Genomic DNA, 65,597 nt, shown 5'->3' with positions numbered 1-65,597 from the left:
GGGCTGTCCTGCTTTGGTCTTTGTCCCCTGGTGATGTAAGACATTAGCTTTAGGGAAAATTGGACTGGGGGCATCCAGGAACTTGCAGTACAACTTTTGCAACTTTTCTGTAGGTCTGAAACTGACCCATTAAAGATGACCTGTCGGTACAAGCTTGGCGTTCTGAGGTGTGGAGCAGGACATGTCTCTGAGGTTCCTAAGCCTCCAGCTTTTCTGCAAGCAGTCTTTCCTGCCTCCAGGCAGGCTATGCTCAGGGAAGTCTGGCTTTGGTCTGGGGGGCCAAGGCCACCTCCCAATTTGCTGTCCATGGTCTCCACACTCTCCCGGGGGCCCCAGACAGGGGGAAGTTTGTCCCACGTGTCCAGGATTCTTTGGGGGTTTATGGGGGTACCCGTGGGGTGGGCTGTCTCCTAGGGGCCAGCATGCTGCGCTGTGGGCGGTGAGGGTGGAGGAAGGGGCTGCGAGCCAGGGATGCGGCGCCTCTAGAAGCTGGAAAAGGCAGGACCCGATTCTCCCCTGGAGACTCCGGAGGGACCCGCCCTGCCCACGCCTGGATCTTAGCCCTGTGGACCCATGTGGGACTCCTGACCTCCAGGACTGTGAGATGATAGATGTGCGTGGTTTTAAGCCACCAAGTTTTGGTGATTCATCACAGCCACTGCGGGAAACCAACATGCCCTCACCCAGGCAGATGTGAAGGGCTGAGTGAAGAGCTGTCTGATGCTGCTGTGACAGACTGGCATGGCTTCTGGGTGGGTTCTGGGGCCTAGAATGACGGACGAGTACTCTTGCTTGACAGAGGGTGGGATGGGTCCCCCTGCTCTGGTCCTTTCCTGGGGAGCTCACTATGGCCCCCGAACAGAGCCGGAGGAACGGGCAGGGAGAACTGCTCGCGCAAAGCAAGGACATGGGTGGGACGGTGGTGGAAGGATAGTGGCCCAGTAAGTGTGGGGCATCCCGAGGCCGCCTCCCTGTGTCAGGACACACCGCGTACCTTGCTCTTTGAGGTCAGGACCAGGGCCCTGTGCCTGGCCAGAGGGAGGTGTTTCCAGCAACTTGGTAAGTTAAGGCTGGGTGTCCTGCGCAGCGGGGGATGGGGAGGGGTGGCCACCAGACTCCAGCTCCACTGTTCAGTGAAGGGCTGGGAGGGCCAAGTGTCCCCAGGGAGATTCAGGTCCACCCTCAGCGTCTGCTGGATCCTTGGGCCGAGCAGTGGAGGGACTTGATGGCCTGGCGGCTGTGGGGACTGGCCTCCCCCCAGTCTCTTTGCCCGGTGGCCTTCCTGGGAGAATTCCTGTCCAAGGACGCAAGGCCCGCGGTAGGGCGGGGTGGAGCGCAGCCGCGGGTTACGGGGAAAGTCCAGAATAGGCAAATCCAGAGAGACAGAAAGCGGGCAATGGGGGCGTGACTGCACAGGGCTTCTTTTAGAGGCATGAGAATATTCTGGACTGAGGCGGAGGTGACAGCTGGACGACCTGTGAGTGGACCGAAAGCCCTGAACCGTCAGCGGTCACCTCTGGCGCGGGTCGGGGATGACTTGGGGGGGTGCTTTCCTGCTGGCCGCTAGACCGTGTGAGGACAGCGCCAGGTGGACCCTGCTGTCCTGTGAACCCCAGGTGCAAAATCCGAACGCTCTGCGTTTCCTGGGAGGGTCTGAGCAGGCCTGTGAGCATTCCGCCACAGGAGATCAGCAGCCGGGCGCGGGGGGCCCCACGTCTGAAGAACATCCAGGACGGAAACAGGCACTTAAGGAAACGTCTCTGGGGGGAGGGTGGAGCTCAGCGGTGGAGCACGTGCGTGGCGTGCACGGAGTCCTGGGTTCAATCCCCAGCGCCCCCGTTAAATAAACACACAAGTAAACCTAATTACCTGCCCCCCAAATAAAAGACCTGCTGTACTTGTAAGAAATTTCAGGAGGAACTGTGCTGAGAACGCAGCTCAGAGGCGGTGCTGGTGAGGGTGTGAGGCGTCGGCCGGGGTGCCCAGATTCTCCTCAATGGTGGAGCAGAAGGGCACCACCCTCCTGTGCCCAGACCCTCCGCACCCGCGGGGGTTCTGCCCTCAGGGGACACGGGGTCATGTCTGGGGGGCTTCTGGCATCCAGTAGGTGGGGCCAGGGATGCTGCGTCACCCCCGCAGCGCCCCCCCAGAGGATGACCGGCCCCCTTTGTCAGCAGGTTTTTTGTTGGGTTTGTCTGACCCTGCAGCATGGACTCTTCCCTTAAAATCTGGGCTCTTCTTGTAAGTCAACCTTACTTCAGTTAAGAAAAAACAAAACAAAAAACCTGGGCTCTTCTCCCCGGGCAGAGGTACTCTTTCAGGAGGCTTAGTCTGTTTCCGACGGCTGAGGGCTATTTAACCTTTGGCTATTAACTTCTAGTTTTGCTGCTGTCGCCTAAGTCCTGACAGCTGATCTTCTTTTTTGTTTTCTTTTTCATAAGGTGAGGGCCTGACTTACTGACTTCAAAGAGGGCATCACGGACCAACAGCTTGCCGGCTCCTGGCAACGTAAGGATCCGGGCTGTCTCCACACGGAGGCTGCCTGGTGTTACAGGTCTTGGCTGGTTTCAGTAACTGACCAATTTGTACTGCTTGTGTTTTCCCTTCCCACCCTTTAAAGTCCTGCTGTCTGTTTTCAATTCACCAATAGAGTGAGCCCGTGAAACAAATGGGGGCCCCCGCCCTCAGGCCCGTGAGCTCCTGCCCCTGCAGGGCCCTGCAAGCGGGCCCAGGAGTGCCCCGTGAGTCCGGGTCCCGGGACCGGCACGCTGTCTTTTAAGGGCCCTGCTGGTTATGGCTGCAGGTTGTCCTGCAGTCACAGTGAGCAGCACAGGGCCGGTCCTGCCGCAACTGACTTGCTGTTGGGAGGCTGCGACCGGCACGCAACTGCCTTCGGATTAGAGGCGATGGCCTGTGCTGTTTTGGGTGTTGTTTTCTGTTTTTTTTTTTTGAAATTTGACATTTTTCATGTAGTTGAATATACCATCGGTTAAATAAGGAAATCAATGTTCACAAATGCTTTTCTGGTAGTCTGGCCAAAACCGAGGCTCTCTGGTTGTTGAGTGAGAAATTAAAAAAAAATGGCCAGTAAATAACCTTTAATGGATTGCATATATAACATATTATTTTACTTTTAATTATATTAAATTAATATGTATATTTTTAAACATTCTATTTCTTTTTAAAAAATATTTAATGGAGGTACTGGGGATTGAACCCAGGACCTCGTGCATGCTAAGCTACACCCTCCCCCTAAATTCATATATTAATTTTGTAAGTGAATTATATGATATAAAATAATCTTAATAAAAGTATCCATCATTTTATAATTAATATATAAATAAACATATATTAATGTATCAGTATATTAATGTATTTTCTTAGCTGGCAAGAGAAGTAACTTTAAATGTTTATTAAATCATTTCAATATGTTTTCTGAAATTTATATCTCATTTAATGTATTTCCACACATCAAGTTTTCTAATATATGTTCCCTATAGATAATAGATGTCCCCTATAAATTAACCAAGAAAACTTGATCAAAATAAGTACACTCTTTCCCATGTGTGTTATCGCAATGCCTGCTTTCTCATGACTGGGTTGCCTGATCCCCTCTGAACCATGCTGTGCCTTTTTTAAAAAGCGCTTTATTGGGACAGAAGTCACATGCCATGAGATTCTCCCATTGAAAGTGCAGGGCTCAGGGGGTTAGTAGCTGCGGAGTTCGGCCAGCACCACCCCTGTCTAAGTGTGTGTGGAGGGAAGACGGTGTCAGGGCAGTGGTTCTACTCCTCTGCGAAGTCCTCAGATTTTACCAGGACAAGGGAATCAACCTCCATGTCAGGAACTGGACAACTTTTCCTCTGGAGGCCCGAGAGTGGCTGTTTTCAGCTTCTCTGTCCCGCTGGCTCTGCTTCACCTTGGGCTGCAGATGGTCTGTACCTGGGCCGGCAGAGCTGGGTGCCAGTAAAACTTTTTCATAAAACCAGGGAGGGACTCCATTTAGCCAAGCCCTACCCATGACTGCTGCCTTGGTTTTCTGTGAGCTAATCTTGTGTGATGCTTTAAAATATTCACCCCATAAAAATGCAAATAAATAAACCATATTACCTCCCCCTCCTCCCAAAAAAGAATTAAAAATTAAAAAAAAAATTTTAAATGTCCATCCCTGCTGTTTTCTGTATGTTCCACCTTCCGCAGCGGCTGCTTTCCCCGCCTTTGTCCCGCCAGTTAATCTAAAAGGATGCATATTAGCTTACATTTCACCAGCAGTTAACTACGTATGTATATTCACTTCGTGAGCTTAGTTTTGCCAGTTATCATCATCTGTGGACTAGCAGCTACTGATTCTGGCCATACAAGATGACTACATGCAATTAACGTCACCTGCAAATGTGGTGCTCAATTGAGAAACGGCAGGAGAATCAACCTCAAATTCACAAAAGCAGCCAGTTATGAAATCAGTTCCAAACTCAAGAGGGCACTTAAAGTAACTCTGAAGTTCGTCTGCAATTATACTCGGGATAGTCAGGAATATATATATATACTTTAAGATAAGAAACTCATATTGCCAGATGCTGAAATCACTCTAACTTCAGAAGGTACATTAAAACTGGAGGCTGGGATAGGCAAACTCCCAGAAAAGCCAGAAACAGACCCCTGTGTAAATCAGCAGCATTTCCGATCTGTGCAGAGGGGTCATATGGCTGGAGGAGGCGATTCACTGATTATTTAAAAAAGGCAAATTTCTGTAGAGCCTTACCTCACACCACACGTGGAAATTGAACTCTCTAGTTTATCTGGTGTTTAACATTGGAAAAAAAGGAAAAAGGGGGTGTAGAGGTGTAGCTCAGTGGTAGAGCGTCTGCTTAGCTTGCACGAGGTCCTGGGTTCAATCTCCAGCATCTCCATTTAAAAAGAAAATGGAGAATCTGAAGAAACCAGAGGTTTTCATATTTACATAAAGGCCTTCCCCAGCCCAAGTTTCTAAGCTCATCAGCAGGGGTAGAAAGACTGACCAAAAATATGAAAGTTCAAGAGTAAGGGAAAAGTATGCCAAAATGATCGTAAACCAAGTTAAAGGCAAACGAGAAACCAGGAGAAGTTTGTGTAACACACATGACAGATTACATACAGGCAAGCTTTTATAGCTAAGTATGTGAAAAACATTTACAAGCTGATATGTAAAGGTGTTTATAAGCCAGTAAGGAAAGGACCACTTCCCAGGGGAGAAGTGGACAAAGCATAGGAGTTGGTAATTTAACTAACTGGTCAACAGTGACTTACTTATAATAAGGATGGTCCCTGTCAGGCTGAGAAAGGACTCAAGGCCCAATATCCAGGGCTGAGAGGAAGATGGAAACCCAGGAAACAGGTTTTTTCTTTTTGGTGTGGGGAAGTAATCAGGTTTATTTATTTAGTTTTGGAGGAGGTACTGGGGATTGAACCCAGGACCTTCTGTATGCTACGCATGTGCTCTACCGCTGAGCTGCACCGTCCCCCCAGGAGACGTGCTGATGCAAGTGTAAGTTGGTTTGCCCTTTCTGCAGGGCAACACACAGCGCATCAGAAGCCCCCTGCAATGCGATTTCCCTCCGACACCAGTCTTGGCAGTCACCTGCGTCAGTACTTAAGGATGTGTATGAATGCTCAGCTGGAGGAACGCGTATCGTAGCTGTGAAACAATGAACAACCGGGCGAACCGGGCGGGGCTTCGCTGCGTTAGGGGACACCCCTCGAAGCATGAGCTCAGCAGAGACACAGGCGTATCTGAGGTTCTCAAACCCTCCCTCTGTGCCCCCAGGGCCAGCTCCCCGCCTCTGCGTTGGGTGGTCAAGGCGGGACCAGCTATCAGACGCTGGAGTGGAGAGCATGGGTCTAGGACCATGCCTGCTCCAGGCCGGAAGCCTCTAGCGCAGACGGCTCGGATCTTCTCAGATGGTCCTGCTGGTGGTTGTCGACTTACTGGAAGAACATCTCTTACGGGCCCCCCGGAGGCTGCCTCCAGGCTGTCCTGCCCTTCTTTGTCAGGCCTATTGGGATGAGGCAAGTCCGCGGTCATTCCTGAGTGGCAGCCCCTCCCGTGTTGGCCAGGACCAGCGGGTTTTGTCCGAGCAACCTAGCTGCTTCCTTCTACCACCCGGCCAGCCTTCCAGACGCCAGCTCCTGCCCCCATTACCTCTTCTGGTTGGACACATTTTGGGATGCACCATCCTGTAAGGATGAGCGAGTCTCAGGCCCGTGGAGGGAGGAGTTGCTCAGAAGTCGGCCTGCCTAATTCTTGCATTCCAGGCAGCCCAAGTCAGCGGGTCGCAGGCATTCTGCGTACAAAACATTTCCTTCTGAAGAGTGTATGAGTTTCCTGTGGCTGCTGTAGTAAGTCACCACAAACGCTGTGACTTAAATAATACACATTTATTCCCTTAAAGTTCTGGAGCTCACAAGTCCAAAATGGGTTTCACGGAGCTCAATTCAGGTGTGGGCGGGGCTGGTCCCTCCGGAAGCTCCAGGGAGGAGCGGCCCCTGCCTCTTCCAGCTTCTAGAGGCGCCGCATCCCTGGCTCGCGGCCCCTCCCTCCATCCTCACCGCCAGCAGCGCAGCATCCCCCGTCTCTCTCTGACTCTGACCTCCCGCCTCCCTCTGATGAGGACCCTGTGATGGCACGGGGTCCCCCTGGGGAATCCAGGGTCATCCCCATCCCGGGGCCTTAACTTAACCCCACCTGCAGAGTCCCCTCTGCCTGGTGAGGTGACATGTCCTCAGGTCCTGGGATCAGGATGTGAACGTCTTCAGGGGCTGTTGTTCCAAATAACAGTAACAGCTCCTCAGATTTTAAACTGGTCCTGGAAATCTTTGTGGTGCATTTGCAAAATCAAAGGGTAAGGAAACTGGCTTCTTTGGAAGGTATTTCCAAGTAACAGAGAATTCATGCTGGAGATACTCTCCCTCCGACGGGGATGGCGCGCCCTCTAGGGGCAGGAAGCCACACGCTGGGCTGGAGGCCACCCTCCAGGCACAGGCCCCAACCAGCCTTGCAAAGGACCTTCCGTCTACAGCCGACCTCCTGCTCTGCCGTTAAGTTTTCTGTTTGAAAGGGGCCCCTGAGAGTGACTGATCCCATCTCTCACACGTAAGAAAAAGTTCTGAGGTGAAGTCATCACAGACCAAGGTCGCAGGCCAGCGAGGACAGGGCTGAGACAGAAGCCACCCCTGTCTGTTCCCTCTCATTCTGTTCTGCACACGGTTCAGTTTCCTGGAAACTTTTTTTTTATGTAACAGAGGCAGACAGAATCACACGTGTTCAGTGCTGAAGGCAAGACAAGACACAGCTGGAGCGCGGAGGGAGGTGGGTGCCTCTCCACCTGCTCTCCACTCGCCTGTCTTCGCCGTCCCGCCCTGCACTCCAGGAAATTCTCGCCCCACCCACACTGCACGCACGGTTATCTACTGGGCGGGCCACCAGCCATGGTGACGTCTAAGATTTCCTCGCCCCTGGGGACGATGGCACCCTGGTGACAGTGGTGACATGTCCCAATGCCAGGCCCTCCCGCCAGAAATACAGAAATAAGCAGCAACTGCAGGTCAGGAGACAGTACAGTTTATTCTGCTGATCGTGTGGGAGCACACTGGGGTGGGGGGGGCAGGGGACCCTCTGTCCTCCTGTCCCTCCTCCTTCCCCCACCTGGCCGGTGACCTGGAGGGCACAGTGGTTATGGCACTTGGTCATAGCTCTGCATTTAAAAGGAGCTACATTCGATCAGCCGATCAGCTGGCTTCCTGAAGTCCTTCGGGGCCGCCTCCGAGGCCTCTGAGAGCCGGACTCCAGCGGCTTCTGAAGGGACAGAGGCCCGGGTCGCGTTAATTGCACTTGATCTGTGCTGGTGTTGGGTGGTGGCGGTGACCCCCTCAATGCGAGCATCCCAGACACCCGGGGGTACTCAGAGTCTGTGTGGCCTGAGGCAGAGGCCGCCCAGGATGCCTTTGGCAGGGCTGGGGTGGGGGCTGGGCGTGGCTTCTGTGGCCACCGCAGTGCGGTCCCACCTCCCAAGGCTCTGCGGGGAGATGGTGTGGGGTTTTGGTCCTGTAGCCACAGGGGTGCCGCACCCCAGAGGGCTTCAACGTGAAGTTGGCGGGCACGTGAAAAGGCCAGTTCTAGCGAAACATTCGGTGAAACTCAAAGGTCCCAATCCTGGAGGAGAGGCGTTCCATGGAGTCATCCTGTCGTTTGTGACAGAAAGGGGACATTTTTCCAGGGAGGGGCGCTCACTGTTTGTAGGTAAAACACGCTCCCCTCCCCTGTAACATCTCATGGCAGTGGTAAATGCAGCCAAGGATTCAACCCTTCACGGGACACGAAGGGGCCACAGGGACGTGGGACGCGGGCGTGGGCTCCAGAAGCCGGCAGACGCGCCGAGCCTCTGGGAGGAAGCGGGGAATGGAAGCGAGCTGGGGAGGCTGCGGGGAGGACGGGACCTGGCCGCTGGGAACCGGACTCGGGGCCAGGGCGGGATCACCTATCCCAGCCTCAACGGTCAGGCCCCAGGGCCCCAGGGCCCCAGACCGAGCGGGCTGCTGAGGAGACAGGCCCCAGGTGGGCAGCCCGAGGCCCGGCCACAGCTCCAGCCTCGAGGCAGATGCAAGTGGTTTACAAGCGAAGTGGGTTCTCCTGGTCGCTCACAACGCACAGAGTCGCAGAGTTCAAGTTCAACCTCCCCCGAGGCAGCAGAGGAGGCAGGCTCAGGGAGGCCGGGTGCCACGGCGTGGGGCTCCACGGCTGCTGCCACCTTGGAATCGAAGCAAGGACACAACCCCAGCGGCAGAGCTCGCTGGATCAGAACACATGGGTCCTGGTTCCGGAGATACAGCCCCAGAGTCGGAGTGTCCCCCAGGTGCGGCACTGGTGACAGCAGGGCCGCGGGCTCTCAGTGGCACATCCGTGCGGTCATTTCTTTCTGTTAAGAACAATCAGCACAGCAGATACCCACGTCAGGAAACCACAGGCAAGAGGGAGACCAGGGGACATGGTCTCAAGGGGCCCACGGGCCTCATCTAACGGAAACCTCACAGAGAACGGGACAGCCGGCAGCGTGCCAAAGGCCAGGGCGGCAGGGTCTGGCTCCAGGAAGGGCTCTGAGCACCAAGGGGGGAGAAGAGGGGTGTGCCACCGAGGTGAAAAAAGTAAGTGAGTGGTCACAACATGTGTAGTACCTGCTGAGCTGAGAGTCCCATAAAGCGAGCCGGGTAAAGCGGCGCCCACTCCACAGCTGTCCCAACCCCCACTTCTATCTAGTTCCAGAACATTCCTTGACCCCAGCATAAAACCCCTTCCCCACTCGGCATGTGCACTAGAACTTTAACTCTGGAAACTCGTTAACTGATAGGCAGGGCCTGTGAGGGAACACACAGAAGTGAAACAGTCACACGAAGGTGTTTTGAGAAGTTTCTGAAGGGGGCGCAGAGTTCGACTCTCAGTCTCCCTGTCCCAGGGGGCCCCGGGTCATTCCAGCACTTCCGACCTGGGGAAATGCCCAGGGAGGGGGCATGGAGGTGCTCCCAACCACTGTGATCACCCTGGGGGTGTTCTCCACCCTGGTGAATGGTGGCTGCAGCTGGTGGGCACTGGGAGAGCAGCCACCTGTGTCCTGTGACTCGCAGGTCCTGCTCAAAGCCACTGGGGACCGCCGTGGCACAGCCCGGCTCCACGTCACAGCCCAGGTGACCTGAACTATCCCAGCTCCAGGGTGGGGTCAACAGTGGCCAAAGCAGCAAATCCCCCGAGACAGAGCAGATTAGTGATTGCAGGGGCTAGGGTGACAGCTGATGGGGGTGGGGCTGCTTCTGGGGGATGGAAGGTTCTGGAACTTGTCAGAGGTAGTGGCTGCACAGTCTGTGAATGGTCTGAACACTACTGAGTTGTTCACCTCACAACAACTGATTCTACATTATGTAAACTTTACCTCAACTAAAACCAGAGCGGGTAGGGAATAGCTCAAATGGCAGAACATGTGCTTAGCATGCATGAGGTCCTGGGTTCAATCCCCAGTGCCTCCTCTGAAAATAAATAAATCTCCTTATCTCCTCCCACACACACAATTTTTAAAAATTAAACGAAACAGAAAAGCCTCCCGTGCAAGGGCGGGCAGGGCAGGAGGGCGAGGCGGTGGGGGTGGGGGCTCCAGGGAAAGCGGGGGCAGCTGCAGGCAGGAGCCCCTCGAGGCCGCGGCTGGGGAGACCCCCCAGGACCGGGGTCTGGTGTCACCGGGGGCGCCCCCAGCAGGGGTGGGGACAGGAGGAACCCAGCTCACCAGTGGCTCCAGCTCCTTGGTGTCAATGAGGCCGAACTCGGTGACGAAGTAGTAGAAGTGCTTGTAGCAGGTGTTGACGTGGGCCTCGGAGCCGAGCTGCGCGATGCGGTCGAAGTGGTGGATGTAGACGTGCACGAACACGCGGAAGAGCCGGGACAGGATCTTCCTCACCACCTGCAGGAAGTTCCTGGGGAACGGCGTGCCTGGGCGGGCGGCAGGGCGGCTCAGCGGGGGCCCGCCGGCCCTCCCCGCCGCCGGCTGCTCCCCTACAGCACCCGGGGTGCGACCGGGGACGCTCACAGGTAAAGCCCGGCCGCGGGGCCAGCCCTCACGGGACGCACCCCCGGCCTTGCCGGCGCCAGCTCAGAGCCAGAGCGCCCAGCCAGCGGGGACCTGCCGCCTGCTCGGCCTGGGTGAGCCCACAGGCTTCTGTGCGTCTGGTCCTAGCTGCGTGTATTTTCTGTGTAGAACGGGACAACTCAGACAAACACATTTTTTGACATTTGATATTTTTCACTTAATGTATTCATACCTCTCCCTGTAAACGTGTTTCACTGTTACCACTTAAATCTGAACTTAACTGCGTGTACACAGTAGACTGCAACTCCTCCTAAGACTGAACTTAACGTTTTTTTTCTATTTTTGAAGTCACAGCACAACACACACATCCCGTAGGACCCGCAGACCCAGCGGCCCTGAGGGCGCCGGCCCCCACCCACGTCCTCTCCTCCCACAGGACAGACGCCTCACGCTCACTCCGTCTGCCCAGTGCAACCGGGCAGGGGGCCCGGGCCCAGGGGTAGGACGCGCGGAGCCGCCAGCACCGCGGGGACAGGCACGGTGCGCCGGGCACGTGCTCCTGGAAGACGCAACCGCCAGCCCCTGGACGGCGCTGCACCTCCCGGCCCTGAGGTCGGCGAGGAAAGGCTCCAGAGACGTCCAGGCAAGTGCCTGGAGGTGGGCGAGCGGGGAGGCTCCCGCGCTGTCTGCGGTGGGACTGGGGACAGCCCGCACCCAGTCGGGGATGGGAGATGAGCCCGCGCGGAAAGGCCGCCGGCGCGCCGGGGCAGAAGGCAAGAGGGAAAGAGAAGCTCCCCACCACCAGGCGTCTCCCCGGCTTCCGTCCTGCTGCGCCGGGTGCCCCGGGCCAGGCGACCCCTCCCGGCCTGAGCACTGATGGGACTTATATTCTGTTGTCCCGAAGCCCCTGTGAACATCTGTTCCAGGCAACAGGGCCCAGCGGCTCCTGGGGGTCTACGCACAGAAGGTGTAGTCAGCATCAGCGAGGCCTCTGGGTTTTCTCCCAAGATCCCTTGGGAGGAATGCCTGACCCTCGAGACACCACGTTCATGGGTGTCTGAGGCGCACACGCTGTCAGTGAAGACCTTTGAAAACCACGTGGTGGGACATCCCCTCCAGGGCGGGGGACCCCCACAAGGGAAAGCTGTCTAACAGCCACAAATTCAGGGGCGCACAGAGCGCTCAGCGGCAAGGAAGGCGACGGAGCGCACGGGTCGGCTCCAGCTTTGCAGGGTCCTGGGCCTGACGTGGCTGGCATCCCCTCCCCAGCTCCTCTCTCCTGCAGGGGGTGCCAGGAGCCACCCTACCCTGGGGGCAGGGGGGACAGCAGCCCTGTAGAAGGGCCTAGAAATGAATCTTCCAGAACTGCACTGCCCACGCTTGCAACCATGCCCTCACATGGGGTCATGAGTCCCGCCCACTGCCTGCTTCTGTAAATAAAGTTTTACTGGAATGCAGGCCTACTCCTCACGCACACTTGTCTGTTTATCTATCATCTAGGGTGGCTCTCAGGCTACATGCAGACCGGGTAACCCACACGGACCACCTGGGCTGCGAAACCAGAAAGACCTATGACCTGGCCCTCCGCGGGGAAGGCTGTGGACCCCGCCCTTTCTTTGCCTGGCCACAAGTCTAACCTTGAGGGGTGCGTGGCAGGCTCTGGTCCTGAGAAGCACCACAGATGAGCAAAGAAGCATTTCAGTCCGCTTGCTGGGCCGGGGGTCATAACAGGCCGAGGGGCCCTGAAGAGCTTCCAGTGCAGCTGGCCCTGAGGTCTACGGACAGGGCTAGAAGGTGCAGCCTGGGCCAGGCGGGCCTCAGGGAAGGCGGGAGCAGCCCCAGAACCCATGATGTGTTTGTGCACCAGAGCCTGGCCCTCGCTGGGCAGCTGGGTAACGACCACCAAACTCACTTGTCTCCTTGTTGTGGCCTCTTTGGTAAGATGCCTGGAATTCGCCTTCTGGGGGCAAGGACCTGACTAGAGGCACTCGGGGCCCGACTTCCCGGATGTGGGCCCCTCAGGAGCTGGGGCTAGGGTTTAGGGGGTCCCAGCAAGGCCGTGAGTCAGAACAACAGGGAGCACGTGCAGACTCAGACCCCGAACCTGATGGGGACTGCCCAGGAATCTATTTTGGGATGGCCCTTTCCCAAGTGGGTCCCTGCAAGCCCCCCACCAGAGCCAACCCTGTTCACTGTACAGAGTGGGGTTTGGGCGGGGGTGCTGAGAAACTCTGCCAGGCACAGAGCCTGCCTGCGGCCAAGGGCCAACTTGCTAGGACACCGTGACGACCTGGTGACATGGGAACAGCATCTGCCGAGCCTCCCGGGGCCGCTGTGACAAGTTACCACTACTCAGTGGCTCAGGACAACGGGTGAATTCTCCTACAGTTCCAGGGGCCAGGAGCCCCCAGGGCGCCCCAGGCCCAAGCGGAGGTGTGGGAGTGGCTCCTCCAGAGGCTCCAGGGAGAATCCCTCTCCTGCCTTCTCTGGGCTCAGGACCCCGTCCTCCACAGTCTCACCGCCTTCCGTCCTGCTGTGTGCCTGCCTCCCGCAGGGCCCCTGCGATGCCATCTAGGGCTCACCCAGATAATCCAGAATAATCTCCCCATCTCAAGACCCTTAACTTGAAGCCAAACGTGGTCCCTCCACACACGGGAGCATCACTCAGCCACGAAAAGGAGAGCAGCCCTGACACCCGCTCCCACGGGGACGGACCCTGAGAGCACGAGCTCAGGGAGAGAAGCAGACACAGGAGGACACACAGCGTGTGAGTCCACGGACGTGGGACGTCCAGAACAGGCCGGTCCGCAGACACACAGAGGGGCTTCCTGGCTGCCAGGGGCTGGGGAGGGGGTGCTTTCAGGGTGATGGAATTAGAGCTGACAGGTGCACAAGGCTGTCAATGTACTAAAATGCCACTGAACTGTGCACTTTCAACGGGTGGCTTCTACGGTGTGTGGATTCTATCCTGACAAAGCTGTTACTAAAAAGCCAGAGGAGCGCGTGGCGCCCGCCTGTCTGCCAACTCACCGACGCTGGTGGGGAAGACCCCCTCGTCGTTGATCTGCAGCTCGATCCAGTCCATGAGCAGGTCCATGTACCGGGGGGCCGACAGCGCCGTGGGCCGGCGGAAGCGGTGCTCGTCCTGCCAGCGGTACTCGTACTTGGGGCCGCCCGACATGATGGGGCAGGAGCGCTCGGTGCAGCCGTCGCTGATGGTGCCGTAGATGAGGTTGACGCGGTTGAAGAAGTCCACCACGTGCACGGCCACCCAGTCGTTGAGCTCCTCACCGGCGGGCAGCTGCACGGCCAGCTTCAGGTCCAGCCCCGCGTTCAGCGACGCCTGCGCCTTCTTGTGCAGCTCGAAGCGCTGGGTGCCTGGCTCGAACTTGCGCTTGGGCCGGAAGGTCTTGTCCTTGTTGAAGACTTGCTTGAGGAAGGGGTTGGACATCTTGCCCACACGCTACAGGCGGCCCCCAGCCAGGCCTCTGCAGGGACGGCCAGGCGGGACGCTTGAGACAGGACGGTCACTGGGACCCCAGGTTGCCCCAGACCTGGAATACACAAAGAGGAAGACTCGTCGCCTGTCCCCTGAACCCTGTTCTGGACGCACCAGTGGGCGGACTGGGGACGCTCCTTGGACGTGTGGTTTTGAGTTTCACCAAAAGGATGCAGACTGCCCCGGGCACGTCTGCCTGCCTTAGAGCAGACGCTGAGCTGGGCCCCAGACAACTCAGAGCGGGTGGCATCCCCTCCCCGCCCGGGGGCTTCCTGTAAAGCAAGAGAGAGCGCGCGCGCGCGGAGACCCGCACCCGGGCTGAGGCTGACCCCAGCAGGTTAAGTGGTGGCCTCTACAAAGAGACGTCCGCCTCCCTGGGACCTACGAGCGGGGCCCCATCAGGAGAAAGAGTCTTTGCACACGTGACTGAGTTAAGGATCCTGGGACGCACTCGTCCGAAGTTATCCGGGGGGCCTGAAATCCAATGACGAGTGTCCCTGTGAGGGCAGACAGACACGGGAGGCTGTGTGATGACAGACTCAGGGACGGGGTGATGACTCTACAAGCTGACGGACACCAAGGACTGCCGGCACTGGTAAAGCCTGGAGAGAGCCCAGCAACGGGTGCCCCCTCAGAGCCTCGGGAGGAAGCAGCCGTGTTTCGGGCTTCTGGCCTCCAGAGCTGGGAGGGAATACATTCCTGTTTCATCTGTTCCTCCCTGCGTCTCCTGTCCGAATCTCATCACTGGTTCGGGGCCCACTGTAACCCAGTGAGACCCATCCTACCATTCTGACATCTGCAGAGACTCCATTTCTGACGGTGGTTATGAATTCCGGGGGACACTAGATGGTCACCCCCGTAGACCACTAAGTAAAGACGCTTCCACGAGCTGGTCCAGTCTTGTGACACCCGTCTCTGGGGACAAGGCCCTGGCGTGGGGGCTGCCGCTGCCATGCCCCTGCTGTGACTGCATGACCCCCCCCAAGCTCCTCCCCAGCTCCTCCCTGTGCCCAGTCTCCCCTGTTCGGTGGGGAGAGGCTCACACTCGGGACCAGTCATGGCGCCAGCCCCGTCGCCACCCTTGCTCTCCGCCTGTGGCCTGGGTGGATGTGCCTTCCCGAGGGGGTGGACATGGCTGGGACAGAGCAGGGGTGGGGGGGCTCCCAGGAGCGGCCGCAGAAGGGAAAGTCAGCTCGGAGGGGAAGCGGAAGCAGACGCCTCTGCCCACCCAGGCCCAGGCCCCCTGGTTTAGTAAGCACCCGCTTATCCACTACCTGATACTAAACCCCTGTTCGGGATGCCCCATGTCTGCAGTGGGCCTCATGTCCTTCTGCAGAGACCCCTCACCCTCAGAGAATGGATGTCAGCGCCAGGTCGACCTTGGTGACAGAGAAGCAGTTCCAGGCAGGCGGGGCCCGAGGCTGGCGAGTCTGGTCATCCCGGCTGCGCACGGGACTGGGGACCCAGGTGGAGGGACCGGGAGCGGAGGGCGGCACTAGTGCAAGGGCTGAGTCACCACCGCCACATCCTGGAGCCCAGCGTCTCCTCCAGCTCGGTCCTTCCACACCTTGTGGGGCGGGAAAGAAGAGTCTCCCGGAGGCCCAGGGCTCCCAGCTCTGCCCTCAGGCAGACGCCTCTAGAACTGGGATCAAGGTGAGCCTCGGCCGTTGCTGGGGTCAGACGGGAACTGGTCCCATGAAGCGGTCTGGCTGGCCGAGCTGCCTTCCGAAAGCCTTCAGGTTAATTCCAGAAACAGACAGATACTGTGAAGTGCTGGAACCCATGTTCTAGCCCAGGGGACACTGCCTGGGGCGTCAGAGCCTGGGCAGCAATGCGGAAGCTGACTTAGGAGAATTTAAAACAAGAGTTTGCTCCAGCCTGAAGGGGGATGGCACCGGAGCTGAGCCTCTAGAGCGACTCCCTGCGGGGCTGAAGGGGCGTGGAGGGCGGAGCGACCCCCTCCCTGAGAGGGCTCAGCAGTATCAGGCATGGAAGCCTCCCTGCCCTGATCAGGGCGGAGGACCTGGCCGGCAGAGTGACGGCCCCAGAGACACCCTGCCCTGGTCCTGGGACCTGAGGACGCATCACCTCATGGGGCAGAGGGGATCCTGAAGGTGGGACTGGGTTAAGGCCCCTGGGATGGGGGTGACCCTGGATTCCCCGGAGTACCCCGTGTCCTCACAGAGTCCTCATCAGAGGGAGGCAGGAGCTCAGAGTCAGAGAGAGACGGGGATGCCCCGCTGCTGGCGGTGAGGATGGAGGGAGGGGCCGCGAGCCAGGGATGCGGAGCCTCTAGAAGCTGGAAGAGGCAGGAGCCGCTTCTCCCTGGAGCCTCCGGAGGGGCCAGCCCCACCCACCTCCGGACCGAACCCAGGTCAGACTCGTGATCTCCAGCACCATGAGAGCTAACCAATCTGTGTGCCCCTGGGCCACAGTCTCTGGTGACTTATTACAGCAGCTGCAGGAAGCTCAGACAGAGGCCAGGCAGACAGCCCAGATGGGCGCCAGGCAGGAGACCTCACAGCTGACCGAGCTGGGTCGCTCAGGCCCTGCTCACGCGCGGGCCTGGAGCCCTCAGTCCTCCACGGCGGCGGGCAAAGCTCGTTCACACTTCTGGGCCCCACTGGACGGAGTGCTGGAAGGTCAGCTCAGGGCAGCATGGACTCGCCAGTCACAGAAGCTGAGCATCTGCGGACGGAGCCGGGGGTGGGAGGAGGCCCAGCGAAGAGGGGAAGGACCCCCTCCACGAGGGTGGCTGCTATCCAAAAGGAGAATCATGGTGCTGGTGAGGACACGGGGCGGTCGGAGCCCTCCTGCACTGCCGGTGGGGACACAAGCTGGGGCAGCGCTGCGGACAACAGTCTGCTGGTTATGGAAACACCGGGTTACCGTCTCACCCAGCAGCGCACCTCAAAGTCCACCTGAGAGAAGTAAGAACACGTCCCCACAAAAACCTGTACACACACACGCCCAGCAGGTGACTCACAACAGCCAAAAGGCAGAGACACCCAAACGCCCATCAGCAGGTGAACTGATCCACACACTAGGACATCACTCAGCCGCGAAAAGGAGAGACGCGCTGACACTCGCTCCAAGAGAGCACGATGCTCAGCGAAAGAAGCAGACACAGAGGGGGACACAGTGCATGACTCCTTGCATGTGAAACCTAAGTGTCAGCGAGGCACTCAGAGCAAAGCTCGGAGCAAAGCAGAGCCCCCCACTTTACAGATGGGAAGACTGAGGCCCAGACTCACCACTGCTGACATCAGGGCCAGTCCTGGGCACTGGCGTGTGTGTGAGGCAGTCTCCCTGGTGCCCCCTGAGTCCTGAAAACCACAGGTGTCTCCCGAGAGCAGAACCACCCCAGGTGAGAACCACAGAGTTAGAAGAGCTTGACTCAGTACTAACTAGTTAGTGATCATAAGTCAGAGTTAAGCCACACAGCTGGTGACAGGAGGAGCTGTAGTTCACACTCCAGCCAGACAGGTGAAGCCTCGCTCCTTGTGCCGGGCCACCTGCCCCCACGGCCCCCGCCCTCCGCTATTCAGGCTTCCACCCATCTGACCCCAAAGCCAGGGCCAGGTACCCCCGGGCTGGGACTGCTCCCTCACAGGCCCCTCTGCACACCTGCAGAGCTGGTGTGGGTGCTTCCGGCTCCCACTCTCCCTGTTTCTGGAGGGTGGGCACAGCCCCAGGTGCCCAGGGCCTGGACAGCAGGAACGGGGTCCCTCTGAGAATGGGGTACAGCCAGAAACTTGCCACCTGCTGGCTTCTCTCCCGACATGGAAGGACCTGACAGGCTCACCTTAGACCCCCCAGGAGGCACTGATTAAAGGGGCCCTGAACCCGCCCCGACCCTCTGTGCCGAGGGCATGTGAGCTGCACATGCCAGGCGGGGACCCTGCGGCCCAAGGGGCCCTGAACCTGCCCAGGTGATTCACCTGCAAGCCGAGCATCCCTCAGGCCACCCCGGGCGCTGGTCAGTTACCTGGAGCCCACCTGCTAGAGACGAGAGTCGCCCCTTCCAGCGCCTGCCACCTGCTGGTGCCAGGGAAGGCAATGTCTCCTGTACGACTTACTTCAGCCCTGCACGCCCTTCTGCAGGAGCGGAGCGCGGCCTGACTTTGGCAAGGAGAAGACAGAGCGGGGCGCTGCACCCTGCGTCCAGCCAGAGCGAGGCGGAGCCGCAAGCAAAGACCCTGGAGCCGCTTCTGTGTGGCCCGCCCATCCGGGCTCCTCACCTGCCCTGCAGCTGGCCTGCCAGCCCCTGCGGAAATCACACCGCACAGAGAAACGCAGCCCGCCCACCACGGACCGGCTGCTGCCTCCTGGTTCTTTTGGGGCCTCTCCAGGGACAGTTTTGGGGGTTTAATCCCCAACGACGTCACCTAGGGACACGTGCCCTGCCCGACAGGAGAGGGTGGGGGCTCCACGGTCCCGCTGACCACGTCTGCCTACAGCCCTTCATGCCCTGCACCAGCGCCACGCCAAGATCGTTCTGGAAGATGGGGTGGGGCGGTGGAAGGGGCCTGTAAGGTTCCTGCCTGCCTTTCTTTCGCCTCAGAAAGTAGACTTTTTTTTCAAGTGGAAGCAATGATTTTCTGAAACACTTCCTGGATGGGCAGAGTTCCCATCAAAAGCAAACAGCTTTCTATTAGAAATACACTCCCATGGTGGAGGGGTGGCCAGCCGCCAGAAAGCGCCTTTTCCTGAGAAGCGCGCAGGAGGCCAAGGCACCGGGAGACGCCCCCACGCTGCCCCAGGTACTGTCTCTGGGGCTCCTTTCTCCTGGCTCTTCCTAGAAAACCCCCAAGGACGGCACGGGGGAAAACCAGCACAGGCTTCTCGGAATCCAGCGCGAAGGGCTCCCTCCCCTAGGTTCTTCCTGGGGATGAGATGTGTGTGGCACTTCAAACTCCCAGAGTGGCCGAAGTTCAGATGACAAAGCTCCCCTGCCCCAGCACACACCCACCCTCCCTTCTTTTTCTGAAAACAAAACACAGTTCCTGTAAGCAACTGCCTTGGGGGGGGGCACGCCGCACCTTGGCCCAGTCGCCACTTCCTTCCGGTGCCTCCACATCCTGCCTGGGCTGCAACACTTACTCTCTGGGGACAGACCCCAACCTCTGAGGTCGGTCCTACATGTTCCGGATCGATCGGCGTGTAAACCTGGGCCCCTGGCCTGGCAGCCTGAGTGTCTGGCTGGAAGATGCTCGAGGCCCAGGATCTGTCCTGTTAGAGGTGGTTGTGCCCCACGGCTGTCTCTCAACATCTAAATGTTTATTTTTATATACTGCAACGGCTCCCTGGGTGGGGAGGCAGCCCGCAGCCCTGCAGGACACACACGAAGACCAAGGTGCTCTGGAGGGGTTCTGTGTGTCCCAGCCTTCCTGATGATGGTTTTTTTTAAAAACAAAAACCAATTGAGACACAACTCACATACGACAGATTCCATCCTTTCAAAGCACACAATCCAACGGCTTTTAGTCAGATCAGAGTGTGTAACCGTCACCACTCTCTAATTCCAGGACATCTCCTCGCCCCACAAGAAATGCCGTGCCCATCAGCAGTCACCTCCTACCCCCCTTTTATGGGCTGAGTCACGTCCCCCAGAAAGACATGTTCAAGTCTTAACCCTCGATCCCTGTGAGGGAACCCTGCTGAGAAACAGGGTCATTGCAGATGCAATTAAGACGAGGTCACACTGGAGGAGGGTGGGCACTAAGCCACGTCTGCTGTCCCTACAAGAAGAGGGAGATGAGGGCACGACACAGGGAAACAGCCGTCTGACAGGGGCAGAGGCCGGGGTCGTGTCTCCAGGTCAAGGAAGGACCACGCTGGCCGGCCGCGCCACAGGCTGGGAGAGCGGCGGCAAGGACCCCCCAGCAGGGCCTCCGGGAGCGCCGAGCCCACAGCAAGCGAGAGGGGCCGGGGGTCTAAATCTGGCTGTCTCCACTGAGACGGAGAGAGGGGTGCTGGGTGTGCCCCGGCCAGTGCTGCCGGTTCTCCTCCAACCCCTCCCTCCGTCTCAGTTCCCCATGAAGACCAGCACGGATTTAGTGCTCAACAAAACGGGGCCTCGGGGAGACCAGAAGCGGAGAAAAAGGGGGAGGTCATGGGTGGTGTGTGTCCCTGCAGGAGTCGTAACTCTTCCTCCTGAGGACTCAGCCCAAGGCTGTAAGAGCCGCGGCTCTGCACTGACCAGAGTCCTGCGTGTCACCGAAGGGAAGACAAGAGAAGTGGCACCCCACATACACCCCCACTTGCTGGCTGTCCAAGCTTCCTTTTAACATCAGGGTCGTCGGCACTCGCACTGACCCCAGTCTGCGGGGAGGGCGTCCCTGCAGCGCCATCCATCAAGCATCGCAGTCTCTCCAGGCGCTGAGAAGAGCCCCAGCCTCGCTCCGCTACAGCCCTGGGTCTCAACGGGGGTGACTCTGCCCCAGGGGCCACGTCTGGGGGGCGTTTGTGGTTGTCACGACTAGGGGTTCTCCTGGCATTGGGGGTCCAGGGAGGCTGCGCCACACCCCACAGTGCACAGAATGGCCCCCCACAGAGGATGACTCGCCCCAGGCGTCTCATCTGGGACTAAGGAGCTGCAGGAACGACCACTTCCCTCCCAGAACCCAGTTCCTGAAGTTGGATTCGCCTCTCTGGCTTAAGCAATCTCAACCTCGAAATTCCAGGAAGTCAGAAACAGGGCTCACCAGCTGGGGCATGTCCAAAATTTCCCAGAGTAAAAACCCAAGTTCCAGGCCGGCTGCTTGGGGAATTTTTGTTAAACCTCCATTTCGAGAAGCCCCGAGAAAGGGAGAGAAGCTCCTGGGATGGGATGATAGTTAATGGCTGACTTTCCCATGAACTTGGCTGGCTCTGGAACGCCATCACACATGAAACAGACCACCTTAAACTTGTTAGGAATACGAATCATCTAAAAAGTCCTGGAACTGAAACAGCACTTCCGCGAACCCCCCTCAGGGACTAAAATAACCACTTCTGCTTTTGCTGAGAGAGGCGAACTTAGAACTCCACTTGTCGCAGCTATTTGGGGCGCCTGGTGTGCGAACACCATGCTCGAGAGTTTAAAGATGATAAAGACAGTCTGTCCTTCAGGGAGGCTGAAGTAAAAAGTAAACGACCAAGCCACGGAAAGACACAAGGAACCGTAAAGGTGCATCACCACGGGGAAGCGGGAAAAGCCTTTCTGAGAGGGCAACGCTGTGGTTCCAACGCTGGGACACTCTGGAAAGGTCGGAGCAGAGCTATGGGGCCAGCAAAAGGGCCGGCGGTTGCGGGGGTGGGGGGGTTTGTGAGGGAGAGCTGGACAGGTGGGGCCCGGGGGTTTCTGGGGAAGTGAGACTGCTCTGTGTGATGAAATGACGGATACACATCCGTATACAGTTGTCCAGGCCCAGAGCACGCACGGCACCCAGAGGGACCCTAACGCACACGGACACTGGCTGACAGCGATGTGACAGTGTAGGCTCACCCCTGTCACAGACGCCCGCTCAGGTGGGGGCTGCTGGTAACGTGGGAGGCAGCGCACACATGGGGGCAAGGGTTATATGGGAAGTCCTTGTGCCTCCTGCTCGGTTATACCATGAGCATGAAATTGCTCTCAAAAAATTAAGTCTGTTAAGAAAAAAAATACAGCTAACACGAATTCACCAATTACAACACACCAAGCCCTTGGCTAAATCCTTTGAGTTGCTCACCCCATTTAAGAAATAGCTAAAGCCACAGACAGGAAACAGAAAATGACAAACGCTAAGAGAGCAGGAGTGGGACATCTATTTGCCCAAAGACTAAATGCCACGGAAGGCACTGAAGTGTAACGTACACCATGTGTGTAACTTCTTTTTGGTAGCCATGTTGGAAAGTAAAAAAAAATGAAAAGAAACAGGTGGCTTTAACGTTGCTAACAGTTTAACCCAAGAGCGCCAAAATATCATTTTAACACCATAACAAATATAGACGATATTAAAGAAATATTTTGTCCCCTCACCCCACACACACCGAGTCTCTGGAGACTGGTACGGATTTTACACGGATGGCACATCCCGGTTTGGACCACTTTTCAGGCACTCCCTAGCACGCGAGGCCAGGGGCTGCTGCACTGGACCGCTCAGCTCTGGAAGGTTTTAAAAGGGGGAAAACCCACCTGTTGGAGGACGAAGCAATGGGATGGGTGCTGTTTGAGGTGGGTGCCGGATTTGGACCCTGGGAAGGGGAGAGCAGGTTCCAGCTTCGTGGTGAACAAAGGGGGCCTCCGGAAGGGAGGAGAAAAACGGTGCCCTGGGGTGTGGGCAGGGGCGGGGCAGCCAGGACTTCCACTAGCTTCACTCTGTAATCAGTACGACAGACACTGACAGACTAAAACTTGGGGTGGGGAAGGGGGGGGGCGGATGGGCGCTCAGGACTTTGGTGGGGGGACTGCAGCGGCCCGTCCTGACATGGGCCAGGGCAGGATTCTTGGTATTGCTCAGCGCTGAGTCTGTAAAGTGGCCTCATAGGAGACCCTGAACTTTCTGCTGGGTGGAGGGAGAATGTAGAAGAAATGTAACAGAACAAGTCCAAGATCACAAAGTGCAGGCAGGCGGTTGGGTGTGAAATATGTGAGGTGCTTCTGTATTCTATGCCGAAATGTCATCCAACAGTGCGCTCTGAATGCATGCAGCTCACTGCAAATCAACCGAGTCTCTAAAAAATGGTTTAAAAAGAAAGATGCAAGGGGCAAAGAGCACAAGTGAATAAAGACTGGAGGACCCTCACCCACAAATGAGCGGTGGCTCTGGGTGGGAGCATCCCCGGCAATTTATTCTGCGCTTTGTGACCCTCTCCGGTGCGGAGATGCAGCCGTGAAGTCACCCAGTGGGCAGTGCGGACACGCCAACGCCCCCGCCCAGCCCCTGCCCACTGCTCGGGGACTCTGGGGACCAAGAAGCAAGAGCCCTGCTTTCAAAGGGCTGGGGTCCGGTGGGCGTGGGCCCTAAAACCCTGTGGACTTTCCATCCAAACCAGGAGGTGGGTCCCGGTTAGCGACACGGCGAGAGGGGGTGACCCTAAAGTGACATCTGTAACCACCAGTTCGACCCAGGGCCGCCACAGCTCCCTCTCCTCCCTTCCTGAGCGCCCCGGCCTCCCGCCGCCCGCGTTCGCCCCGCGGAGGGACCCACCTGCCGCCCGCCGTTCCAAGGGCCAGGCCACGCTCGCCGCCGCCCAGCGTCCGCGGATCTGTGCCCGGCCCGCCGGCCAGCCCCGCCTCGCCGAGCGCTGCGCGCGACCGCCCCGCCCCCCCGCCGGACCTACTTCCGCTCCCGGCCGAGGCCTCCCCGGAAGCGGAGGAGCTTGTACGGGAGGTGGTCGCGGGCGAGGAGCGCAGGCCGGGGGCGGGGCTAACAGAGGGACGGAACCTTATCTGGGAGTGGTGGTTCGTGGGCGGGGCCTGGGAGAGCGCCTTCAGTTGTCCGTTGCGGAGGCGGGGCCAACGTCGGGGGCGGGGCGCGAGCACGGCCCAGGAGGGCGCCGTTGGCGGGTGCGCGGCGGGGGGCGTGGCGCGGGAGGCGCCGTCGGTTGGCCGGCGGCGGGCAGGGGCGGGCCATGGCCCTGCTGCTGTACCTGGGACTGACAGCGGCGCTGGCCCGCGGCTGCTTGCACTGCCACGGCAACTTCTCGGAGAAGTTCTCCTTCTACCGCCATCACGTGAACCTCAAGTCTTGGTGGGTGGGCGACATCCCCGTGTCGGGCTCGCTGCTCACCGACTGGAGTCAGGACACACTGAAGGAGCTGCACCTGGCCATCCCCGCGGAGATCAGTGAGTGCCGGGGCCCCGTCTGGGCGCGCCCCTGGCCCAGCCAGATCCAGGACCGCGCCGCTCACACGCTTCCTCCCGTCCCCAGCCCGGGAGAAGCTGAACCAAGTGGCAAACGCCGTGTACAAGAAGATGGATCAGCTGTACCAGGGGAAGATGTATTTCCCGGGTAAGGGGGCGGCCGTCACGTGCGGGACACTGAGGCAGAGCTCACCTGCCCTGTCTGAGGCTGACCTCTCTTCTGCCTCCCCACCCCGTTAGGGTATTTCCCCAACGAGCTGCGAGCTATCTTCCGGGAGCAGGTGCACCTCATCCAGAATGCCATCATCGAAAGTGAGCAATTGAGGGCTGGGGTATGGAGGGTGCTGCCCAGGGCCTGAGGACCCAGGGCCACCAGAGCATGTGTCTCCTTCCAGGCTGGGGGTCCCGGGGCCAGGGTATGGCTGGGGCTGGACTAATATGAAGAGGGCATCTGGCTTGGTGCAGCTGGATGTCAGAACTCAGGACAGAAAGAAGGGATGACACCTTGGGGAAGGGACCTTTTCATCCCGTGGATACCAAGGGGGCACCTTGAGGGATAAATCCCACCCTCCCCAGCCACCTCCCCCCACTGGTCCCTGGAGGCCCTGAGCCGTGGGTGGCCTGGGTGGGCTAGAGCAGGGGACAGGATAGGCCTACTAAGAAGGCGCCATCTGTGCTCTGGTCCCCCACAGGCTACATCAACTGTCAGCGTCACTGTGGTGGGTGAGCCTCTGTTCGGGTTGTGAGGTGCAGCTCGCAGCCCTGGGGCCCAGAGGGTAAGAGCCTGCTGCCGCCTCTGCTGTGTTGCAGGCGTCTTCCAGTATGAGACCATCGCCTGCACCAACTGCACAGACTCGCATGTCATCTGCTTTGGCTACAACTGCGAGTAGGGCTCAGGCGCGGGCAGATGTCTGTGCTGGGGGCCCCTGCCATGGGTTCCGAGACTCTCCATGGAGAGGCCCTCATCACCTGGGTGGGGGGATGGAAGCCCCCCAGCTGGCCCCTGAACGTGGGCCATGCCCCCTCTACGTCCCGTGTTCCCGCAGGTCACCTGTGCAGTGGGAGACCGCAGTGCAGGGCCTCCTCCAGTACATGTGAGTTAGGGCAGCTGGGTTCTCGGAGGGGAGCCCCATCGAGGCTTCTTGGCCCGACTCCAAACCTGCTGTCATTGTAGGAATATGTGGCACAAGTAAGTTCCCCCTCCCCAAACCCAGCATGAGTTTTACGAGGCACTGTGCACTCGCACCCACAAGGGTGAGTATGGGCCAGGAGTCCTTGGGAGGGTCGCAGCCTCTTCCTCCGACGGTCTCTGAGCTCAGCTGGCACAAGGGGGCACATCCTGGTTAAAGGGACCCCATAGCCTGGTCCTAGCCCTCTCCCAAATGGGTGGCAGGGTGGTGATCAGAGCTGGGGAGGCCCCCGTGGTGGATGTGCACCTCCATAGAGAGGCCTGAGGCCACGGGCACAGCTCATTCCCAAGGCTCAGAGGTAACCAGGGCCCTGTCGTGTCTTTCAGACAGAACACCAACATGAGGTAAGGTCCCCCGGCCCGTACCCCTGGAGGGGAGAGCAGGGTGGCGTGGGGTTGTCTGGGCCAGTGGGGGTGGGCAGGGGTGCTGGACGGGGTGGGGCCGCCAGGCAGGGCTCTCTCTGCACCTGGAGTTGTGCAGACATGGCCTGCCACCACACCCGTGCCATCACCTCACGATAAACACGAGCCCCCCTCTCCTCCCGGCCTGGATGCCCAGAACCACTCCAGCATTGTGAGTGATCCGCGGCGGGGGGCTGCGGGGGGCCGGGCGGGCCCTGGGGCAGAAGCTGTGCCCAAGCCAGAGACTAAAACCCTGACTACAGCCAATTTACAGCCGGCCCCCCCACTGCCTTTTGCAGTGCCGGTGGTGGGAGTGTTGGGTGTAACCCTAATGCTGTCTTGAGGGTGTGAGCACGGGCAGGACCCCCACAGGTGGCTTCGCGGGTCCGCCTGCGGCCCTGTCTCATGCCCCAGCTAGGAAGAGGGGCCCAGGCCCCCAGCAAAGACCCCCCCAGGGAGGGCAAGGTTGGGGAGAAGGAGGACTGGGGCACTCATGTCTCCCTGCAGCCTGGTATCACCAAGCTTCACGTGTCTGGGGCGCCCGCATCTGGCCAACCTGACTCTGGAGAAGGCCTCTGAGTGCCTGATGCAGCACTGAGGGCCCGGGGCCAGCCAGACTGCGGGCAGGACCAGGACCCTGCCAGACCGTCTCAGCCTGACCCTGTGGAGCAGGCCTGCTGCTGCCTTGGGTGCCCCACGTGCCAGGAGCCCTGGCCGGGGCAAGGGGAGGGTAAGAAGAGGCACGGGTTTGTATATAGTACAGAGCCGGCGCTGGGCGCGATCCCAGCTGTTTTGATAGAATGATTAAACATCCTTGACCTTTCTCACCGCAGGGGCAGTCCTTCTTGGGGGCTGGGGCCCCAGGCCAGGTGCGTCCAGGGTTGTGGCTGCAGGGCATTCCACGCTGACAATTCATACCTGGGCAGGTGTGCAGGGAAACCAGCCTTGAGAACAAGTGGCTCTTCCGATGACTCAGTGAACCTGTCTGGTGACAACCAGGGCCAGCTTTGGGCACGGCGGGGCTCCCGTCACACCAGGCTGCCCCGGCTGAGGCTCAGGAACTGCTGACCCACTGCTTAGCTTCTAGAAAACATCTGACGTGGGTGGTGAGGGAGACAGGCCCAACCCAGCTGGATCCAGGGATGAACCCTGTTCAGGAGATGGGAAGGAGGCCTAGGGGTGAAGGGACTGCCAGAGGTACCTCCTGGGCCTGCAGATGCTGCCACGAGCCCGGCCATCTCCCAGCTTCCAGATGGCAGCTGAGCCCTCCTCTTGCTCCCCGTCCACGGGCGTCTTCCCGCTGAGGTGGGTCTCACACCACACTGGCCCCTGCTCACACAGGAACGTGGGTCAGGGCAGGGAAACGGGGAGCAGGAGACCTGGGAGGGACGCTCTGATGCCCCAGGACACGAGCTGGGTCCCATGCGCCGGAGCGGGCTGGGCCGATGACCGGGCAGGGGCACTCAAGGCCGCTCTGCCCACTCAGTGCGGAGGGGGTTTCAGTGCAGGGCTCCTCACCTGCCCACGTTTTAGGATTCAGATTGGAGTTGATTCAGGTTCTCCACCTGTTGACAAGACCCCTGTCCACAATGTGTCCGTGAAGCCACCAGAAACGTGCGGAGTTAAAATGACAGCAGGGCCTTCTTTCCAGGACGCGCTCCCGCTGCTCACCTCATACACCCCTTACCAGAGGGGTTCCCAGCCCAGGGGCCTGGATGGCGTGTGACGACCACGTCATCTCCCAAGGGGACAAGGGTGCACGGCAGGAGGGGGTGGGGCTCCCCAGCATGCTGCAACCTCCATGAAGGTGCCCGGTAGCCCTCTGACCCCAAGCAGTTCAGGGACGGTCCAGAGGCCCGGCTGGGTGACGTCCCCCTCGTACTGTGTGACAGCTGCCCCAGTCGGGGGCACACACAGGCATGGGAAAAAGACCCACCAGGCAGCCATCTTTTTGCAGGTTTATTTGATCATCTTGACACAAAATCATTCCAGCAGCGTGATATGTCTCTCCTTTATACGGGAATGTCGATAGCAAATAAATTCTTATATAACACATCATACAATTTCGAGATTCTAGAATCACTGCACAGGATTCTGCAATAGATTACTCTACATGCTGAAGTGACAGTTTTCATCAAAAGGAAGTTAAAACGTCATTGAGGACCATCATTTCTTGAGGGAAGTTCAGTCTCCCTGCCCGAAAAGCGCATTTCAGGGGCCCAGCTGCCCCAAGACACACGTGTTTCGCCGTTGAGGCCGAGAAGCCCGGGATGGGACCCTTCCACACGAGTGCACAGGACGCAGGGACAAGACTGCAGAGCATCCAGCGACCAGAGGAGGGGTTGGGAACTGTGGTGCTCTACCACTCACCCCAACACCCTGCCTGGGCCACAAAAGCCACCGGGGCCATCCCCGCTGCACGGGGATCCCCACCTGCACAGATGGACACGGTGGGGGGACAACGGACAGCAGCCTACAGGGCCTCTCCCACCGTGCATCCTGGGGGGACCTGACATTCAGTGTGAGGGGTGAAGGGAGTGTCTCCCTGGTGAGCAGCTGGCCCCCTCTTCACCCCCAGTTGCCACCAGGCAGGGGGTCTGGGGACTTGTGGGACCCGGACGACTTGACAGCAGCCGGATGGGCCGCCCCGCCGGTCCCTGCCAGGTCCCGGCCTAGGCAGTGGTCACCTCGCCCGTCCGGCAGCCCCTGCTGGTTTGGGGACTGGTATGGGGCTTCTCGCCAGAAGTGGAGAGAGTCAAAGTGAAAGGACGAGAGGATAAATCAACGCAACCCAGACCTTGGTGTCTACACAGTGGACGACAGTGGACTTCAATGACCTCCAGGCCAGTGCAGCCTGGGGACAGAGCAGCCACCCGGAACGTGGTGCCGCCTCCCATGAGCCCTCCGCGGTGGCCCTGGTGCTCAGCACTGGGCCAGGGTCCCCTTCATCTCCTCCAACAAGTTGCTCAGCAGCGTTGAGTCGTTGCACTTCCCATCGACTGACACAGACTTCTCGCCCTGAAAAAGGGGGATGGCGACCGGGATGCTGAGACTGTGTGAAGGCGGGGCCTGGTGCTCGCATGCACCAGCAATGTTTCAAAATACTCCCCTATATGTTGGTGCTCTGATCCCCTTTAAAAGGGTTCCCAGGAACGATGGAGCAGATACGGTGCCCGCGTCTCCCCCAGAAGCAGCTACAGAACCTGGGCCGAGGCCAGAACCAGAGGGACCAGAATGGGGGCTCCGGGAGAGAGTGGCAGAGCGAGTGACGGAAGCCCCCCGTCCTGGCCGGGAAACTGGGGCCAGGCCAGGGAAGCCCCTGGTCCTCCCGCAACAAGTGTACCCAAGACGCAGGGAACACACAGCCCTGCCCAGCCCGGCCCCAGGCAAACGTGTGAGGCAGCTCTGGGATGAAGGCTGTGAGAATGGCTGGAACCTACGTATCCACTGTCCCCACCAGCTCTCAAGAAGACCCAGAGTCTCGTCCATTCAGAACGTAGGATACAGTACAAAGTCATCTGGCACACCAAGGCCAGGGATACCTCAGCTCGACAGACACCCACAGAGATGAAGCGGATGTCAGAGCCATCTGACAAGCTTTCGAGCACTACTACAGGCCTCTCCAATTAGCAATCACAAGCACTCTAGAAGCAAACAGAAAAACAGAGCATTTCAGCAAAGAAATGGAAGGACAAAAAACCCCAAATGGAACGTTTAGGTTGGAATACAGCAGCCAGAACTAGAAGCCCACGGGGTGGGCTCGGGAGCAGGACAGACGCGGCAGGAGGCAGTGAGCCGGGCAGGGCGGCGGGAGCGGCCCAGTCCGGACAGACGGCAGAAGGGGCTGGGCTGCGGCCGGGCAACCGGGCGCGTGAGGCTCGCAGCCCTGGGGCCCCAGGAGGAGAGGAGAAAGAGCGCAGGGCGAGAACGTACTTCAATAACAGCCGAGACTTCCCAGGGTTCGCACACGGCGTACGCGCACAGACTCAGTACGTTCAGCAGGCTCCGAACAGCCACGATGAACCCAAGGACGTCAACGCCCAGACACGTCACAGACGGCCGGAGACCGAAGACAAGGGTCTGCAGTGCCAGAGGGAAGCGGGGCGCTCCCCAGAGAGGAAGCATGATTCCCGTCGGAAACCACAGGTATCAAAAGGCAACGGCTTATTTTTAAGATACTGAGTGAAAAGGCTGGCGAAGCCAGAATTCTAGACCCAGCAAAAGTAGCCTTGAGAAAGACTGAAATAAAGAATAATCAGATGAAGGAAAACTAAGAGTTCCTAACCAACAAGTATGATCTAAAAAGCTCTTTAGACAGAAGGGAAACAAGCCACAAGAAAACGTGGGACATGGGGAACGGAGGGGCAAGGGAACGCGGCCGTGTGGTGAGCGCAGCGGGCCCCACCCCGAGCTCCTGGGGGCCCGCACGCCCCCTGCGGCCTGCGGGCCTGCACCATTGGTGCGGGCAACGTGTTACGGCAACTCACGTGGGGAGGGGCAAGAGGCTGACACGGTGCGAGGTCTGTATGTTCCCCCCGAGTTCCAAGCAGACTGAAAACTAAGTGCGTAATGGAACCCCGAGAGCCCCTCACCCCCCCATCAGACACAAGAAGACAGGGCTGCACAGCAGACACGAGGCACGGGGCACTGGTGGCGCGCGCATGCGCCACAGGAGGCAGGAGGGCTAAGAGGCCTGAGAACCAGAAGGACAAGCAGATACAGTGGGAGACAGAGCCAGACACACGAGTGATGCTTTCAGTACAAACGGCGTGAACACAGCAGCAGGAAGGCAAAGGCTGACGGGATGGATGAGGACACGTGGCCCGCGCTCCATGGCGTCCACAGGAGTTCTCCCCAGGGGAAGGATAAAGGCAGATGCACAGTGAAGAGTACCGTGTGAGCGCCAACCAAAGAAAAGCAGAAGTGGCTGGGCTGATACCACACTGGATTTCGTAGCAAAGAACACAGCCCGGGACGGAGAGAACACACATACTGGTGAGAGTTGTCAAGTGCCAAGATCCCACAACTCTCGTGGTCCACGCAGCCAACAGCAGAGCTCCCCACGCAGAGCGAAGCCTGAGGAAGTGAAAGGAAAGACCGGCTGGCGACATGGGCTCACACGCCTGGCTCGCTCGCTGAGGGCCAGCGGAGGGGAATCTGCAGGCGCCCAGAAGCATCGAAAACGCCATCGCCCAGGGGGACCCAGGTGGCGTGCACCCAACATTCTAGGTGCCAGAAATCGTGCCAGAAAAGCAACAGGAAACTCTCCAACTGCTTGGAAATTTGCACGCTTCTAATTAACCCATGGAAGAGGAAGCCGTGATAGACATTAGAAAATATTCTGAACCGTATAGAAGTGGAAACAAAACAAAAACTTGTGGGGTTCAGCTAAAGCAGCACTCGAGGGAAGCCTACAACACTAAACACTTGGAGACAGGTCTCTTGGAAAGGTCTGAGCTTTTGCCTTAAGGAACTCACGAGAGAGCAAAATAAACCTGAACAGGCAGAAGGAAAGATGTGCAGCAGAATGCAATCAGATTTTATTGTTTGAAACACAGTAACTTAAAAAAAATTAGTTTTTAAACTGGTCTTTCAAAAGATCAACGAAACAGATAAGCCTCCCGGCCGAGACAACCAAGGAAAACGGGAGAAGACACTGACTGCCAACGTGAGGGACGAGGCGGGCTGCTGTACTCGTCCCCTGGACACTGAAGGACACGGAGGGGACGGATGGCTCGACCCACATCCACAGCCTGGGGGACACGCACCAATTCTCTGAAAACCACAAACTACCAAAAGGCACCCCAGAAAAAAACAGGTGAATCAAAGAGTCTTACAACTACTTAGGAAAGAAACTGAACTTGCAGATATAAAGCTTTCAAAAACCAGACCCAGATGATTTCCTTGGGGATTCCTCGTGAAGTCCAAGAAGAAAGACACTGACTACACGCAGTCTCCTCCAGGAGACGCAGGAGGGGATGCTTCCCAGCTCAGCCGGTGAGGCCACTAGTGACCCAACATTCCTCAGGGACACAGGCGCAGAGGGAGGGGAGGGAGGGGCTCACCTTCTTCACCAGGAGGCAGACGTGGTGGCCCTGGATGGAGCGGCTATACATGGAGGCGCAGGAGTCCACTCGTTCCACAACTGTGACAGAGGGCAGGGGTGAGGCAGGCCACCTGGGGGCAGGGGTGGGGGCAAGCCACTCACCGGGAAAGCTAGGCCTTCCACTAGCCACGTCCAATCCCTTACCAGAAAAATGGTGATGGAAACAGATCTTTGCCAGAAGGTTCTGGAACGACATGCTGATGCCATCAACTTTGATGGAGCTCATGCTCAGGTCCCCAGACTCCAGCAACTTGGCGAAGGCATCACTGTGGGAAGGACACAGGACAGGGAGGGTGATGACGGGGGGTGCCAGGCATCAACGCACACAGAGACCCCAGCCCCAGGGTTGGGACCCCCTTTATGTGCTGGTGGCTCAGGGTTTCAAAGGGTCTCATAAGAAGTCAAGAGCTGAACTGTCCCCAAAACTACTATGTTGAAGTCCTGACCCCCAGGACGTCAGGTTGGGACTGTATTTGGAGACAGAGCCCTAATCCAGCATGATCGAGGTCCCGATCAGGCAGATGTGCACAAAGGGACGGTCCTATGGGGACACAGGGAGAGAGGGTGGCCGTCTGCAGGCCAAAGAGAGAGGCCTCAGAAGGACCCAGCCCTGGAGACACTTTGGTCTCGGACGCCCAGCCTCCAGCCCTGAAGGGGACCAATGCCTGCTGTCTGAGCCCAAGCCAACCAGCCCAGCAGATGGGCCGGGCTTTCTGCGCCGAACACGCGCTGGCCACCCAGCACTGCGTGCCTGTTCATGCCTCGGGTCAGAGGAGAGACAGTGGGGCAGGTGGACGGCGGCGCACCTGTAGCAGGGCGTGGTGATCAAGTATGAGGTGCAGGGGAAGTGAAGCTTGAAGTCCAGCTTCTCGTGGGTGGAGCCTTCATCGTTCTGCCGGGAGGGGGCACAGGTGAGGGGCGCGCCAGGCCTCGGGCTTGGGCACACAGCCAGCCCTCAGAGCCCGGCCCTGGGTCTGGGGCCCTCCCCGTACCTTGGCGATGAAGGACAGGGTGCCCTTGAGCTTCTGTGCCATAACGATGCTCTGAATGGTGAACACAAACTGGGCTTCGTTGGAGATGCCTGGTGGAGGAGGAGGAGGGGCCTGAGAAGCAGCGAGGGGCCGGCGGGGGGCAGGGGCAGCGTGTGGCCAGGCAGCCGAGGCAGCACTCACCAGGGGGCAGCTGGAAAGGCACAGGGACGCCGTCATGGACAGAGGAGCCCTCTGGCCGGGCCAGCCGGGCGTTGAGCGAGTCCAGCACGTTGAGCTCCATGCTCTTGAGGAAGCTGCTGCTCTGGTTCTCCAGGACCATGGACACCGTGACCCGGCTGTCCTCCTGAAGGCTGCCCTGGACGTCGTATGTCTGCACACAGAAGGCTGGGGTTGGTGGTGCGGGGGCGCCCACCACAGACCCCTGTGGGCTGGGACGCGAGGCCCGAGGGCAGGTGAGCAACATCCGGTCTCCTGGTGCAGACCCAGGGGACAGCGGTCTGTTCCTCCCACGAGGAACCCGAGCTCCAGACTCCTCTGCAGCTTCCGGCTGTTCCGGGGCTGAGTGCAGTGAGCAGGCCGAGCCTCTAGCCCCTGCACAGCCAGAGAAAGGACCCTGAGCCTTCCCAAGCCCCTCCCTCTGAGACACCCGGGTCACTCACCATTTTAATGTAAGAATTTTCAGCCAGAAGGCAGTAGCTGGACATGGGCTAGGAACAAAAGGGAAATGTTTCAGCTTTGGGTAGCGGGGACCCAAGGGTGACACCTGCTTACAGGACGAGGCCTGCTGTGAGCTGCCGAGTGCTCCAGGTGGAACACCAGGACCCCGGGGATGTCAGCCCGGTAGGTGGGCCAGACCAGGGGCGGGGTGCGGCCCTGCCGCCTGGCCCAGGCTCCGGCGTGGGCAGCACCCTCACCGGGAGAGGCTCCTCATCCAGCGCGCCGTTCTCCACAGGCTCAGCAGCCCCTTCCCTCGATGCCTTCTTCCTGGATTTCTTCTTATCTTTGGGCCTTTCCTCTTTGTCCTTCTTATGTTTCTTTTTCTTATGTTTGGAAGGTTTCTAAAATAGGAAGAGGCTCAAGTCAACACCACGCCTCCCGACGAGCGGTGCACGGCCACACCCCCACCTCGAGACATGGGACCGAATGCGCCCAGGTACGGGGCACACCTGCCAGGGTGGGCGGGCCAGCAGTCCCCGGGAGCTCACTGCTCCGCCAGACGGTCCCTGCCGACTGGGGCCAAAGCACACAAAGGAAACCAGGAGAACTGAGACCTGACGGCCCAGCAACCACAAACCTCAGCGTCCACTCAGGCCGACCAAGCACACACGTGCACATAACTCACACGCTAAGCATGACTCACGGAGGCCAAAGTGTGGCAGCAGTGCAACGCCCGCAAACACGTGTCCCTCCACACGCGCGAGCATCACTCAGCCGTGAACAGGAGAGCAGCCCTGACACCCGCCACCACGGGGACGGGCCCTGAGAGCACGGTGCTCAGGGGGAGAAGCAGACACAGAAGGACACACAGTGTGTGATCCGTGGATGTGGGGCGTCCAGAACAGGCCAGTCCCCAGACACAGAGAGGGGGCTCCTGGCTGTCAGGGGCTGGGGGGGGATGGGGGTGGTTGCTGATGGGATGGGGTTTCCTTTTGGGGCATGGAATGTTCTGGAACTCGAGATGATGGTGACCCCACTCTGTGAATGCACCACACACACATCAGCGAATGGCTTACTTTGAAGAGGTGAACGTCACAGCGTAAGAGTCACAAAGCCGCAGAAACCAGAGCACCACGAGCACAGCCACGGGAGACCCCCCGTCAGAAGTGCCCAGCGCACCCGACAGTGGAATGCGGGCAGCGGGCAGGCACCTCCCCCAAGCCTGGCTCTCCGCGCATGGCGCCCCCACCTTCTCTGGGTCCTGTTCCCCCTCGTCGGCAGCTTGCTCCTCTCCCTGGGGCTCCTCGTGCTCCTCCTCAGGGGCAGTGACCGAGGCCTTCACCCCGGGCTCTTCCTGCAGGGAGCCAGGTCAGGGGCTGGAAGGGCAGCTGGAGCCCAGACGAGGAGACCTGCCCTCGTTCCAGGGACACCCCTCGGGGACAAGCCTCCCTTGCTACAACAAGCGTGCTGTAGCCCGTGGGCACGACTCCCAGCAGGTGAGACTGGCCAGTAGAGGGGAAAGGAGCCTGGCCTGAGACCGGCGGGCACTGACTGCGGTCCTGGCACCAGAACCCAGAGCCACCAGACTCTGGCCACTAACACGAAGCGGCTGCTCAGGGTTGCTGCCCGGCTCTGGGGGCCCAGGCTGTGCCGAGGGCCGGCCATGCAGCCAGTGCCTGGGTGATACCTAGGGCACAGCACCAAGCTGGCCCAAACCTGGCTCGTCTTGCCAGGGTCCCCCCATATCCTTCTAGTGCGGGGGCTCAGGAGACTGGAAGGGCTGTAGGCGATGGAGGGGAAGGTGCAGGGCCAGTGGGGCACAGAGGGGGCGGCCCTGATGCCTTCGAGAAGCAGCCCTTCACAGCTGGGAAACATGCCCAGCCAAGGAGCACTGGGGTCAGCGCAGGCTGCTGCAGGCTCTTACCGAGGCCGGGGCAGCAGCAGGCGGCGTGGTGGACAGCCAGAAGTCTAGATCCTCACCCTGAAACCATAGGAATCGGGGCTTTTGGCCAGAGCAGCAGGACAGGCCCTGCCAGGAGCAGACACTGCAGCTCTGCCAAGTGTGCAGGCAGCCGGCGGCGCCTCCAGCGCCGGGGGGGAAGCAGCAGCCCTACTGGTACCAGGGACCAGGTGGACGCACGCTGCTACGCGGCGAAGGGACACGACCGAAGCGTGGCGCTTCTGTTAAGGCCCTTCCCTCTCACGTGTGTAACAGGCCGCGACGCAGGAGGCGGCCCCAGCAGCCCTGGCCGGCAGTGCCCGGGAGCTGTGGACAGCCCGCCCGCTGCCCGCTCACCTTCCCTGCCTCCTCCTTCTTCCCCTTCCCCCGCTCTTTCTCCCTGTGCTTCTTCTCCTTCTTTTTGGGTTTCTTGCTCTTCTTTTCCACGATGGGGACATCCTCTTTCTCAGGGGACTTGGAGGTCTCGGCGTTTCTGTGTTTCTGGACGGGCAGCTTCTCGCTGTCAGCGAGGGGCCTGGCGGGGGGCGGGGGCGGGTCAGGAGGAGCATCCTGGGACGGGGCCTGGAGGGAGCCCCTCTGCCCCGCCACAGGCCACGCTGCGCAGTGAACAGGACAGAATGCAGGCTCCGACTCAGCCCTGTGCTTACTTATCTAAGTCGATGTCCAGGGCCCTGTAGGGATCATTGGGGTCTTTGTCGTCCTCATCGCTGGGCAGGGCGTTCTGCGGGACGAGAGAAACCCTGCATCCAGTCCGACCCACACTGCCTGCGATCCTGCCCAGCCTTATGGGCCCGCAGAGCCCCCACTCCTCACAAACGGACCACCAGATCACACCCAGGAGGGCATCTGACCTGGGGCTGGGCGCTCGGCACAGGGAGCGAGGTCAGGACACAGGACGGAGTGGGAGTCGGGGGATACCGCTTACAGCCACAGGACAGAGCTGGCCCCGGACACATAGGCAGCAGGGACCGGCAGGCCTCTGTGAGGATGGCCACAGAGCCAGAAAGCCAGTCCTCGTGGGGGTGGCCCCCTTCCTCGGTGGAGGGAGCCCTGGCAAGCGCACAGGCGGCGGCTGACCTCCGGCATCTCCTCAGTGACGATGTCCACGCGCTGGGCTGGCGCGATGTCCTCGTCGCTCTCCGTGTGCAGCGAGCTGTGGTGCCGGGTGCCCCGCCTCTCCCGCTCTCTCTTTTTCTTCCTCTTCCTGTCCTTCTCTAGCCTCTGCTGGTGCCGCCGCTCCTCCTCCAGCTTCACGTACTGGTCTGACATGGGCATCCCTGCCACCAGGCGCACACCCCAGGCTCAGCGCAGAGCCGCGACACGTTCTGCCCGCCAGCACCCCACAGCCCTGGAAGCCACGCTTGGGCCGAAGGGACATGTGGGCACCGTGCTCCAGGCCCCTGGATGTGGGCAGAGGCTTTCTGAAGGCAGTGGGGACAGTGTGGGTAGAACCTGGGGAAGCCGGGTGTGCATCCCTCCCTGCTCAGATGGGGAGGTGGGACGAGGTTCAGGGAAGAGCTGGAGCACAGGCCTGAGGCTGCATCTGCACTGTGCCTGGGGCCCTGCCCCCTTGCCCTGGGCTGGTGCACACTTGCCTGGCACCTTCAGGGGCACCGAGAGGTCAATCTGCACCACGGGAATGTGGTCCACACCTGGCGTGTCCTGGTACCGCTGGAGAGGAAACACCAAGGTGCCCATCATAAGCAGGGTGGCCGGCACGGTGGGAAGTGCCGACGCCCCGGGCCAAGGAGTCACAACGGCGGGGCGGGGGCTGTCAGCCCAAACCAGCACAGGGCAGATGCGAGACTTCAAATGGATACCATATGGATCATCTTTTTCCCAAGTAGGAAAAGTAGTGCCCGGTGACGGCGCTCCAGCCCCCAAGACTGCCCAGCTCAGAAAAGCCAACACGCAGGCCTGGACTTCAGAGAGCAGCACCTGCCACATGGAACCACATCTCCCCAGGAGCCCAGTGTGGCTATGGGGTCCGCTGGGCTCCCGTTGGTGGGGGGGGGGTGCGGAAGAAGGTGGTGGCGTCCCCATGTGTCCACTCCCTCCAGGCCAGGTTGCCACCGCTGCAGCTCCCCCACCCTCAGGGAAGCCCACCCACGGGTGAGTGCAGGACTCGTGCCCTGGGTCTGGGTGTCGGGAAGCCCCTCTTGATACTACCTGTGGAACTGACCAGACAGCCCAGTGCTACCTGTGGACAGAGCGCAGACGCAACCCTGGGGGAGCACCCCTCGAGGCCGGGCGGCCGGGCTCACCTTCTGGGGGGACGGGGAGCTCTTGATGTAGAATGGGTTGTTGGCCTGCTCCTGCTTCCGGGCCTCCCTGCGCTGTGGGATGGGGTTCAGCGAGCACATAAGCAGACACACAGAACACGGGCCCTCCACGCACCAAGCTCAGGTGGGGCGGGGGTCCCTCACTGTTTTCACCGTCGCCCTTGGACCCACAGAAGGCCGGCGCAGGGCAGGTGCAGGTGTGGAGACAGGCACGAGAACCCAGGAGGTCTGAGACGGGGGTTCTGGGACAAAGGACGGGCGTGGCTGGGCAGACAGGCCCTGCGGGGACGGGGGTGGGGTTGCAGCATCTCTGCTTCTGTCCTCTGCAGAACGAGGGTGGGGAGGAGGGGCAGGCAGGTGCTGTGTGTCGCAGGCATCACAGGCCCTCAGCGCGCGGTCAGGCCCCACAGCCCTCCCTGGGAAGCTCCTGGCTCAAATGCCAGTACTCGTTTCAACCAAACCCAACCTGAGGTTGAAGGTCAACTCGGCACTGGCCGGAGGATAGCAGGACACTGAGCCCAGGCTCCCCACCAGTGCTCACCCGGGCCAGCTCCTGTTCGTCTGCCTCGGGCGGCCGCTGCTTGGCCGGTCGCTGCTCCTCATCGTGGAAGATGGCCTTGGGCACCTCGTCCTCAGACTCGCTGTCTGAAAGTGGTTCGTTGATCCAGGCATCCAGGTCAAGGCTGCAGGACACAGTGAGGTCACACGGCGGCTCCGGCCTGTGCGCCTGGACCTGGATGCTGCCGTCCCCTTGGAGACAAGGACATGAAGACTGGGCAGCTGCTTGAAGTCATAGCGGGCAAGGCAGACCATGGACCGTGGGGTCTGGGCCTCTCCACGTTCTCATGCTGCCCTCAAGGTCTGCAGCGAAGACCTGTTTTCCTGGGGTGGCGTCAGAACCAGCAAGTGCCCCCTTGTACAGCCCACGCGAGGTGGCCTGTCCCGTTGCCAGGGGCTCAGGCCTCAGGGGGCCTCCCTCCAACCCTCTTGCTTCTCCCACGGATGTCCTTCTGATCCCACTGGCCCTCTCGTCCCCCTGGCTGTGTCCTCTGATGGGTCACATGGCTCACCCTTCGGGGACTGGAACCTTCTTCTGTGCCTTGGGAGCCACAGGGTTCAGCTCCCCAGCAAACAGGGCGCTCACTTCTTCTGCCACCGGCATGTCCTTGGCCTGAAGCTTCTGGACGTGCTTGACCAGCTGTAAGATGCAGGATGCCTGCGGGGCCACGAGGCAGTCAAGGGGGAATCAGAGCACCAGCCCTGAAGGCCACTCAGCCACTGGGGGCATTGCTCAGACTGTGCGGACACCCCACTGCTCCGTGACAGAGTGGCACCAGGAGGTTCCGTAAGGAGCCGCTGGCTGTGGCGGGCCCCGGCCAGGAAGAAACCAGCCCAGCTGCAGTCTCCTTTACGAGGAAGAGATAAAAACAGGCTCACGTGGAAGACGAGAGGTCAGGGGCAGAGGGAGCGCCGCCCCACGTGACAACTGCCCCAAGGACCAGCAGTGCCTATTTCCGGGAGGCGCCTGGGCCCCGCCAGAGCGCGGCCCCCAGCCTGCAGACAGGCTCAAGTTAGCACTTGCCTGAGACAGCAGGGGTGCCCAGGCCACTGAGTGCTGGCGAGGGGTGGGGGTCTGGGTGGCTGAGGACGCCCCCATCACAGAGGGCACAAAGAGCAGGATGCCAAGCCACCAATGCCAATGTTAACACCTCAAGTTCCCCACAATCAGTTTTCCGCCACCACCCGTCCAGTGCCCTCCGGACACCTGTCACCTCTGACACTTCCTGCTCTGGGCAATGGATCCCGGAGTCAGGCCAATCACGAACCCTGATAGGGTCTCCCATCTGCTCACTGTCTCCTGCCTCTCCGCCCACTCGCTAGATTCCACCCGCAGACGACCACCCAGGGCCTCCCTGGGACACTGACTCTGAATCTGCCCACGCTCGCGGGCGGGGGCACACTCACAAAAAACCATTTGCTGAGCTGCTTCCTGGGAAGAGAAAAGCCAGCGCTCCGGGGGCTGACCGGCTCCCCCAGACATGCTGATGGGCCCGTACTCACCCGCTCCTGGACCTCCAAGTCAGCACTCTGCACGAACTGGGGCAACCGCTCCACCAGGAGCTGGGTGGCCTCCTGGGCCGCCTGCGAGTCCCCGGCCTGCTCCTTCTGCTGCAGGATGGCCGCATACAGCTTGACCACATTCTGCACATACACAGCCTGGATGTGGCCCGGCAGGGTGGTGACTCTGGGTCGCAACATGGCCTCCAGGGTCCGCTGGGGCTCCTGCAGGTGCCTGAGAACGGGGGGGGGGGGAGTGAGCAGCTGTTCCAGGGTCTGCAGCGGTCACTGCGTCCCTCTCCCCCAGACCTCCCCTCTGCGCCAGGGGCTGAGGGAAGGGATTTGAGGGAAAAACACAAAGGTCAGGAACAGCTGGACAGGAAAAGTTGAGAAAAAAAGAGAAGAAAACCAAATTAACAGCATGAGTTTGGGAAGGAACAACCCGTGGCAGCAACGTGCAAGGATGACAGGTCAGCTGGGAACAGACCCAACCGTCTGGGGGACAGAGGTGGGTCCAGGTCACACAGACTTCTCAGTGGTCCTCGTGATGGGAAGCGTTCGTGGTGAGAGCAGTTTTGTTCCAAAAAGCAGGTGAGGGGGGAGGCACGGCCGGTTGGCATGGCAGCTGTTGGAGCGCGAGGCCCCAGGGCCAGGTCTGTGGGTACACCCCCCCCACCGGAGCAGGAGGCCCGCTGGTGCCCACTCACTCGGAGAACTCGCCGCAGATCCAGGCGGCCGCGTAGAGCACCTCGCAGATGCCGTTGCGCTGGGTGCTGCTGGCCACCAGGTGTGCACTGTCGAGCAGCGCGGACATCTGTGACACGGCGAACCTGCGGATGGCCTTCACGCGGATGGCCACGTCCAGCATCTGTGCGGCGATGAGGTGGCCGTGGCGGGTGCCTTCCAGCCGAGTCAGCTCCACCAGGATGCTAATGTACCTGCGGGACGGAGAAGATGAGGACGCAGCAGGGCACCCGCCCCCCTCGCCCTTGCCAGGCTGGGCCACACCACTTGAAGTTGGTGACGTGCTAGTAGTCCCCCTGCTCCCCCCCCCGGGCCCCCCGCCCCCACCAGGCTGGGCCGCACCACTCGAAGTTCGTGATGTGCTGGTAGTTGGACTGGCTGCAGATGTCGATGATCTTCGTGAGCAGCTCATCGCGGTAGGTCGTGCCCTCGGCCTTGTCCACGTGCATCATCAGCTTCTTGACGATCTCCATCAAGTTCTTCTTGGACACCTGGGGGCGGGAGCTGGTGAGGGAGGGGCTGGCTGGGCACGCGGGGGCCACTGCGCCTGGGGAGAGGGCACGCACCATTCCGTACAGGAGGTCCAGGGCCCGCAGCCGGATGGACTCGTCCTTGTCGTCCAGGCACTGCAGGACGAGGTCCTTGTGGGCCTGTACAGACTTGGGATGCGTCCTCAGGATCTTGGACATGGCCAGTAGCCCCAGGTACTTTACTGCAGGGACAGGGGGCCACCATTAAACCTGGATGTGACCAGGAGAGAGCGAGGCCTGCAGCCCCAGCCTGCTGCGTGGACCTGACCACCTGGGCACCGCTGACACGTGTCTCTTGGGCACCAAATGCCACTGCCCACCTCGATCAGCCCCAAAGCACAATCATCTAAACCAGCAGTAGCTAGTGTGCTGCAGGCCCAGTCCAGCCACAGCCCGCCTTCTGTAAGGAGGTCTGTGGGCGCGACACACCTGTCACCGACCCTGTGCGTGCCAGGTGGCTTCTGCACTACAGTGGCAGACACCGCAACCCACAGAGCTTGTTAAGTTACTGAAAAGCGGCACCAGCAGCACCATGCACCGCCCTGTCTGATAACCCCAGGGAGCCCAGAGCAGCCCCGTGGGAACGCCCCCACTGCCTGCTGTGCCCCTCCCGGCCTGAGCACTCCCTTCACATCAGCCCCTCCCCCGGCTCCTCCCTGCAGCTGGGGCTCAAAGAGCGAGCTGGGGCCTTCCAAGGACCTCGGCTGGGTTCCCACCTCCCCGTGGCAATGGGCGCGTGGCCCAGTGCCTGAAGACCTTGCCAGCTGGACAGGGCCAAGCACAGGCTAAGACGCTAGCGGGAAGGAGCCCACCACGCAGACCAAGGGCAGTTTTCACAGAGGAAGCTGTTGGTAAGCCTGGTGCCCGCCTTCCACCCGGGCAGGGAAGAGCCTGACTCGTGGGAGCTGAGGCTGCAGGCCCTGCAGGGCTCAGAGGGAGAAGCACTCACGGTTCTGGTCGGAGTCTTCTATCAGTATCCTTAGCTTCTGCACACAGAGCTGCAGAGTGGGGAGAACACCGGTCACGCCCTTCAACCAGCGGTGGGGCCAGCCAGCTTGGGCCTGCCTCACACCCATCCCCCGAGTCCCGAGGGCCTGGTGGTTGGTCGAGAGGGAGGCAAGGAGCACTGAGGCCGAAGAGGGGGCAGCCCCAGGTGCCTGGGCAGGGGAGAGGCTGGTGGAGCACCCACTACACAGAGAAGGGATGCCCGTCCATGCTGAGGACAGAGAGCAGGCCGCCCGACATCGACGCAGGTAGTGCCCACAGAAACGCGCCAGGGCTGAGGTGGGCGCATGTCCACCCTTCAGACATGTGCTGCGGGGCCATGGTTACGCCCTCCCAGGGCTAAGGGTGGGCCAATATCCGTCAGACTCAGGCAGAGGGGAGCAGGGCCCACGGTCGTACCTGGATGCTGGCGCTGTGGTTGGGCATGCCGGAGGACAGGGAGATGAGCACTGGAACAGAGCAGTCAGTGAGGAGCGCGGCGCGCACAGCCTGCACCCATGTCCACCAGGGGCGTCGCCTCTGGGCCCGGGGGAGGGACCCGAGCCGGAAACGCACTGGTAGCAACTGATTATGAGCAACGGGTTAATACAGCAGGCCTGACTGCTAGCCTGGGGAGGTGGGTGTCCGGAACCAGACCTGGGGCTCCCATCCCTACACTGCCTGTGCAGACATGGGGTCCAAATGGGAACCTCCTCTCCTCTTGGAGACTGGGGTCTCAGCCCTGCCAGGCAGAGGTGCCTGCATGACCGACCCCAGTGAGAAACCAGGCTGGGTCTCTGGGGCCAAGAGAGCAGAGCAGAGTCCCCAGGCACCAGGGGTCCTGGTCCAGGGTAGGTCCGTGGGCCACAGCCCACTGAGGCCCACTGGACCCAAGGAGGACCAGCCCCACCTCCTCTCCGCATGCCCACTCGCTCCACCCATCGCCAGGGCCATGAGTCACTCTGCCATGCCCCAGTCTGCCCCACGGACCTTTCTGGACACAGGGGCCGCCCCCAAGTCCCATGCTTGCCCTTCCCCTCCCTGCTCCTGTCACTGACCCTCAGGGATGCTCGTGGCCCGCACAGCAGTCACGAGCATGGACCCCCGGCCAGTGTCGTCTGCACTGCTGAACCTGACACTGCCTGCGGCCCTGCAAGGAGCATCCCAACAGTCCTGGGCAGGGACAGGCAGGCAGCAAGAAGCCGAACCCCTCAGGCTGCCAGTAACTCCCTGCGTCTACAAGAACCCGGGCTGCAGGGACATGCAACCCAGGCGGGCCAACTCCAACTAACAGCCTCTATGGAAACCTTCTAGGGAGCACGTGCTGACTGCGGCTCGCAAAGGCTCTCTGCTGTAGGTCTACACTTTAGACTTCACAGGGGAAGTGGCACAATGCCTGAGATCTGCTTTGAAATGCTCAAGAAGATGGGTCTTGCTGGTGGGTGTGGCAGACGCCAAGGCACAGGGCAAACGCTGGAGCCAGGGCCAGCTGGGGGCTTCCAAAGGGACTGCGGACAGGCTGGGCCACAGCACGTCTCCCTGGAGGGAGTCAACGCCTGGCGCTTGTGGTGGGAAGGAGGAGGTGGCACCTGACTAGGGGGTGCTGGCCCCACACGGGGACCAGCACCCCCTGCTGGAGACAGCCGCCTGTTGCAGAGTCAGGAAACCCTGGGCACTCACCTGCGATGACTGTGTTCACGCACTCATACAGGAGGGACATGGCAGACGTGCTAGAGGAGGAAACAGAGGAAAGGGAAGACAAGGCCACCTGCCTCCTACCTCACCAAGACCCCCGGGGGCACCGCCTCGAGGAAAACGCAGTCGTCAGGGCAACTGAGCCGTGAAGCCTCCCATGGGAGGGCCACGCAGGTGATGCCCCTAGGCCTGGCCTGGTCAGCACGGCCATAAGAATCCCCCGAGGAACAGAAGCACCCCTCCTCACCCCCAAAGTCTGCCTGAATGCCCTGCCACTGCAGCCCACGCCCTAACCTCCCAATTCTCTGACAGCTGTGAAGAAAACCCAAGTTCCCCACATGCCTCTACCACCCAGACCACCCCGCCTGGCTCCCCGGAAGGGGCAGTCGGCCATGGCTGCATGCAGGCAAGCTGAACACGGTGGTCGTGACCCACACCAGCCCCCGGGGTCATCAAGGGGCAGCAGTGACACAGCCCAGGAAGACCAAGGGCGGGCACCAGGCCATCTACTCCAATCCAACGTTCTCTGGTGACACTCCTGGGCCCACATCACCCAAACCCGAGGGTGCGGACACAGTGAGTCCCAAGGAGCAGGGGCCACCAGAGCCCATCCACGGGAACCACCACGGGGCCGACAGCTTCTTGTTGACGCTCTGAAAACCACACCTACGTCCTAAGCCTGGTGACTGGTTCTTTGTTTAAAACCAACAACATCCTGAACCCAAACACCTGATGTATATAATTATTTTTAATGTGGGACCCACTTGTGAGCCTGGACACTGAACCCCAGGGGATGGCAGGGCCCAGCCCATGGCCTGGGCCTCACCCATAGCAGCCACAGCTCTAACGTTAATCCAACGCGGCCTCAAGGCCCCCAGGACCCCCAATGCCCAGAGGACCCCAGTCCAGGATTCCCTAGCACCCAATGCTTCCCCCCAAGATTCAACCATAGGCACCCAAAGCAGCATGGACACTCCTAGAACACTCCAGAACTGGGGGGGCAGTGAGACACTTACAGCTCTTCAATGAGACCCCTTGGGTCTACCAGGGAACCAGGGGCTGCATGGGGCAGCTTTCTCCACCTTGTTGTAACTCTGCTGTTTGCAGAATGAAGGAGAGAGTCCACCCAGACACATGGTCCCTCTGCGGCGGCAGCCCCCGTCCCCACCCTTGAGGCCACAGGGCCCCTGGGAACCAAGGGCCTACCTGTGGATCAGGTTGGTGAGAGGCTCAATCAACTTCTTGCCCAACCTTGGCTCCAAGGGGGTGAGAGCACCAAACTAGGGGACAAGAGACGCCAGGGTCACTGGAGCCCGGCCCCGTGTGCCACGCGCGCTCACAACAGCCCTGGAGCCCTCCGGGAGGCGGGGGGCACGAGCAGGTCACTTGCCAGCTTGATGATCTTAATGAGGACCCAGTTGTTGGTGGAGGAGGTCATGAGCTTGAAGAAGAGAGGGGCGAGGGAAAGGTAGTTCTTGGGGTTGCGTCTGGCCAGCTCGCAGATGACGTTGACAGCCGCTGACTGGACCCCTGAGAAGTAAGGGGCCTCCATCAGTGAGAGGGGGCCCCCTCAGCAGACTGCTAGCGCGTGTGTGGGGGCCCTGCCTGGGCCAGGGTGTGCCATGGCCTGCGGGCAGGGCTCAAACCCACCCGCTCGGGGTGTGTCCCCAGCAGGATCAAAGTGACTCTGGGCGCGCGGCACACCCACCCGCAGAACGGCTCTGTTCGCCCCTGCCCACGGGAGAGCCCCACAGTGTGAGTGTACTGTCCGCTGAGGGCCTAGAGGCTACGGCGCCCTGGCAGGAGCTGGCACACCCTGTACCCGGGTCTTGGTTCCTAAGTCCTGCACCAGCTAACAGAACCAGGGCTGCCTGGAGAAGCCGCGGGTCCTGGGGCTCCTGGAAAGAAGGTGAATCCAGCATCTCGTGGTGGCAGACGGTAAGGAGGTGCCCTACTGGGGAGGTTCCAGGACAGGGTCCCGGGACCTTGTGCCCCTCAACTCCTCCCTTCAACACCCTCCACCAGGCCCTCACAGATGCGGCAGAGCCCCTCGGCCCTGCGTCTGCCCCTTGATGACTCAAATCAACAAACCAGGATCGGGGTCCTCCAGCTTCTCCTTCAGGCGCGGAAAGGCAGGGCGGAGCGACTCGGGGTACTTCAGGAACACCTTGTACATGATCAGCACCGCCTTCTTCCGGATGTACGGCTTGGTGTGCGACATCTGCGGGGGCAGAGGGCCATCAGTCTCCCTGACAAAGCCGCCGCGCCCCACGCCACCCCGCTCACCTCCAGCGCCCGGGACGACCCTCTCTCCAGCTCACTGGCTCCTGGCTCGGAGCCTGGCACGCACACCTACGCCAATGCCCCCCGAGCCCAGGATCACACAACAGCGTCTTGGCCGGGATCGAAACCTGCCTCCCAGTGTCTGTGACTCCAACCTACCCTCCGGAGGCTGAGACCTGCCTCCTGGATGAACTGGGGCCCCTGAGCGACGGGAGGAAGGACAGAGACCCCCAAATAGAAGGTCACAATGGAGACAGCCTCTGGCTCTTTGGCCTGCCAAGGCCTGTCCCCAGAGCCGGATGCTGAGGGGCGTCCCAGGCCCCCCGTGCCCAGGCCTCAGCGCCCCCTGCACCCCAACCTGGGGCCCTGGAGCTCCTGACCGCCCTCGGGACTGTGCTCTGGCCAGGAGGGCCTCTCGCTGCCAGGAAGGCACGCTGCCCACCTGACAGGGCCCAGGGGAGCCCCGCCCCCACCCCAGGACCAGCGCCAGCATGGTCCGAGCAGCTCGCTGACACCCTGGAGGGCTCGGGGTGCTTTCAGCCACCCAGGCCCGCACACTGCCTGGCAGGGGCCTGACGGAGGGCAGCCCAGGGACACTGCAGGGACGAAGGCGCGGGGCTGCAGGTGGACAAAACCATCTACAACAGACGGCGACTGGCTGTGGCCCGGGCCGCGCTGTGCTGGCCCTGATCTAGAAGCCGAGTGCATGAGTTTTCAAGACCACCAGCCAAGACCTGCCCATCTGCACAGCGAACAGGCCGCGTCCGGACAGAGCCCTCCCGGGGGAACGCACCTCCCTTCCACGCCGCTGCTTTACTTAACACGGCCAGACGGGGAGAGCCCCGGAGAACGCAGCATGCAGTCGACCCACCAAGGTGAGGGCCGTGATTTCTAAGAGGATGTCCGTGTTTCAGAACAAGGTTCTGCACACCCCGGAGACCAGGGCTGGCTGGGGTTTTTGCCTTCCGGGTGGACTGAGCCATATGAAGTCAAATTGTGCTCTGGTGAAAATAAAAGGCACCCTGCCCTGGTCAAAGCAGGCAGGCAGGCAGGACCGCCCTGACCTGCCGGGACCGCTACCGTACCACCACGACTCAGCGAAAATGTAGACGGCAAGTCACGTGTTCAGACTGGGTAACAGTCCCCGGCCAGACTCTGTCCCGCCCTCACAGGACCGGCTCAGGGGATGAAGTAAGAATGCAGGGCACACCAGGTGCCCGGAGAAGGTGAAGATGCGGTGCCCAGCTTGCCCGGGACCCAGGTCATTTCCGCATGCCCAAGGCTCTCTGTATGATATCACCACTTCAGTTTTCCAGGTACCCGTGCGGCCCCGGCACGCTGGGGAGCAAAGGCCAAGGGGGCAGGTGCGCTCACAGACTCACCAGTGTCATGATGTCGTTGGCCAAGTCTCTGGCAAGATCTGGGGTAACAAAACAGGACAGGCCAGTCAGCGCAACGCCAGTGTCGTACTGGCTGGGGCTGCTCAGGTCCTGGAAAGGGAGGGACAGGGTTAGAGGTGGGCGAGGATCGTACCTTGCTGGGTCCCCTCTGTGCCCGCCAGGCCTGCTCTGGGGTGGGAGACGGGCTAGGACGAGGACTCACAAGGAGCAGCCAGGCCCACATGCCATCAGAGAAAGCCTGGCATGGCCGTAAGGGGAGAGCCACACCCGCGTCCCAGGGGTGTGCTGGGCAGAGCTGGTGCCACCCACGGGCCCCAGGTGGCTCCACTGGAGGAGCCCTGGGCTGAGAAGGTGTAGCCAGCCAGCCCCAAGAGTCCAATGGCACATGACAGGGAGCCCCCAGAGGAGAACCCTGGAACCTCTGTTTCCACGGGTTATCTCCCCCAGGAGAGCCAGGAACAACTCCTTGGGCCCCTCCTGAAAGCAGAGAGAAGCTTCGCCCTGAGCTTCAGCCCTCAGGGGAGCAGGAAAACCAGCCGCAAAAAGCACGCACCAGCCCTGACCTCCAACGTCGCTCACCTCTGCCCTCACCAAACCCGACCGCGGAAGCCCCGTCTCACTAGCAGGGGACTGTGTGCGTCACACACTTGCTCTGGGGAGAAATTTTCCTAAGGAACCTCCCCAAACCTTACATATGTGGTAAAGGTATTTTAAGAGTCAACCTTCTAGACCACAGTAACAAAATGAAAATACAGGCTTTTAAACTAACTGCAGCCCAGGCTGAGGAGACAAAGCCACCAGGGCACAGGATGAAGTCCCCCCAGCACAGCGTGACTTACAAAGGGTCAGAGGGCAGCGGCAGGCGCCTTGGGTGCTGCCACGGAGCTTGCAGAAATGGGGGACACTCAGATTGTCCCTAAGCAGCCTGCCTGCCCCGCAGCGCCTGCCAGGAGCCCAGTCACCAGGTCACCTGCAAAGCAACCACAGCTCACAGGCTCTGATGCATGGTCTGGGCTGAGAGAGGGTGCCTCTGACACCAAACCCCACCCCAAACCACTTGCAACAAGGTGGGAAACAAAAGATGTTCAAAGTACACTGGGGCCAAGGAGACACTTATTACTCAGTGCTCCCCAGAGACCACTGTGACATAAAAACACACGGGGCTGAGTGGCCCATGTGGCGTGACTCACAAGATCCAGGGGGCAGACAGCCCCCTGCACCAGGAGGGCTGGACCTCAGCAGGTGGCCCCACAAGGGGAGAAGGGCAGGAAGGAGGCGTGACTGCGGAGGCAGCCCTCCAATACCAAGACGGGAAATAGAGATAGGAGTCCCGCAACACCCCGCCTCCGCCATCATCTCTGGGCGTTTGGAGAACACGACCCGAATGCTTCCTCCTGCAAGGGGCCTACCTTGCGGATCTGGTTGGTGGTCAGCATGATGACGTCGGTCCCCTCGTGAAAGCACTGGGAAGCCGCGAGGTAGCCGATGCGCTGGGAGTGGAACAAAAGGAGGTGTCAGAGGCCAGATGGGACCCGGTGCCAGGAGGAAGCGCCCAGCTGTCCCCATCACGAGTCAGCACAGGATGGGGCCTCCAGGAGGAAGGCCTCCCCGCCCAGGGTGCTGGGGTGAGAGACAGTGGCGCCGGCACCAGTCCACCAGGATCGAGCGCGGCCTCACTGCCACCTAGCAATGGGATGGAAGAAGCCATCACAAGAGCTGGCTAAACTCAACTCACATCTCTCTGCCCCCTGACGGGGCACCTACAGTCACACTCGCACGCGCCTGAGATACTTTAACATCCACACAGAGCACCAGCCAATTATGACAAATACGGCATTTCCTTTCTTTGCTGACAGTAACAGGCGGGCAGGATGACCGTGTCCTTCGGAAGAGCCAGAGCCTGGTCTGCAGGCAGGAAACAGCCGGGCGCCCAGCCGGTGCGTGGAAAATCGAGCCGACCCAGGAAACTCAAGGAAACCCACAATGGGCTGTGGGCGCTGAAAACCGCGTTTCAGGGCAATTACTAAAGCGAGAAACGTGCCTGTTTGTTACAGTAGCAAGTAAGCAGCAGGCAACGTCTCAAACTGCTCCTGAGCAGGCCCCTGCGACACAGAAAGAACGCTCGCAAGGTGACTGAGGCCCTGGGACATGGTAAGAAGTGTGGCCTCTGACAAGGAGGGTCAGTGCCTGCTAGTCTTTTTTTTGGAAAAGTTAGAAATTTATTTTAATTTGTATTAATACACAGTCAATCCTACAAACCCTTAGCTCACTGGCCTACTTAAAACTGAAAGATAAAGGTGACGTAAGGGGTGCCGGGGCCGGGCACAACAGCAGCTGTGAAGCGCGGAGGACCAGCGGCTGGTGTCTGTCGCCCTGCGCCCGGGGGTGGTGCCTCTGCCTCAGGGCGGACGCCGCCCCCTAGCCCTGCCCCCGCAGGCTGGCTCCCCTCACCTTGAACGTGAACTTGGGGGCGCTCATCACCTCCACGACGTTGAAAGCGGCCCAGCTGATGTCGTAGCCTAGCATCTGCAGCTGTCGGCGAAAAAAGGGCGATCCTCACCCACACGCCCAGGCGCCGCCGGCCCCATCTAGCCCCCCTGCCCCGGCGAGGTTCACTTCTGCTCCTGACTAGTGAGTCCCCACATTTAAAACCACAGCAACAGGGTAACAACACATGCTGCAGTAGTGTCTGGCAAACAGAAATACCAGCTGAAACCCAAGCAGTGCACGCGTCTCCCTTCTCTGACCAGGAGAGGCCAGAGCAGGTTGCCCGGCCCAGGCCCACCCCCCACTGGACCAGGAAGCTCCCTATCCCCGGCAGGCTTCAGGGCCCAGCTGGCAGGGCAGCTGTGACTGCAGGGCGTGCTCCTGCCCCTCCACGTGGGAAAGGGTCACGGGACAAGGCCTTCAGCACACCTCTCCCTCCCCCCGGAGTGACCCAGTCGTGTCCATCAGTCGCAGTGGGACAGATGGACGGAAAGAGGGAGGGACGGTGGAGAGGTGGCCTGGTACTCACGTAGGTCAGCTTGCAGACCGCGTTGGCCTTCACCGCGATGTTGTCTTGCTTCAGTTCTTGCTTGATTTCATCAATACACTGAGAGATGTATTTCGCCTAAAAAGAAAAAAAAAAAAAAAAGAAGTTTCAAGAGTTCGGCTAAAACTTAAAGAAGTCAGACACAGACTGTGTGATTCCATAGATGTGAAACGTCCAGAACAGGCCAGTCCACAGACACAGAGAGGAGGCTCCTGGTGCTAGGGACTGGGCTGGGGAAGGGGGTGACTACTGCTGGGGACAGGTTTTCCTTTTGGGGTGATGGGGTGTTCTGGAATCAGGCAGAACAACTCCATGAACGTACAGACCCCACCAACCAGCACACACGAAGGGGCGCGCTGTGTGCATGAGGTCTGTTTGCAAGGTGCCCCGGCCTCCCAGTCTCCCGGCCTCCAGCAGCGCCCCACAGGGGGCCGGCTACGGATGACAGGTGGTTAGGGTGACGCAGCTGAGGCAGGCACACTGCGCTCTGTGAACTGCTTCCTCTACTTGTGTGTTTACCTGACATTTTCTACACTGAAAAGTTTTAAAACTTAAAAAAAAGAATAATCATTTCAACATAGAGTATCAAGGTACGGAAAATTTCTTAGTCTTCTATTAGCCTGTTAACCAGCTGCAGACAAGAAAGCACAAAGCCGGGAAGACAGCCCACGTCCCAGCGCCACCCCAACGGCAGGTCCACCTCGGCCCGTGCTTCAGCCGCGCAGGGAGCCCAGTGCAGGCAGCCAGGGCGGGGGCCCAGATCGGCACGGCCCCCCACCGGGCCCACTGCTCCGGCTCCCGGGTAAGAAGGGCTGGCCAGCCAGCAACCTCGCCGTCCAGGCCCCTTCCCGCCCACCCCTACGAGACCCAGGCCTGCTGCTGGCCCTGAACGGCTGTGAGGAGCCCCTCGGCCCTCGGAGCTGAAGGCACCAGGCCCTCTCGGACACCAGCCACCCCGCAGGTGTCTCTGAGCCCGCCCCGCTCTCGGCAGCCCCTCCGGCGAGCCTGCCGAGGGTCTGTGTGCGGTTCCCCGCCTAACAGTGAGGCTCAGCCCCCCTCACACCCTGACTCCCGGACGGGCTTCTGTGCGCAGGTGTTTGTGGGGACAGAGGTTTCCAGTTCCCTGGGGTTCCTCACTAACTCAGTACGTCTGCTAAGGCCCCAATTCCAAGGTCGGGACCCATACACCAGGTCCAGAGCAACCAATGTGCCATTGGGCCGGATGCCGTGAACAAGCACAGGGCCGGGAGCGCCCGCCTGCCCGCCCTCCCTGCAGCCCTGCTTCTAAGTGGGCAACAGCGAGCGGGCTGCCGGGCCTCTAGCAGGACTCAGTGGCTCCCGACCCCACCCGGGGGACCCTGCCCAGCACTCACACCCTCCCTTCACATCACTGCGGCCACTCGGCCACCCCAGCGCAGACACACGGGGATGGCGCCACCCGAGCGCTCCGGCAGCCCGAGTGTGATGAATATTCCATGACCAAGGGGCACATGATAGAACACGTGTCATGTCACTGGATCCCTACAGCAGGCTTCCAGTTACTAATCCCCACGCATGGTGACCCCTCCTGCACCTGGGAGCGGCAGTTAATGATTTAAAAGGGAAGCAACAGAGGGAGGAATACTGCTGTGGGAGGCGGTCAGGCAGCTCTGGGGTGGGCGCACGCCCAGGACACCCCAACAGCTGACACCTGAACGTGAGATGTCTGTCAGCCCACGAACAGCCAAGGCACCATGGTCTCCGTGCGACTCCGGGCAGAGTCCATTCCCGGTAACGTGTGTGCGCTCCTGTCAGGCCAAGCCTCCCCAGCTCATCTGAAGACCACTACTGGGCAGACCCCACAAGACCCCTGGGTCCTGTCCGGCTGTGACCGTGGGCGCCGCGCAGAGCACAGAGGAGTGAACACAGCCGCTGGGAACGGAGGGGGGAGTGGGGGCCACACCCTCACATAAACGCCACCCTGATGGAACTCGAAGTACAGACACAGCCGCGTTCCAGCTTCCTCCGGCCACTGCTGGAGTTTCAGCCCAGGCAAGACCACCTCCCCGAAAACAAGCCCCTCCCTGCAGAGCAACACTCCTCCGAGAGCGCAACACAGCCCAGGATCCCCGCAGCACCGCCCTCGCTCTGTCCGGGACACGGAGTGTGGCTGTCCACATGAGAGCCACGGGGACACGCCTGCACCCAAGGGGAAGGACACGCACCGGAGACAAGCTCACTCCGTCCAGCACACGAGGAGCGGCTGTTCAGATTAGAGACAGGACACAACCTGCACCCAAGGGAAGAACGCCCACTGAAGGCCAGCTCTGAGACAGCCCCGGTGATGGAGCTGACACGCGGACTTCAATCCAGCAACTGCCACCATGCTCTTGTGACCAAAGAGAAAATCCGCTCACGATGAAGAGAAAGAGAAAATCTCAGCAAAGAAAGGCAAGAGACATAAAACAACCCGATGGAAACTCTAGAATGAAAAGTAATTTCTGAAATAAACACGCCCTGGACGGACTGGACAGGGAGCTGGAGGAGGAAGCGAGCCAGGTGAAGGCAGAGCAGCCGGACGCGCCACTGTGCAGGCAGTCAAGGCAGGACGCGGGGCCAGCGCGCCGGCCCGCACTGCGAGGTCGGGGGCACGGCGAGCATAGCACTGGGCTCCCGGGGACGGAAGGCATGGGTGAAGATCTGAAAAACCAATGGCTGAAATGTCCCCAAATTTGGTGGAAGACATAAGTCTACAGATTCAAGATGCCCAGCGTCTCCCAAAAACAGGAAATACAAAAGAAAATCACGCCCAGATGTATGGTAAACAGACTGCTGAAAACCGAAACTCGAGAAAATCTGAAAAGCAGCTAGAGGAACACGGCCCGCGGCTATAGGGTGGCGAGGACTTGGGCGGCCGCCACTTATCCCCGGAGGCCACGAGCGGTGGGGGAACGGCGGGCCCCGGTGCTCTAGCCCGGAATACAGCCCTGGGGAGCGGTGGCAGAGCGACAGCCCAAGGACAGAGTCCCCACCCCCAGCACACACACTGGGCCGACAAATGGGACCCCAGGAAGGGGCCGACCTTCGCAAAGACCCTGCCTCAACACTAGCTTTTAGCTATAAAAAGGGTGCGTGGGCTCGTGGCTCAACAGACAGGAAGGGAAGGAAAGGCTGTAAAATACTGCCCTGTCCCCCACTCCCTCGGGAGTGCTTAAACATTCATCTAAAGCAGAGCTGTAGTGCGGAGCCCAGGCGAGGAGCACAGGAGAGGACGACCGCGCGAGGCTTTCCAGGTCTTTATTTTCACACAGCACTGCTGACAAGGAAGTATTTATTCTCCTTCTCAGAGAAGAAAAAAAACTGGTCAGGGTATGCAGACACGATGGTGATCAGGCAGACCCGAGACACTGCAGGGTGGGTTCCAGAGGACAGCGATACGGCGAACATGTGCCACCGCGAGCTGCGTGTGAAGTCACGCCTGCGTCACACTGTCATCTGTCAAGCTCGCCACAGCATTACATCTAAACAAAAAAGTACGTGCCTTACTTAAACCCACTTTATTGCTAAGAAACACTAACCATCATCAGAGACTCCAGCCAGTCAGCTTTGGCTGGGGAGGAGGGGGAGCCCCGCCTGAAAGGTGCCAATGAGGTGACCCCACGCGTTCTCGGAACGCAGGCGGCAGTGAAGCCTGCCGACCCGACGATGACGGCTCCTGCCCTCGCGGCGTCCCCTCGCCCCCTGCAGTGGGGTGGCTGTCGGAGGCACTGTGCCCGCAGGGCACTCCCTTCACAGCCGGCTCTGTCCTCCGGGCCGGGCTGCGTTCTCAGCCCGTCTCTTCAACAATCAGTGGTGTCCACATCTCACGCGGACGAGGCTCGTGGACCCCAGGACAATCAACACTAAAATGGAAGATCCCTGACCACAGATCGCCGTAACAAACGCAGCTGTGATGAGGAAGTTTACAATCTGTGAGAATTACCCAAATGTGACACAGACACCAAGTGAGCAAATGCTGCTGGAGGCAGGGTCACCACAGACCTTCCATTTGTGAAAAATGGGCATCTGCAGAGCATGATGAAGTGAGGTGTCTGTATTAAAAGTGTCAATTAAACTATTTTAAGACCTGAAGTATAAGCAGCTACGTATCGCTGGCACTCTTCAGAAAGCGAAGGCAGAGGTGCAAGCAGGCCGAAACTGTTAGACGCCGCGGCCTGGTTCAGGCCGACTCACACCTCAGCCCAGGGAAGGGCGCTGGCACCAGGTCCCTGCGTCTTTCTCTCCCCACAGAACTTCAGTGAGAACAGAGGATACAAACTTCCCGCACATATGAGCCCTGCAGGCGATCATAAAATAACCGTTCATAAACATGTCCACTGGCTGCTCAGTAGAGCTCCCGAGACGCTTAAACAAAAACACAGAAACACCCAAGACTCCCAGGCCCTCCCCCGAAGTGGAGTCAGGCCTCCAGGGTGAGGCCCGGGACCCTGCGCTGGTTCGGAGGTGCTGGAAAACTCAAATCCTCGGAGCTGGACCGTGGACTTTAGTTTTTAAAGACTTCTTTTTAAGAGCAGTTTTAGGTTCACAGTAAAGTCGAGTGGAAGGTGGATTCCCACCTCTTTGGCCCCATGTGTGCACAGCCTCCCACACTGTCAACGTCCCCCACCAGTGGGACATTTGTGACAATCAATGAACCTGCACAGACACGTCACGATCCCCCAGGATCCCTAGCTGACATCGGGTTCACCCTGTGGGCCTGGACAAATGCACAGAGACCCATGCCCACCACCGCAGCACCACAGAGTGTCTCACTGCCCTCATGTCCCCTCGGTTCCATCTCCTCACCCCCTCCCAACCCCTGCCCCACGACCACGGATCCGTCCACATCTCCAAAGCACTGCCCTTCCAGAGCTGGCTCACAGTGCGCAGCCTCCCACCGGCTTCCCCCACTTAGTCACGTGCACTCGGGGCTCCTCGTGTCTTCTCGTGGCGCGACAGCCCCTCTCTTCTCAGCACTGAGTGATGTTCCGACGTCTGGAGGATTCAACCGCTCAGCACCTCGGCTGCTCCATCCCTTGACGTCCCCACAAGGTGCTCTCCGGACCCTCCCACGGCACACGGGCTCCCCGGCTCAGGCCCTGAGCCCCAGGAGTCCTCAGACCTCTGGATGCTTGGCCGTGGTTGAGGCCGCCATCACCACCAGTGAGGGCTCTCCAGGGCACTTACCCCCATCTCTTAGAAGTCGCTGTGGGACCAGGGAGAGCACGCTCGGTGACTTCATCCACTCTGCCAAAAACAAGCCAACTGACATCCACCATCATCTCTTCAACAGTAAAATGCATTTGAACCCCAAAGTAGGCAAGTCAACGTCAAAATGAACTTCTATTGATGACATCCAAGGGTGACTTCCAACAAGGACGCCTCCTGGTGGGCACCTGGCCGTGGGCAGGCTCCAGCGCCTCTGCCAGGAGGAGATGGGCCCCCGCAGAAGCGCGAGCCCGAGGCCCAGCCAGGGCTCAGACCCCAGCCACGGACACGGCGTGGTGCTGGGCAGAGACGGCGACGGCGATGGCAGGGACCCGGGCCACAGCTCTGGCCAGATGCCCCCTGCCCACCTGCAAGCCCTCCTCCCCGTCAGCCCCCAGGACCCACGTGGGCACGTCAGACAGCTCCCACAACGGCCAGTCACGACCCTTGCCATCACCCACACCACCCTCAGCTCAGCCCGGAGGCCCATGAGACGACAAACCCACCTGAAGGGTGGGAACAGCCTTAGAAAGCCTTTACCTTGACCCCAGAGACAGAAGCCAGTCAGTGAGGCCAGGGCTCGGGGAGGGAGGGGAGGGACCGTGACGCGGGCCCGGGGTTTCGTGTGCGGGTCATGGAAATGTTCTACAGTTAGACTGTACTGACGGCCCCACAGTTTTGTAAATGCACTAAAATAGTCACTGGATTTCAAGCTTAAAGCAGCTGGATGCTACGATACATAAATTGCATCTCAATAAAACCACCTAAAACCACCACTTCGGTGAAACTGGAACCGCAAATGTCATTCAGCACGTGAGGGCCCAGCCTGCTGTCTCTGCTCCTGCAGACACCACATGGCCGCGCCCACACTGGGGCGGCAGCCCACTTCAGGGCCCGAGTCGTTCAAGTGGGTGCAGGAGGGGACCCTAAGCTCCAGGGTTCCACAGTAGTGGACGGCGGTCTGGGCACTGGCTGCCTGAAAGGACAGACGGGACAACTTGTGGTCCCACAGGTGGCCTGCAGCAGCAGCTCTGGGGAGGCCAAGATCAGAGAGACAGCGAGGCAGGAGCGCCTGTGCCCCCTCCCCCGGCCCACCCTGGACCAGCCGGGGAGGGGCTCAGGACTCGGTCTTGGACTGGGGACCGCAGTCAACTCAGGCTTCCTGACCTTCGGCCTCCTGCCTCCCTCCGCCAGCAGAGATCCTGGAGCAAGGGTCTCAGCGGGGAACCTGTGCCCCCAGGGGATGCCGGGCTACGCCTGACATCAGTGGTTGTCACAACTTGGGGGGGCTCGTGGCACCCAGTGAGCTGGGCCAGGGAGGCTGCTCCACATGCCCCTCCAAAGGGGACGACCAGGCCCCAGCATCCACAGTGTGGAGAGGGGACTCTGGCCTCGAGCCTCCTTCAGTCATCTCTCCCTTCTTCCTTCCAACCTCCTAGATCTTCACACAAAGGGCATCACCAGGAGCCGGTTACCAGCGCGGACCACCCATCACAGAGACGCCTCCCAGACTGGGTCCAGCCACCCACTCTGCCCGGGACACGGAGGTGCCCCTTCAAAAACCCCTGCGCATCAGTAAGACAAAGAGAAAAAGGCCAAACCCTGAAGAGACGGCCTCACAAAGAACGCAGATGGCTTGGCACCAGGAAGGAGGACTCACCTGCACCGGGCGGCTCACAAACCCCCCAGGCGGAAACCAGCGAGGCGCCCAGCTCCCGCCCACCGGCTAAGTGCAGACAGACGGCAGACTGCTGTCCGCGGAGCGCGAGGCACAGCCAGCAGAGCAGCAGTCAGCCGGGCCGCGCAGGGCCGCACGTGGCGGTGACAAGACTGTGGGCAGAGCAAGGAAATTACACTCGGAGAGCTCACCGAAATACTTCAGCTGTACGACGTGCAATCAAGTCCATGCGCCTTATACACCCAACTAGTAAGGACCAGGAAAAGAGCCACGCTGGAAGACATCCTCTGGGCAGCCCAGGAAAAACGCAGGTTCCCTTCACTCTCACACCCGCTGTGGGGGAACCAACTCGGTGATGTCAGCTGGGTGTGGCACAACTCAGTCCAGTTCTGACACTCTGCCCGGAGTCGTGCAGACCCTACACGACTTTTTTTTTTTTTCATGAAACTTTCAGCTTTATTACCAAGCACACACCCTGCTACTCCATCCAGTCCTCAGAGAAAGTTTACATGTGTATTTTTGATTCATCGAAGAGCAATGAGAGGTCCTCCTTCCTGTAGATCATGCCTTGGGGACTCAGCTGGATTTTGTCTCACACGTCCTTCCTGTTCTCAATGAAGGGACCCCTCTTTATTGGGGCTGATCCTCACCCCGTTTGTCAGGCCTCCCTAGGACCCCACCCCAGCCCAGGAGTTCCTGCAGACTTCCAGCCAATTGCTTTGTGTCACCACTGCTGCCTCCTTCTCCAGACTCCAAGCATCTCACTGGCAGGACACTCTCTTTGTTGGTTTTAGAACGCAAGGGCCCTGCCCATAATCAGCTTAGTGCAGTGAATGAGCATGTTCAAGGTCAGTGTGGGAGAGACAGTGGTGGCTTTTAATTGATGCACAGGGCTGGCTGGCGTCTGGCAAGAATGAAGAACTGTTAAAAAAAAAATGCTGATCAACTCAACTGCAGACATACTAGAAGCCTCTCTTCATCCAACAAAAGTTGTGGGGAGGCACCGTCTATCCTGGGAAGTTGCTGGGCTTCGAGCTCCTGGAGGTTGAGGTGGTGTGTTGGCTGCCAGTTTCCTTATAGGAAGGATGTTGAAGGCCAGCTCGGCGTCCCGTCTCTGGTTCAGTTCTGACTCTTCTGCCTCGGGCTTCAGGACCTGGCACTGCCCAAGAAGCCCAGACTGGATCCCAGCAAACGGGTACTGCCTTCTTCCTTTTTCTAAGTTAAAATCATCTGGTCCAACTTTCTCATCACTCTCCGTGGAGAGGGAAGCCACGACCATCTTCAATGAAGGTGGAAGGAGTTACCAAAAGCCATTACAGAAAGTGGTTAAAGACATTAGAACTTGGGTTCCAGAATTCCAGACCAGTGTGTTGTGATGCTGGGGTTAAAAGAAAAGGGAGAGCCAAAAGCAGGCCAGGCAGCTGCTTCAATCTTGGTATCCCTGTGGTTGCCCTGGTTTGAGGTCTTTTGTATGGTGAAAAAAAGGGGGTGTTAAAAGTAAGTGCTCCCACCAGAGAGGTGTTGTGAGGACATGATGAGAGGCCCCGCGCGTGTTAAGAAGTCTATTATGACCAGGAAGGTAACAAGCAACCTGGAGAACTCAGTGTCACAGGCAGACCGGCTCCTGTATCACGCAGCCCAACCCCCTGACCTAAAGCCAGGACAGGACAGGTCACGCAGACAGGAAAGGTCCAGTGCTGTTTTGCTGGGGGCACCATCCTGGGACATGAGGCCAGGGCTGTCACCATCAGCTCTGCCAGGTTGGGGGTGGCCATGCACTGGAAGAGAAGGGCCTGGAATTCCATGTCAGAGCCCCCCCATCCTTAAGGTAGGAGGGGATGGTCACCGGTGCGCTCCCAGCCTCCAGCTGCCTTCTGGGCCAGAAAGGCGGAGCAGAGCAGAACCAAATGTGCCAGGCTCAGGTACCAGCCCCCTGCAGCCTCAGTGTCCCACTGACCCCCAGCCAGTGCTGTTCCATTTAAGAAGGGTCTGGAGGAAGGAGGCTACCATGACCCTGCCTGGTCCACAGCTTGGGGAGCACAGGAGTGGGTGTGGAAGGAGGCAGGGGCTCAGGAGAGGAGAGACAGGAACAGAGAGAAGGCCCCGAGCGTGTAGGAGAGCTCGCAGGATGGGGCAGGGTTGGTGAAGAGGCGGGCCACAGCTGTGTTGGGGTTGCCCCGAGTGGGCTCAAACCACTTCTGCAGACACCGCCCGCTGTTCCTGCGCTCAGGGCTCGCCTTGAAGGAGTTGCTCCAAATCTTCTCGCACAGGTCAGCTGGGGTGGGGAAGTAATGCAGGAAAGGGTGGCAGAGGGCCTTTTTAGGACAGCGGTGCTTCCCTAAGGGGATCGAGGCACAGACAATTTACCACCCACCACTCCTCGTCTCCCCATCATTTACCCCAGGGGGCTTTGCACCTGCCCGTGGGTTGAGGGGGGCCTCCCCGGCCCAGCTGAGCATCTCTCACCCCGACTCCAGGTCCAGCTGCCGTGCCAGTTGGATTTGCAGGTGTAGGACGTGCGGCAGTCGGCCCACCACTGCTCAGTCTTCCCAACAGAGGGGCACGTCCAGGATCCACTCTCCCTGCCCCCTCGGGTCCACCTGCTGGATCCAGGGCCCCAGGTTGGGGGAACACTCGTAGAAGCAGATGGCCTGGAGGAAATGCCTCTCACAGTCCGGCATCAGCAACCCGCAGCGAACCAAGCTGAAGTTGTAGAGCAGGGACACATCCAGGTGGGTTTCCCAGCTTGTGGTGGCTGTGCAGCAGGCATTGTCCTTCCAGGGGCGGCACTCCTCGTAGAGCTTGTCCTCAGGGCCAGGCTCTCGCTTGTGGGGCCTGGCGTTCACGCAGACATTGAGCCGTGCGTGCCCGGCCCACGTGGGCGGGACCGTCCACAGCCACAGCAGAAGCTGCCGCCACCACCTCATGGCTTTCAAAGCAGGAGCCCAGCTCTCCCGCTTCTCAAGATTGCGAGGCTGACGCACCAGTGACGACCCAGGCTTGCAGGACCGCCCCCACCTCACACACTGGTTCCAAGTCCAGGCTGTCCGCTGAGCTTCTGAGGGACCATCTCTAATCCAGGCCCCACGGCCCCCTTCTCCTCAGGGAAGCACTGACCCGTGTCCTCCAGCTTACTCCGCAGTAAAGGGCATGGCAGAGGCACACGGGGCGAGTCCATGGCGCCCTGAGCGCGGGGCCTCTGTCCTTGTGGTGCTGGGACCCTCCTGGCACACGGATGCTTCCACCACCTAAGCATCTCCCTGAGCCCCACACTCTAGAGACCTTTACGGAAGCTTCATCACAGAGGCGTGATCCATCATTTACTCCATCTGCAGCCCCTCACCCTCCAAAGATTGGGGGTAGGGGTGTGGGTCTGAAAGTTCCAAGCTTCAAATCATGGCCTGGCCTTTCTGGTGACCATCCCCAGCCAGGAGCCCACCCAGAGCCATCTCATTAGAACAAAAGACACTCCCCTCACCCAGGACACCCCAAGAGATCTAGAAGCTCAGGGTCAGGAACTGGGGGCAGAGGCCAACCCTCTCAACAAGGATGCCCTGGGTACCTCTGTTGTCTAGGAAGCTACAAAGACTCCAGGAGCTCTGCGATGGGAGGCAGGGACAGAGGCCTTCTGATGTCACAGTACAATGGGGTCCAGCAACAGTGACGAAACAGGGACAAAGGACATGGATGAAGTGGGGAGCACTAGGGAATGCTGGGAATGGTTCTTACCAATCTGGGTCAGGGGTTCTCACCTGGGCGATCCCCCCAGGGGACACTGGGCAACATCTGGGGACGTCCGTGGCTGTCACGACTGGGGATGCCCCGGCATCAAGTGGGTAGGGCCGGGGATGCTGGTCCGCCAGCCACAGTGCCCGGGACGCCCCCAGAGAGGGACCTGCCCGACGTCAGCAGCTTTGACGGGGAGACCCTCACTTAGGGAACAACCCGTTTGTTAAACTTCAGATCTTAGTCTTCTCAGAAGTTGTTAAGGCGAAAGGAATCCTACAGAAAGAGCCAAAAAGCACCGAGTGCTTACCCAAGCCTGTCGTGACACTGGCTCAGGAACTGTCCCTAGCGTGGAAGCCAGCCACGCACACACCTCGCAGCCCGACGCGCCCGCAGCGTGGCGCTGGGTCCGACCGCAGGGAACTGCCATTTCTGAGGTCAGCAGCACTAGAGCACCCGCATCCCACACAGTTCAATCCTAACCACAGCTCACATCCAGTTTCAAAGCATTACTCTACTGTTAGCCCTTGCTACCCGCGCGGGGCACTGCTTCCGTGACCCCTGAAGATACCCAAGTTCTCAGATGCTCTAGTCCCTCATATAAAAATGGCACAGATTTGCACACAACCTACACGCGTCCACCCCTACACTTTATAGCACCTCCGGATCACTGACCATCCCGATACAACGCAAGTGCTATGTAAACAGCGGCCTGCATGCAGCGAATTCAAGTTTTGCTTTTTGGAATTTTCTGGAATTTTTTTCAGAAATATTTTCATTCCACAGTTGGTGAATGCAGAACCCACAGGGACACACAGCTGACAGTACACAATTAGAACTGAATGTTTTTTTACAGTTCAGAAACTTCAGTTAAATAGGGTTGGAAATTTTGAGACCCAAGGGAACTCTCAGACATATCCCGGTACTGCCGGACCCAGCAGAGCCACGCCCGAGGGGAGGGCACCAGTCAGCACACACTGGAAGCCACCTCAGTGCCATGGGGGGAGTTAAATAAACCACGGCGCCTGCGGGGCTGCTGCGCCCCCAGGCAGGACGCGGGGCAGAACCCCAGCCTCTCCCTCGAGTTCTGCACGAGGAAAAAGTTCTCGAACTGATTCACCGGAGAAGTATTTTCCCTTTTTCTTTAATAAACACTGGGCTTATCACAAAAGTGATGGGTATAATTCTACAACTTAAAAAGACGGAAAGAAAAGGCTTTTCCCAAAATTCCAAGAGTACTCATAAGAATAGAATGTTAAGAGGGCAGGTGTAGCTCAGTGGTAGAGCGGGTGTTTAGCATGCATGAATGAGGTCGTGGGTTCAATTCCCAGAACCGCCATTAAAAAACAAATAAACCTAATTACCGTCCCCCAAAATAAAAAAAAAAAAAAAAAGGAAACGTTAAAACTGTTTGGTCTTTTTCCTAGTCATATGCAAGTTTTAGAAGCAAGGACATTAGCAAGTGAATTTCCCCTACCTGCCAACACGATTCCTGCCCATCTTAAGGATTAAAAAAACTCATGCACCAAGAAAAACACGTGAATTAGACCACTGTTAAAGTCTGTTCTCCATGGTAACCCAACTCATACACACGCACACACCTGGTATCATAAGCTGAAACAAGAATTTCAAAAAACAAGTTACTCTGCCTACAGTCCTGGGTTTTCTAGTTTCTTCTTTGGGGACAGCCTACAGCAGTCACTCTTGCACTCTCATAAGCCCTCAGCAAGGTGGGGGGGCTGGTGGCTGCTGCCTGCACTTTCCATTGGGGGCTCTCCCCAGGTCACCCAAACAGGCCCAAGAACTCGGACTTGGCTCTCCCAAACATCATACACTAAATCATCCTGCCTTTCCACTGGGCTTTTAAAGTCATAATTAAGCCTCATCTCTTCGGTGCCACATAGAAGTTTTAAGCTAAAATCCATTACAAAAAGTAAACTTTGGGGGAAAACTATACTGCTGCCAGTAGCCTTCCCTGGGGCTGGGGGGGGGGGCGGATCTCAGAGAGAAGGGAGCCAGAAGAGAAACTCAACAGCCATGGCCGAGCATCTGCAACCAGAAGGGACACCCCAGCAAGGATTCTCCACGCACAACTCTTCTATTGAGGAAACCATGACAGCCGGCACCCAGAGGCACCTCCTGCGGCCATCATCAACAGGCCAAGGGCAGGACTCACGTGGAAACCTGGCCTTGAGGACTTGCAGCATCCCCCACCTCCACCACCCAAAGCCCCCTCAATGGGCTCCCAGCCTGGGGGCGATGACGCCACCAGTTCCCACCAATTTCAGGGGGAAGAGGGTACAGCTCAGCAGGAGAGTGAGTGCTCAGTATGCACAAGGTCCTGGGTTCAACCACTAAAAATAATAACTAAACCTAATTATCTCCTCCCCCAAAATATTTAAATAAAAATAAAAAATTCCCACTAATTCCACATGAATAAAGCTCGGCTCAGGGCACTGCCAGGGAGGATGGGCCCACATTCCTGAAAAAACAGATGCCCCACCTGAGTGTGCGATTCTCGCCTGAAAAGATCCCTTGGCCCCTCCTCAAAATTCCCACAACAGTCTGCTCAGAACATCCGCTGACAGAGGGGACATCAGGAGGTCAACCAGGGCAGAAAAAAATCTCAGGGTGCGAACATCACCTAAACTCACTTAGCCACACTCAGTAACCAAAATGCAGGTCAACCACATACTCTTCCAATTCACAAAGAAACTAAAAGCCAGGTTAAGTGTGAGCTGTAACCAACGCAGCTGGCCAGAGCTTCCAACACAGTGCAAAACCCAGGTGTTGCCAGAAGACAACGGGGGATGGAAATGAACTAAAATAACCTAATTACATTTCAGCGAGGTCACACCCATTCTGAAAAAGTGCAACAAAGAAGCAAGAATTCAGGTTCCCGGCACAAGGGCAGAGCCAAGGGCTCTTGGTGCCTCCCAGCAAATTCCTGAACTTCTCTGCACCTCCACCCAGGATGCTGGACCCCCAGGGGCGCCCTTGTGAGGAGGGCAGGGTGACATCTGGCAGTGGGACCTGCACCACATCAAACAGCTGCTCTCCACCAAAGAGAGGAAGGCGATTTGTGCAGCCGTGGGCCTCCTTCCATGGAAGCCGGCAGCCTGGTGGCCACTAACTGTCCCCATTCCCCCTAAATCTAGGTCACACGTTGGGGGAGTGGGGGAGGGAGAAAAATGGTGCCCACGATTGCATTATTACTTCTGGAAAACCTTTCCTCCTCGGCTTCGAGTTTCTAGTTGAAGTTGGCTTCCCTATTCCAGGACCCCTGAGCAGCTTCCTTATTTTGGCCTAGGATGTCTGCCGCCCTCCTCCCAATAAGAGGGGTGGCCGCACCTTCCGGCGGACACGGGCCCAGGAGGCAAGGCCCAGTTCCGGGCCAGGCATCAGGGAGTGACCTGAACGTGCGTTTAACCCATAAGGGATTCCGTCCGGGGGCGGCCCGCGGAGAGGAGGGTCCCCCCAACCAGCTGCCCAGGGCCTGGGGCGTGGCCCCTTAGAGATCCAGCAACACACTCAAGACTGGAGAGCCGCCGCTCCGGGGTGGGGGGGCCTGCCAAGTCGTTCGAGGCCATCCGCGGGGAGGAGGCGGCGAGCCCCCATCGCCGAGCGGGTAAACCGAGGTTCGGGGAGGCAGCCCACTCAGCGGCGGGCCCCCCAGGCGCTCCGATACATACGTGGGTCCAAAACCTGCGGCTCGGGTGCCTTCGGGCTTCGGAGATAAACCAAGCCTCGGGGAGGGCGCGGGCGTGCGGAAGCCCAGGCCGCGGGCAGGCGGGGCTCGAGTCTGGAGCGGAGCCTCGGGGACGGGCTGGGGGCCAGAGTCAGGGGCATAGAGGGGATCGGGAACCGAGTCGCGGTCAGGGTGGGGGTCCGGGCCGCGGTCGGCGCGCCGAGCTCACCTCGTCCTCCTTGTGGTTGCGGATACCGCGCACCAGGTCCTGCAGATTCTTGTCAAACATGCGGTCGATGCTGCCCTTGACCATCTTGAGGGCCATCGCGGCGGCTGCCGCCCGGCTCGAGCCCCGGGAGGCCCGCGGCCGGGAGCCCTGAGGGGGCCCGGTGGCCGAGCTTGCCGCCCGCGAAGCGCTGCGCTGCCGGCCGCCGCGGCGGGGTGGGCTCCCAGGCCAGGTCGGCGGCGGTCAGTAGGGCAGCGGCGGCGGCGGCGGGGACCGCTCGGCAGGCCGCGTTCCCCTTCCCTCCGGCTCCGCGCCGCGCTGCTTGCAAATGGCGGACAAGATGGCGGCCAGTCAGCTGACGGCAGGAGCCCCGGCCGGCCGCCCCGCCCCCGGAAGCCCCGCCTCCCTGGAAACCCCGCCCCTCCACCGGGACCCCGCGTTTCCCTGACGACGCCAGACCGCCCAATGGAAACGCAGACAACGGCCTCAGTGCCCACTAGGCCGCGCCCCCTCCAGCACAAACCTCTTTTACCTCATTGGTCAGTGGCCTCTGGAACTCCACCCACTTCCTTGTTCCGGCCTGTAACCACGCCTGCTAGGAGGCACCCTCCCTGCCCTGCTAAGTGACAGGTGTGGGCGGGCCTATCTATGGGAGGGCCCCGCTATGGGCGGGGCGCCCACGTGGAGCTTCCAAGGCAAGATTCCTGGTGGGAGAATCCAGCTCCGCCTCTTTTCTTTTCTTTTCTTTTCTTTTCTTTTCTTTTCTTTTCTTTTCTTTTCTTTTCTTTTTCTTTTCATTTTC

At 59.6% G+C, this 65,597-nt stretch overlaps 4 protein-coding genes across 9 annotated transcripts; 1 reads left to right on the top strand and 3 right to left on the bottom strand.

Annotated features, from left to right (window-relative positions):
- Nucleotides 1-8,785: 8,785 nt before the first annotated feature.
- On the bottom strand, nucleotides 8,786-23,436 carry MOB3A (MOB kinase activator 3A). 3 transcript variants are annotated; one of them, XM_031673924.2, is made up of 4 exons: nucleotides 23,280-23,436; nucleotides 13,635-14,158; nucleotides 10,305-10,507; nucleotides 8,786-8,951 (listed from the first exon to the last, which is right to left on the bottom strand). In XM_031673924.2, exons 2-4 carry the CDS (start codon nucleotides 14,053-14,055, stop codon nucleotides 8,922-8,924), a joined length of 654 nt encoding a protein of 217 aa, XP_031529784.1. In that variant the 5' UTR covers nucleotides 14,056-14,158; nucleotides 23,280-23,436; the 3' UTR covers nucleotides 8,786-8,921. The 3 variants fall into 3 exon arrangements, with proteins under 3 accessions (XP_031529784.1, XP_072804163.1, XP_072804164.1); XM_072948062.1 differs by lacking the exon at nucleotides 23,280-23,436 and adding an exon at nucleotides 22,265-22,432; XM_072948063.1 differs by lacking the exon at nucleotides 8,786-8,951 and having other exon boundaries at nucleotides 10,305-10,478.
- Nucleotides 23,437-23,647: 211 nt separating this feature from the next.
- Nucleotides 23,648-26,349, top strand: IZUMO4 (IZUMO family member 4). Of its 4 annotated transcripts, none has more exons than XR_012063235.1 (10): nucleotides 23,652-23,917; nucleotides 24,003-24,083; nucleotides 24,176-24,247; nucleotides 24,628-24,654; nucleotides 24,746-24,821; nucleotides 24,982-25,029; nucleotides 25,110-25,124; nucleotides 25,452-25,469; nucleotides 25,598-25,698; nucleotides 26,034-26,118. XR_012063235.1 is itself a non-coding variant. In XM_072948059.1 (10 exons), the coding sequence occupies exons 1-10, from the start codon at nucleotides 23,704-23,706 to the stop codon at nucleotides 26,122-26,124; spliced, it is 657 nt and encodes a 218-aa protein (XP_072804160.1). In that variant the 5' UTR covers nucleotides 23,652-23,703; the 3' UTR covers nucleotides 26,125-26,349. The 4 variants fall into 4 exon arrangements, 3 of the variants coding, with proteins under 3 accessions (XP_072804162.1, XP_072804160.1, XP_072804161.1); XM_072948059.1 differs by having other exon boundaries at nucleotides 25,684-25,698; nucleotides 26,034-26,349; XM_072948061.1 differs by lacking the exon at nucleotides 24,628-24,654 and having other exon boundaries at nucleotides 23,648-23,917; nucleotides 25,684-25,698; nucleotides 26,034-26,349.
- Nucleotides 26,350-28,303: 1,954 nt separating this feature from the next.
- Nucleotides 28,304-65,142, bottom strand: AP3D1 (adaptor related protein complex 3 subunit delta 1). The gene is made up of 32 exons (XM_006206420.4): nucleotides 64,799-65,142; nucleotides 50,234-50,329; nucleotides 49,669-49,749; nucleotides 48,627-48,707; nucleotides 47,200-47,307; nucleotides 45,626-45,755; nucleotides 44,925-45,064; nucleotides 44,741-44,814; nucleotides 43,520-43,569; nucleotides 42,260-42,309; nucleotides 41,805-41,853; nucleotides 40,892-41,037; nucleotides 40,668-40,816; nucleotides 40,289-40,519; nucleotides 39,585-39,816; nucleotides 38,594-38,739; nucleotides 38,065-38,206; nucleotides 37,506-37,577; nucleotides 36,837-36,912; nucleotides 36,319-36,518; nucleotides 35,889-35,962; nucleotides 35,578-35,755; nucleotides 35,206-35,262; nucleotides 34,531-34,635; nucleotides 33,539-33,682; nucleotides 33,284-33,331; nucleotides 32,805-32,994; nucleotides 32,625-32,713; nucleotides 32,439-32,524; nucleotides 31,777-31,898; nucleotides 31,592-31,671; nucleotides 28,304-28,544 (listed from the first exon to the last, which is right to left on the bottom strand). The coding sequence occupies exons 1-32, from the start codon at nucleotides 64,892-64,894 to the stop codon at nucleotides 28,449-28,451; spliced, it is 3,618 nt and encodes a 1,205-aa protein (XP_006206482.1). The 5' UTR covers nucleotides 64,895-65,142; the 3' UTR covers nucleotides 28,304-28,448.
- On the bottom strand, nucleotides 57,473-60,923 carry LOC140688500 (sperm-egg fusion protein Juno-like). Its single transcript, XM_072948058.1, is given in 3 exon segments — nucleotides 57,473-59,493; nucleotides 59,622-59,698; nucleotides 59,700-60,923. Coding segments are annotated over 3 exon segments (729 nt in total). The 5' UTR covers nucleotides 60,083-60,923; the 3' UTR covers nucleotides 57,473-59,224.
- Nucleotides 65,143-65,597: the final 455 nt, after the last annotated feature.

Source organism: Vicugna pacos, chromosome 22 (assembly GCF_048564905.1).
Source record: "Vicugna pacos chromosome 22, VicPac4, whole genome shotgun sequence".
Classification (NCBI taxonomy): Eukaryota; Metazoa; Chordata; class Mammalia; order Artiodactyla; family Camelidae; genus Vicugna; species Vicugna pacos.
Note: the sequence above shows the minus strand (reverse complement) of the source record. Positions and strands in the feature narration are given on the sequence as shown.

What these genes read in the sequence shown, in the direction of transcription:
- MOB3A (XM_031673924.2), bottom strand. Translation starts at nt 14,055, where the DNA reads ATGTCCAACCCCTTCCTCAAGCAAGTCTTCAACAAGGACAAGACCTTC. An exon ending in GGTCTTCCCCACCAGCGTCG is followed by an intron (nt 10,508 to 13,634) that starts GTGAGTTGGCAG and finishes CCGCCCGCCCAG; the next exon opens with GCACGCCGTTCCCCAGGAAC. An exon ending in CCAAGGAGCTGGAGCCACTG is followed by an intron (nt 8,952 to 10,304) that starts GTGAGCTGGGTT and finishes TGTTCTTAACAG; the next exon opens with AAAGAAATGACCGCACGGAT.
- IZUMO4 (XM_072948059.1), top strand. Translation starts at nt 23,704, where the DNA reads ATGGCCCTGCTGCTGTACCTGGGACTGACAGCGGCGCTGGCCCGCGGC. An exon ending in GGCCATCCCCGCGGAGATCA is followed by an intron (nt 23,918 to 24,002) that starts GTGAGTGCCGGG and finishes TCCCGTCCCCAG; the next exon opens with CCCGGGAGAAGCTGAACCAA. An exon ending in GGGGAAGATGTATTTCCCGG is followed by an intron (nt 24,084 to 24,175) that starts GTAAGGGGGCGG and finishes CCACCCCGTTAG; the next exon opens with GGTATTTCCCCAACGAGCTG.
- AP3D1 (XM_006206420.4), bottom strand. Translation starts at nt 64,894, where the DNA reads ATGGCCCTCAAGATGGTCAAGGGCAGCATCGACCGCATGTTTGACAAG. An exon ending in AAGGTTCCAGTCCCCGAAGG is followed by an intron (nt 38,207 to 38,593) that starts GTGAGCCATGTG and finishes TGTGTCCTGCAG; the next exon opens with CCTTGACCTGGATGCCTGGA. An exon ending in GCCTTTCCAGCTGCCCCCTG is followed by an intron (nt 32,714 to 32,804) that starts GTGAGTGCTGCC and finishes CTCCTCCACCAG; the next exon opens with GCATCTCCAACGAAGCCCAG.